The sequence below is a fragment of the Pinus tabuliformis genome, chromosome 1_2 (assembly GCF_031772625.1).
Source record: "Pinus tabuliformis cultivar Carrire ecotype Pingquan chromosome 1_2, CPIR1, whole genome shotgun sequence".
NCBI classification, from domain to species: domain Eukaryota; kingdom Viridiplantae; phylum Streptophyta; class Pinopsida; order Pinales; family Pinaceae; genus Pinus; species Pinus tabuliformis.
In genome coordinates this window covers 941,393,860-941,465,948 of record NC_142298.1, presented here as the reverse complement: position 1 = coordinate 941,465,948, position 72,089 = coordinate 941,393,860, and positions in this window count along the sequence as shown.

Here is a 72,089-nt window from a genome sequence, read left to right as displayed (position 1 = left end):
AACGGAAGAGCAAGTTATCGCTCGTGCGCAATATCTAGACTTGGTCTATACTCAGTCTGGCATGCTCTACGACAAAATACCTGACGCCCCTAGACCAGAATTCTCAATTCCTCCTCCTAAATCAAACAATGACTCTCACGCCGGCGATGGCGTGATTGGCACGACAAACGCGAAATCGACAAAGGCTATGTCCAAGAAAGCCCGTAAGATTTCAGATCAAAATGCAAAAGACGAAATTCTTGCTTCGGAAGTAAATGCCGTATCAGCAGATAAGGGCAAAGAAACCAAACAATTAGGAAGCAAGAAGAAACAAAGCAAAGGGAAGAAGAAGAAATAGGGTGAGTCATCTCCTGAAAAAAATTCTTCAGACCCTCCTGGAAATAGGAAACCCCCCTTTGGGTGTCAGATATGTGATGAGAATCACTGGACGAGAGAATGTCCATACAAAGCTGAGCTTAAAAGATTCTTTAAGAGTTCGCAAACCTCAGCTGTGTTAACTGACCCGTTTTCAAGTCCAGGAACAAATCTGGTTGAAAGTGGAAATGCTTCCCCGTCGCAAGTGCTAATGTTGTCGATTTCGAAGCAGCAAAACGATGCTTTGATTTAGACAAGGAACAAAGATTACAAGAATCCGCAGCTGTCGAACGACAAGGATAAAGATCAACCAAGTAGTTCGAAAACAACTTCGACAGAAGTTGTACCGCCCACCATTCCTGAATTAACAATAAAACCGCCAAAGGGAGTAGTACACAAGTCGACGTTTAATCCTCGCGCTAGAGCGGCGCAGCATTATAACATAGTGGAAGATTTGGCCCAATCGCCATCCGCTATGTCGACTCTTGAAGTACTACAAAATTTCCCATCCCAAAGGCAGGCTTTGTTATCAGCCATTGGTGGGGTTGATCCTAAGGATTCCAATCTTGTATCCTTTGACCACAAAGGGTACGATCCTCAGTTGCCAGCGCCACTAGCTTTCCTTATTCAAGTGAAAGCCCTCAACAAAACTGTTCACCGAACAATTATTGATGAGGGGGCATCTACATGTATTATGTCGATGAGTTGCTGGAAAACTTTAGGATCTCCAACCTTGTCGCGATCTTCGACGACATTAAAAGCATTCGACGGAAGGACATATACCCCATATGGTATCCTAAATAACTTGAAAGTTGAACTAGGAGGAAAAACAGTAGAAATAGATGTTGAAGTCATCGATGGAAATCTTGATTACAACATCCTACTAGGAAGACCGTGGATATATGCCATGGCAGCTGTTGTGTCGACCTATTTTAGAAAGATTTCATTTCCCTTTCAGGAGGGGATTACAACCGTCGACCAACAAAACTTCCTCCCCAATGGCTCACAAGTTACAGGAAGCATTCCCATGATCCATGGAAGAAATCATTCACTCCAAAATATCGGAGTAGGTCTCCTAAAAGACCCTGCCTTAATGGGTACTTTTGCCCTACCGCCTCCGAGTAATCTGGCGGAAGTGGCCACAGTGGAATATGAAACCTTCTATATCTAATGGATTTAGATTCCGAGTATGGTTCTTATCTCGTGTCAACCTCGTTAAAAAATGAAACAAGGAGTCATGAGGATAGTTCTTTCACTGTGTCAACCTAATTAAAAAATGAAACAAATCCCCTTTTCAAGTCTCAAAGGTAAACCTTCATTCCAACCACCGAGTTGAATGCAATGAAGCTTGGGGGGCATGCACCTCGATTTGTGTTATTATGCCGGGGGCATGCAAACTTATCCTCGAGTAGTTTTAGCACATAGTTCATGCTCGTTAAAAAATAAACATAAGATTGAGCAGTTTTAGCACATAGTTTATGCTCGTTAAAAAATAAACATAAGATCGAGCAAGTGTTTCAATCCACGTTTAAGCTCGTTAAAAAATGAACTATCCTCCGGTAAATAGCCACCGTGAATGTAACGTTATCAGCCATTAAAGCCTTGGTCGTGTTTGCACCGTCACCTCCACTTTTCCATTGGCCGATCATTCACCTCCATTTGATTGTTTACCCATTTTGAGGAACAGCTACGAAGAGTGATTCCACTAGCCATCCTTGTGACACTGCCGTGATTGGAAAATTCCAACCCTTACCTAGAATCAGCTGCTACCCATTTTATCACTCGTTCCTCAAAAGACGAGTCTTCTTTAAGCTCTTTTCATCTGACTCGTAAAATATGAAAAGATTGCCGAGTTTTGGCCTTCCAGCTCGTTAAAGCGACCGGAAGTGCTATCCCTCCTCTAGATTTTAATCTTTTTGGACCCGAGGGATTATTGCACAAAAAGATCGAGTGCTTGTATTGTTCGGTTCGTTAAAACTATCGAAAATTCATCCCTTCTGTATTGTTTTATACTTTTTCGGACTTAAGGGATTAGATGACGAAAAAGGACTTCCGAAGTTATCTTTACGTACCTTTTCAGACTCTCTAAAAATGAAAAGGACCGAGTTATCTTTGTCGTTAGACTCGTTAAAAAGATTAATAGCGACAAACTTGTCTTTAGACAAGAACGAGTTTCACTATCGCTAGGCTCGTTAAAACATAGCGATGGGTTTGCCCGAAGGGCAAATTATAGAACAAGCATATGTTATCCTCCTCAAGCTTGACAAAAATAAAGAGGTACTGGTCAGCAATGACTGGGGAAAAATTGGGAAGAAACTCAAAGAACTTTTATTGGTAGCAAGTCGCTCTTGAACATGAAACTTCCACTCCGTGCCTGAGTCGGGTTGGGTTGTTTCATTCACTGGTCACATCACCATGGTCTCGCCATACCATCCACCTTGGGGGTAAATGCTACCAATCCATCATATAGGTGTCGCCGATATGTTCAAGAGAAGTCATCCAGAGAAGTCAACCGTGTCCCATCCACTACCATACATTGTACTTCATTCTTTCATGACCGCCACCCTGAACCATATATCATCAAATCGTTTTCACCTCCATCAAAATCATTTGCTCCGTTCCGTGTCACTGATGTGGGATACATTAAGGCTCTCCTTTAACGGATCGCTTCTTGTTGACATCAGCTCATTATCCAAGAAGTTGATATAGGAACACTCCCTTCAGTACTTTGAAGCTTGCATGCCTCAATGGCAAGTTTCTCACTTCCGGCGACAGGTATACATCAATGACCTTCGACAGAAAGATTTTGCGTGGTGTTCGACGCCAAGTCCTTTATTCACACCACGTGAATTGTACTGCGGTACCTTGAGGTTCACTATCATTATCGGTGATTCCTCTCGCGCTTGTTAACAATTTACATCATTGACTGGTAATCAAGCGATGTCTTTCCATGTTCGACTTCAAAACATTTCTCACATGGATCGACTTGTACTTAGAGTGAAGATCGGACGAGATTGAAGACCCCAGATCTAGTTTCATCCATCCGGGCTGCAATATATATTCAGGAAAAATAAAGACATTGACATGTACGGCATTGCAGCACAGATAATCATCCTACCAAAAGGATGATGATTTCATCAGAATCATCAGTCTATCATCAGACGATTGTCTGTCCTATGTACATAAAAATGAATTTATAAAGCTGAGCATGGGAATGCCCGCCTTAGCTAGATCATGAAGACAGTATGAAAAATAATGTATTGTATTGTATCTTATTACAGGTCTCCTCCTAGCATTGAAAGAACTTCGGATCCTCCTAATAAAGTATTTCACCCGATAAACGGCCTCATACTTTAGGGGGCAACTGTTATAGAAATTTTTGTGCCTTACAGCATTGAGCATGAAATGTCCATAATCCAAGGGATCCAAAGTCCCTAAAAGAGTTGTTCCTGCCCCTAAAGGGACAAGGTCAACCAATGACAGCTTCTCCTAGAAGTTCTCCACCAAAAACCACTCAGAACTAGTCAAATCAGGATCAATTCAGATGCTCTACTAGCTGCCTGCATTGCAATGCACCCCAGTACACTAGCTAGGTGCATTGCAACGCACCTAAATGCACTACCAGGGTACGCTGAGCGAGAAATGCCAAATGGCAGTGTCATTCCGCGAGGTGTACAGACAATGGAAGCTTCCAAAATCTTCCTCAATGACACTTGCCTCAATGAATTCGACCAGTGATGAGTAAGAGGCTCTCAGCCTCTAAGTGGAAGCAAGAACTGACAAAGAGAAGCCACAAGTCAAAACATAAGCTGACTCATCCTCTCTGCTTACATCTATATATGGATCCCTTCCTAGAGATCCAGAGGCTGGAATTTTGTACTTTGCAGAGAATTGCTGTTGGTTTGAGATTGAGATTAGTGCATTGGGTGATTTATGCTTTGTTGGAGGAGAGGAAGGGATTCCTTTGCTGGGAGGTAGATGCTGGATCGGGACTCACTTGGTTGTATATCCTCTTGGACTTTCTTATCATATCAATAAAACTATTTGAGTTTCTCCTATATGCTTGTATATCAATGATGCTTTGTTATATTTGCATGTTTAGTTTAATATGATCCTAAACTAGTTATGAATGTAAATCTATGTCTTTTGTGTAGTTTCTCTCTTCTGTGATCTTGTAGGAACTTGGTGAAGCTGGACCAGTGAGGGAGCAGGCAGCGGGAAGCGAACAAAGAGGAGAACGAGTGGATCAACAAACTAACGAAAGACACAGGTTAGTTACATCCTTCTTCTCCATTTACATTTCATAAAGAAGAATACGAAGATAGTTTTCCTTGTTTGTTGCTAAGGCACTATCACACCTTAGAGTGGGATAGGGGCGTTCTGAATGGATACTTTTCCCAACAACATAGAGGAGGAAAAGGGTGCTGAAAAGGCGTGTAGTAGGACTTGGATACCACAAAAGAGATCTCCAAATTCAAGGCTTCGGTTGTATTTGTCTTTGAAGTTTATTTTAATAAAACTAATGGTTTATGTCCTATATCAGGTGTAATATTACATTTGATATCTTAAAACTCCTTTCCCTTTTAAGTAGGTTGGATTCATTTTTATGCTATCATGTTTTCCATTGTTTCTTGCATGTTTGTTTCAGGTACTTGAGTGAAAGGAACAAAAGGACGTTGGAGCAAGGAAGCAAGATCACCATCAAGTGGATTAGCGTTATAAGAGGTAGGCCCTCTTATTCGATTCTAATATAAGGAAATTTACATTATATTGTCTTGTTTGTGGCTAGACCCTCTCCCCTGGGCTAGAGGGATTGTCTCTGTCCACAGAGAGAATCATCCTACTCCACAGGGTATGAAAAACACTAGTAAACTTTGGCACATATTGGTCCCTCCCCTGCTACAACGTTGTCCACTTTATGTATTTATTCTCACAGCTCCCGACAAGGTAGTACTGCTCCTTGATGGCATACCAAAATGAGTTCCAAGTGGTTGTGGCTGAAAACAACGAGGTTGTACTTTCATCCTTCTACTCACAGTAGATTTCCCACCAATCCTTAACATGGAGGGCGACTTTGAGAAGAGTAAAAGTAGTATTTTCTCGGCTGGAAAAATCATGAACATAAAAATATCCTTTTAGCAGAGTTAACCATTTATCTACAACATCTACATCTATTTGGCTCTCAAATATGGGAATGTTAAAGTTTACTTGTACCTTAAAAGGAGTAGAGCCACCAGAGTGGCTGTTGGATGTGGATGCACCATCAGTGGGCAACCGTTGAAGGATCTGGGAAAAGTTATCCATCTCCGTGTTCATTTGTTTCTCAAGGGCCTCCTTGAGCAATATTTTGATAGGATCTCCTGCTCCCTTGTATTTCTTTTCTTCCTCCATGGGTCGCCATCGGGGTTTGCAAGGCTAATCTTGCAAAGGTTCAACCAGATCGAGCCCTAACTCCTTATATCCCGACCTTGTTGGGGACATGCAAAGAAAAACATAGAAAGAGCATACTGCTCTGATACCATCGATCTGGATTTAAACAGGAACGCAACAAATTACAGATATAACCATAAATACAAAGATGTAGTAGAAATAACACTTCATCTCATTAATATCAAATACTGAAATATGCTTACAAACAAAATGGAAATAAGACTAGCTCGGGAAATGGTAGCTTATCTCTGAGAAGAGATGTGGCAAATACAAGCCTCTGAACTATGTTACAATGAGGCTCAAAGGCATATTTATTATTGAGAAATAATGGAAAACCCTAAACATCCAAAAACCTAACCCTAGGAGATGAAGTGCCAAACTATGGGCCCCATTTGGGTAAATTGGTACATCAACTTCTCGGGGTCGTAACTTTGGTATACAATCTCTGTTTGACATGCACAATACCTCGTTAGAAACATCTATCCGAGGACTAAAACTTTTGAATGACCAACATTAGACAATGACCCATGTTGGTCCTAGTTTTCCCAAAAAACGTCATTTAGGGCCTCAAAACAACTCTAGAAGTTCAGGACCCGAAAAAGTGCCAAAAATAGTAAATTGTGCTAAAAAAAAGGAAAATGAAAAACTAAAAGAAACAATGGTGGGTGTCCAACTGGAATAGGTAGTTGTCCACAAATATACACCTAGATCAGGTATCCTATATAAATTATTGTCCAAAGTTATAATAACAGTGCAAGGCCTAGACTCATCCATAAAATGATGCTTCCATGAGTATGGTCGGCCTAATAATACATCAAAAACTTCAAGAGGAGCAACATCACATATCACCTCATCCATGAAGGGTTGGATGTTGTAGGGAAGGTTACATTGTTGACTGACACAAATATCTCGTCCTTGGTGAAGCCACCGGATGGTGTACAATTGTTGGTGTGGTGTCGTCAGTAGGCCCAACCACTTCATGACCTCTGCTGAAATGAGGTTCTTTTGGCTCCCGCTATCAACAAAGAACTCTAGCAACAAACCCTTCACCCACATCTGTGACTGGAAGAGACGCTCCCCGTCCTTGAGATCCTTAGGCTCAATCTTCTGGACCTTGGTGGTGCTAATGGTGGCACTAGATTCATCGTTAATAAATTTCTTCCCCTTGTCATTCCCCTTGTCATGTTCTAGCTTAGAATATGAATATGCATTGGACTCTGAAGCTTTTAGCTCGGTCACCTGTGACTTCTTGGTGAGACACTCATTTGTGTTGTGAGTGGAGCTCTTGTGGAACTCACACCACTTTCCTAAGTCCTTCGTCTTTGTGGTGCCACTATTTGCTTGCAGATTCAATGGGTTGTCCTGGGTCACTCCACCTTGGCTCTGTCCTTTGTTCTTCAATTTAGGGGTGTTCTTTCACTTCCTTTTGATTCACAAATCCAAAGTCGTGCTTCTTTTGTTTAATTTTTTGTTCAGTCTTAGCAACATGTCAGTACGATGCGCCAAGCGATGGGATTTGTAGGAACTCCATTTCTTCTTGAATGTATTTGTGCATACAATCATGGTACTTGATCACCAGAAGTCACTCAAAGTCTTTGATACCCAATTTTGTGCGTAGAGTATGAAAAACATTTGTTATCTCATGAATGTCTTAGTCCCTTTGTTGTCGTAGTGTGGTCCACTATATGTACTTGTCCTCATATCTCCCCATAGGGTAATATTGTTCCTTCACAACATCTCAGAAAGAGTTCAAAGAGGGGGCTGATGTAAACAGAAGATTTCCTCGGCCATTTTTTCACAATAAGTTTCCCACCAATCCTTGACACGGGGGGCACCATTAAGCAGTGCAAAAGTAATCTTCTCCCTATCAGAGAAACTATGGACCAAAAAATAACCTTATAGTAGACTCAACCATTTATCTACAACATTTGCATCTATTTGACCTTTGAATATAGGGATATCGAAGTTCACGTGTACCTTGAAGGGGGGCGACGCCTCTAAAGTGACTTCTGGATGAAGATGCGTCGCTAGTGGGCATTCGCTAAAGGATCTAGGCAAAGTTGTCCATCATTGCGTTCCTTTTTCACTTGAGGGATTCTTCGAGAAATATTTTGAAAGGATCTCCTACTCTCTCATATTTTTTTTCTTTCGCCATGGGAGGTCTTTGGGGTCAATGAGGTCATTCTTGCAAAGGTTCAACCAATTCGAGCCCTAACTCCTTATAGCCCGACCTCGTTGGGGACATGCACAGAAAAATAGAGAAACAATAGACCACTCTGATACCAGTGATCCAAATTTTTGAAGGAATGAAATGAAATATGGATATCAACAAAAGAATATAGATACAATAAAAAAAACTTCAATTCATTAATGACAAAGTACTGAAAATTGTTTACATGCAAAATGGTAATAAACTAGCTCATGACATGGTATCTTATCTCTGAGAAGAGATTTGGTGGCCACATACCTTCTGAAATATGTCACAATGAGGCTCGAAGGCCTATTTATTATTAAGAAACAATGGAAAAACTTAAACATCCAAAAAACTAACCCTATGAGATGAAGCGCCAAAAGTTTGTGGGCCCTATTGGGGTAAATTGGTACATCAACTTCCTGGGGTCATAACTTTGGCATATGATCTTTGTTTGTGGAAAAATTTATCAAAGATTATGAATTTTGACTGCAAACCCTTGCCATAGGTAATGGGTTTTCCCATTTTCCAAAAAAAATGTTGTTTAGGGCCTCAAACGGCTCTAGAATTCTAGGACCAGATAAGGTGCAAAAAATAGTAAATTGTGCTACAATTAAGGAAATAGAAAGAAATAATGGAGGGGGTCCAAGTGGCATAGGCGGGTGGCCACCAATATCCACCTAGATTAGGTTCACATTTTCCAACTAAGAAGGTGACATTTTTGTCTATCCTACACACAATAAGAGAACTACCCTAGGATGATTTCTGGATTACAGGTGGATATTTTAACCTTATTAAGTCTCTGGAGGAGAAGAAGGGAGGAATAAAGAGGTTTGACCTAGAGGTGAATCTCTTCGGAGATATTCTTCATGACCCAAGGGTGACTGGAATTGATACAATCAATGATGTATTCCGATGGAATAGTAACAGGGGTGGAAAAAATCAAGTGTCCAATCGTTCATATCAATTCCTAATATCATAATCTTTGATGGGTCAATATATTATTGGAGAAGCAACTATACTTCGTTTTTTAGGGTTGAATCGTTGGATAATCCATATGGAATTAGTATTGAAAGAAATTTCATGGAACCATCCATTCAAGTTTGAAAGCTTTTGGCTGCAAGACCTAATTTTTTTGTCTAAAGCTAAAACCTATTCGTACAAAATCAATTTCTCGGGAAGAAATTGTATGCATACGTTCCATATAAAACTAAAGGAACTTGAAACAATGATAAAATACTAGAACAAAAAGGAGTTTGGCCATATTTCCATGGGTAGGCAAGTTCTGGAGGATGATATTTCTCCTCTTAGTGGATCTCACTGGTTAGGTCCCTCATCTCAAGCCCCTTCTTCGTTCTCCTAAATGGCTCCCCTACCATGAGATATAAACTTATTGAGGCTTAATATAGGGTGACCCCTTTTCTCCCTTTCTATTCATCCTAGTTGTAGAAGGACTGGGTCATTATCTAAAAGTTGCTAGTGGTTAGGGAATCATAAAGGGTATCCACCTATTTGCGAATGACATGTATATTACTCATCAACGATTAGTGTATGATTTCATGTTCTTCTGTTGACATTCAATTTGTGAAACAAGAGCTTTAAAACCTATCCTCTCAAGCTTTATGGTAGCTTTTGGAACTATGATAAATGGTGAGAAATCTAACATTTACTTCTCCACATAATTTGCCATGTACAACACCATTTGGCCCATTTTCTAGAATTCCAAATTAGTATCTCCTTTCTAAATCTATAGGAATCCCTTAGCGTCTAACTCTTTGACAACATCATGTTAGCAATAAATTATTTATAGGATTTCTAACAAGTTAACAATTGGACATTCTGATCCTTGGACCTAGCAAGATTGTTATTACTCAAATTGGTTCTCCAAGGCTTACCAATATACCAAATTTGAGTACTTGTGTTCCCAAAAATATTCTTCAGAGAAATAATATCTAAATTTGAGGAATTATTGTGGCGTGGCACAAATCAAGCCAAGAAATGGGTGCTAGTGGCATGGGAGAAACTATGTATCCAAAAATTGGTTCTAGGGTTAGGCTTAAGAGACTTGAAGATCCTGAATAGAGTGTTGGGGGCTCAATCAAGGTCACATTGGATTCAAAGAGGGAAGGAGCTCTAGAAGTAAATATGGGACAAGAATTATAGTAACTCCTCTTCCCAATATGATAAATTGTGGACCACAATTTTCCCTACGGGGTGTTTTATCTAGAACTTGGCTCAAACAAATAAGAGTCTAGTGCAAGACCATGCCTTTTGGGAAATAAGGAAGGTGCGTAAAACCTTATTTTGGCAAGATGCGTGGAAAAAAATCCCTCTTATGGGAGATAGGGAAGACCTTCAAGATCTGAGAACATTTACCATGAATCATCAAGGCATGAAGGTAGCATGTTTCTAGAAAACAAACCAAAACTCCTCACTTTGGAGGGAGTGGAAAACTAAGGAAGATTGGACAGAACACCAAGACATGCTTCCATCGCTTTCTTTGGCCCAAGAGATACAAGAGCGCAAAATTCATGTCACACATGATCAGGATAAACTCCATTGGGGATATCCAATCAAAGGAATGTTTACACTCAAAGAAGCTTATTCTCTATTGGATGGTCATCAAAACATGCCAAGAGAGGATTTATGGAGGAGAATATAGACTAGTGAATTTTGGAATAAGGTGGATCATTTTCTATGCATAATATGGAGGAGTAAATTACTTACATGGGATCATATCCAGAAGAAAGGGACCTTCCTTGTGCCACCTATGTGGAAACTAGGAAGAAAAAATGGAACATCTCCTAAATTCATTTTCATACACTGACTCTATTTGGTCTCAAATGCATTCTCTCTTTGGCCACCTTGACTGCAATCCTGAAAATCTAGTGGAATCTTTGGAATAATGGGGCTAAAATATTTTAAACAATTCGATGGTCAACCAAGCATGGATCTTGGTGGGGGGATTTTCACTATGGGAATTATGGTAGGAACGGAATAGGAGGATATTTAAGAACCAAAAGGAAAATATTGATATTGTATGGTATATTATCAAATAGAATATCAAAGAAATAATCCTTTTGGAACGTTGGTCCCTAAAATATTGGAAGGAAAATAATTAAGAGGCTGAGATATTGATCAAATTAGATATCTCCCAAGCAATGATAGCCCAGTTGGTGCCGAAGTTGTCTTCTCCTCAAATATCCTCACACACATGCTTCTCTCCCCACTAGTGGGATTCTTAATGCCTAATTTTGATGGAGCTTCCAAAGGGAGCCTTGGGCCAATAGGTTATGGGGGGATTTTTAGGTATTGTAACAAGAATTTTTTGATTCTATATACATATACTTGCGGAACAACAAGCAATAACGTGGAATTTTTTTGGCTCTAGAAAGGGGTCTACATTTGGCTATTGAAGCAAGCTAATCCAAGCTACAAATTGAATGAGATTCCCAACTAGTGATCTCGTCAATCTATAAAATAATTAATGACACTCATATATTCAAATTAGCTAAGAGTTAGAGAGTCGAGTTTCTTATCTTTGATATTGAGGGGATGGTCCTTTCCATCAACTATGTAATAAATTCATACACGAGGAGAACAAGAAACAAGGAAGTTGATTTTCTTGCTAATCTGGGGTGCGAGGATAAATACCTATGCCTGAAATCAATCTGGTCAATGGAAGAACGCACAAGTTGGATTGAGTCTCTGTAATCCATTTTGGATGATGACAAAAAATCCTTGATTGGGGTGATTACTGATGAAATTGGAGGGGTTTGGGGACAATTTTACCACCTAGTAGATGAGCGTATAATAAATGTAGGGAGTGATGACTTCTATTGAACATGTCGGCGACACTTATGTGATGGATTGGTAGCATTTACCCCAAATGTGGATGGTATGGCGCGACCATGGTGATGTGACCGGTGAATGAAACAACCCAACCCGACTCAGGCACGGAGTGGAAGTGTCATGTTCAAGAGCGACTTGCTACCAATAAAGTTTCTTTGAGTTTTCTTCCCAATTTTTCCCCAGTCATTTCTGACCAGTACCTCTTTATTTTTGTCAAGCTTGAGGAGGAGAACATATGCTTGTTCTATAGTTTTCCCTTCGGGCAAACCCATCGCTATCTTTTAACGAGCCTAGCGATAGTGAAACTCGTTCTTGTCTAAAGACAAGTTTTTCGCTATTTAATCTTTTTAACGAGTATAACGACAAAGACAAATCGGTCCTTTTCATTTTTAGAGATTCTGAAAAGGTACATAAAGGTAACTCCGAAATTTCTTTTTCATCATCTAATCCCTTAGGTCTGAAAAAGTATAAAACAATACAGAAGGGATGAATTTTCGATAGTTTTAATGAGCCGAACAAAACAAGCGCTTGATCTTTTTGTGCAATAATCCCTCAGGCCCAAAAAGATTAAAATCTAGAGGAGGGATAGCACTTCCTGTCGCTTTAACGTGCTGGAAGGCCAAAACTCGGCAATCTTTTCATATTTTACGAGTCAGATGAAAAGAGCTTAAAGAAGACACGTCTTTTGAGGAACGAGTGATAAAATGGGTAGCAGCTGATTCCAGGTAAGGTTTGGAATTTTCCAATCACGACAGTGTCACAAGGATGGCTAATGAAATCACTCTTCACAGCTGTTCCTCAAAATGGGTAAACAATCAAATGGAGGTGAATGATCGGCCAATGGAAAAGTGGAGGTGATGGTGCAAACACGACCAAGGCTTTAATGGCTGAAAATGCTTCATTGACAGTGGTTATTTACCGGGGAATAGTTCATTTTTTAACGAGCTTAAATGCGGGTGGAAACATTTGCTTAGATCTTATGTTTATTTTTTAACGAGCTTGAACTATGTGCTAAAACTGCTCGATTAATCCAGTCATATGATAAGAATGTCTCATATAAAAACGACAACTTTTAGATTTTTGCCCCACATCCTTTCTTTATGCAAGTTTGGTGACGACTAATCCTACGAGTTTAAAGGGTTAGCCTACGGGTTTAAAGGGAGGACCTAAAAATTTAAAAAATCAATAGTCGCCCTTCGCTTGCACTCCAAAAGGTTTGCATGCCCCCAGGTATAAAATATGATTTCAAGGTTACCCCTCAATTTGTAGACAAAACATTTGTTCTATCGGGAGAGGCCTACCTCTTACAGGTCACCCAAAGATTGTTCTATTCACACAACAAATAAAACACTTCTTCAGCGATGTCTATCGAGATAAACAAAGGCGAGCGACGACCGACTGCCAACTCACATAACTTTGAAAAGAGAATCTTATTCTAGACTAACCCCTCTTCCACCGGCGACCGGGGTACATACTAGTCATATTCTCCCGCAGAAACATACCCTATACCCAAAGTTTTCCTGCCGAAGCAAACCAGGACGCATGCCCCCTAGGTTTCAGTCATATCCCTCCGAATTACTCGCGCTTATCGGGAGGACGGACTGGGGATTGAGACATTTCTTGCGTGAAGAGACCATTTAGGGATGGTATATGACTATTTGTTATGCGTGATCCGGGAAATGAAAGTTGGTCCACGAGCTTGACCACTCTTCCTTCGTGCGGAAAACACATTACTCTAAAGAGTGAGGAGACGATGGCTCCCATGCAATAAATATAGTCTCGTCCAAGGAGTAGGTTATAATCCAAGGGTCCTTAAACGACCATGAAGTTTATGCGAACTGTCTTCCCTCTCAATGTTATGGGCACATGGGGAAGGATCCCTAAAGGTCGACTGGTTCCTTTATCAAAGCCTGTCAGATTTCTCATCTCAGGCAACAGCGATGGCGAACCAAGCGCTTTCCAAGCAATAGAGGAAAGGATACTCACAGAAGCCCCCTCATCTATGATGGTACCAGCCATGACCATTCTATATATTTGAACGATAATTCGGAATGGTACACTTGCTGGTAGGCAGGGTCTGCCTAGTTGATTCCAGTCGAAGGAGACAACTAGGTTGCTTGGAGATGGGACCGAGTAGACGGCCGGGTATGGCTCTGATGAACTTCCTTCCTGTAGTAAAAGAACGGGAGGATTGCCCCCATGTTCGTCGGAGTCAGTGTTGATGAAGAGAATTTGGATGGTGTCATCCTTGTTCTCTTCAGTGACTGTATCATCCGAAGATAAAACCTCTGAAGGCAAGACTGGGTCAACTGTCGCCTCGACCTTTTGACTTTCGTTTGGTATGGATTCAGTTGGTTTATCCTCAATGATAGACACTTTAGCCGACCACTTGAGCGGTCCAGCTGGATTCTCAACTAGTGACGGACTTGGCAAGAGTTTTTTTATATCCAGGAGGAAGTCGTAACGGCAAAACCAGACGATCATCCAAAACTCTTTTAGCCTCATCTAAGAAGGGACAACGGTGGAGGGCATGGTCGCCTTCGCACAGTTTACAAGGAAATCTAGCTTTCCCTTTTTGTCCTGGGGCTTCACTTTCACTAGTTGACGGTGTGCTTTCAACATGATCTCCAGAGGTTGATGACACCGGGTTGTGCAAACAAGGAGACCAGTCCCTTAGTATCCGGGGGATGCAAGGACAATCTCTGTGAAAGTGGTCTCCTTTGCAAATGACACATGGCGATTTAGGCCTGGTCGGTGTTGTGTGTGGATTTTCGTTAGATGACACTCGTTTTCCCCCATTTGCCTTTGGCTCCTTCTTATTTTTCTCTTTCTTGTTCTTTCCCTTCTTCTCCTTAGGAATTTGGCTGTTAGCTTTACCAGTCCCGTCAAGCGAAGAGGAAGGAGGAGAGGAAGAATTATAGGAAGTAGAAGGCTGGTGGGTAACTCTGGACTTGTCTAATTACTAATTCGATTGTTCAGGAATAGTGGTGTTCTGAACGACATTGGTTGAGAAGAGCCATACTGGCAAGCCAATTGTTAGTCCTGGAAGCGACAATGTGGCCATATGGGACGCGTCAACATCTCCCCAAGAGGAGAAGGGACTAGGATTTCCACCAAGGGGATTTCCTTGGTTGGTAGGGTCCATTTTCTCAACCTAAAGGTCAACGTAGGAAAAGGGGATGAATATTCCGTTTAAAATAAATTTTAACACGCTTTGACACAACTTGTTTTTTCAGTTTTAAAGAGTCGAGAAAAAACAAAAGATGACTCTAGTCTCCTTCGATTTTTAATGAGCCTGAAGTGACAAGTGCTCAGATGGACCTTTTCTATTAAGGAGTCTGAAAAGGAACGAAAGGGACTTATCTGGAGTTCTAGGTAGAGGGAGTACCAAACCAATCGCAAAACTGCAGAATACTTTTTACGGTACGGCAGTCAATCTTCCCGAATGCTGTGTTCGGTGCATTGCGATCAGTAGGGTGGCCGACACGGCTTCCTATGGATAAAGGTTTTATGCCTATAGGGGTCTCCCAATATATACTCGACGGTACGTGGGAGCACAAGTCCGTACTGGCACTTATCGTCTCAAAGTGGAGGAATCACCCAACCATCAGTGAGAACAACAGTTACCAGGCTTTACGACGTCGAAATACGTCTCTAGCCTAGACCTCTAAATGTTGTGCATTAAGTTACAAAGCGTTGTTAAGTTCATTGAATTTATTTTAAGTTGATATTTCTTATGAAGTTTGCCTTTTAGGATCACCACGAGATGTATATGTAATTCCTAAAATGCCATCTAAAGATGATAAACAAGCTTTTATCTCTTTTCAGCAACGAAAATCCTAGCTACAAGGGAAAAGAAAGACACAATCTTTTCGCAAAGAGCAAAGAGCACACTGTAAATGCACTTTTCCTAAATCAAGCCAAACAGACTGTCAATATGCAAATGCACATGCATGTGTTTTTTTTTTCACTTTCTTAATATTGATTCCTAAAAAGAAAGTTGTTGTACAAATCTGAATTCGCTTTCAAGTAAAAAACACAAACAAGCTTCTTTTCGAAATCAAAAAGTAGAGACGATTATGACACTTTATGATTTTGAAATAAACACTTGTTTTGACACTAGAAAGCCACAAATTCAAACCAAAGGCAAAAGTAAAAGCATAATCGACTGTCAACAACAAATAAACTTTCTCCTATGATCAAAATTGACACTTGCGACAGATCTAAATCAAAGGACGGCAGTATGACTATTCTACTTTTGCAATGGAAAACTGTAAATGACGTAACAAACACACAAAAAAAATCTACATCTTCTTTTATACAACTGAGGCGGAATATCGGCAAAGAAAAGGGGTTTTTAAACAGACACACACACTGATCACAGGCTGCAAAAATCAGAGACAAAACTGAAAAAATTGAGCAAAGAACCTCAGCTGCACAAGGCTAGGCTGATCAACGCACCTGCTACACAGAGAAACTGGATTGCAACGCAGGTTGCCCTCTCGGGAACTGCACTGAAATGCAGGAACTCTACACAGTACCTGCGCTGGGGCAGAAATGAGAATTCTATCCGGGTTCTGGGTCACGGTTTGCAGATTAATATATGGTTTTTGGCCGAGTAAAAGCAATCAGTAATGCACAATTAGAGGTTAGATTTAATGAAGGTTTAAGAGCTATCACAGAGGGCAATCAGATCATTTGTGAATCAGCTATTCAAATCATAAACAGATCCAACGAATGGATTGAAGCAGCAGATGTCTGCTTTGCATTTGTTAATGGCAAATGCAGTTCGGTTCGCTACTTCTAAGTTTATGAAACAAACAACAAAAGAAACACAAACAAACCAACTAGACGATCGTCCCCAGCGGTGTCGCCATTTTGTTAACGGGAAAAGTGTCTATTCAAAACGACCCTAACCCACTAAGGTGTGACAGTGACCTTAGAAACAAACAGAGAAAACTACTTTTGTATTCTCCTTTATGAACTATAAACAAAGAGAAATAGAATGAACCAACTTGTGTCTTGCGCTAGTCCTTTGATCCAATCTCTCTCCTCTTTGACAGCTTCTAGCTACCTGCTCCTTTACTTGCCCAGCTTCACCAAATACCTGCAAGATCACAGAAGAAGAAAACTATACAAAGACATGGGTTCATACTCATAAAAAGCTTAGGATCAGATTTAAGCTAAATATACAAATGTAGCAAACATCAATGATACACAAGCATGTAGGAGAAACTCAAATAGTTTTATTGATATAACAAGAAGATCCAGGAGGAGTTACAACCGATGATTCCTGATCCAGCATCAACCTCCCAGCAAAGAAGCCCCTCTTCACCTCCAACAAAGCATAAATCACCCAATACTTTGATATCTATCTCAAGACCAACAACAATTCTCTGCAATGTACAATATTCCAGCCTCTGGATCTCTTTGGTGAGGGATCCATATATAGATGTATGCAAAGAGGATGAGTCAGCTCATGAATTGATTAGTGGCTTCTCTCTGTCAGTTCTTGCTTCCACTTGGAGACTGAGAGCCTCTTACTCATCACTGGTCGAATTCAGTGAGGCAAGTGTCATTGGAGAAGATTCTGGAAGCTTCCATTGTCTCTCCACCTCATGGAATGACTCTGCCACTTGTCATTTCCCGCTCAACACACTCTGGTAATGCATTTAGGTGCGTTGCAATGCACCTAGCTAGTGTATTTGGGTGCTTTGCAAAGCAGCTAGCTAGTGGAGCAGCTGAAATGATCCTGATTTGACTAGTTCTGAGCAGTTTCTGGTGGAGAACTTCTGGGAGAAGCTGTAATTTGTTGACCTTGTTCCTTTAGGAGTTATAACAACACTTTTAAGGACTTAGGAGCCCTTGGTTTATGGACTTTTCATGCTTGGAGCTGCAAGGCACAAAAATGTCTATAACAAGAAGGGGCAGATATTTTCTTATTCTTCTTTTTCTTACCACTGGTTTATTACGTAGATTGTACAAAAATTAATTGCAGTGGTTAGAGGGGTAGTAGGGTGGGCCATTGTAGTTGAAGTGGGAGATGCATTAATAGATAATTGAGGAGATTTCCCTCTAAACTAGTTTACAATAGTTTTGGTCAAAGAAACAAAGAGACTATCGACATGCGAACCAAGATATTGGGTGGTAGGAGCATTTTAAGTTTGGGAATAATTAGGGATCAAGCCATCAAGGGTGATCAATTTCAAATAGATAAGTTCAAGATGTTGGGTAGATCTAATGAATGGGTCTTCAGTGACTGCTCTAGGCATGGAAACATCCTTTGTGATGGCAGGTAAAAGCAATTTGCGGAACTAATCGACAAGTAGATAGCCCAGAATGGGTGCCTTTACTAACCTCTATCATCTTCTCCATTAATGGATATGATTGGAGATATGGATGGAATTATTATGGCGCAAATTAGTTAGTAATTCTGTTCTTGTTTCATAACGGATTGTTATCTAAAAATGTTTAAGAAATTCCATGCTGAGGGTGTTAAAACTATCGATCAATGTGCGTGGTAAATCGATGTACCATTTAGCAACCTTCCCAAACATGGTACAAGGGAAAATTCTAAGTCAAAAATTGTCGTCAATCATAGAATTGGAAAAACACAATACATGGTATATAATGACGTGTTGTTTGGTCGTCTCCCTATTTTCCTTCAAACTTTAGAATGTCAGAAGGAATTTTGTGTGGGGTCAGAGTGATGGGCCTCTAAATTAGACATAAATTAAGGCCCGTGCCTCTAATTTAAAACATAAATTAAGGCCTATGACTATCCTTCAACAAGGGGACTCTGGTACCCCTAGTCAACCAGAACTGGGGGACTCTGGTCCCACCATTGTGATCCCTCCCCCTGATGTCAAGATGATAGACACCACTGTTGGAAATAATAGGGGGGGGGGGGTGAATCAGTAATAGAAAATCAATAATCTTTTCATTTCCACTATCAGATTCATATACGCTACTTCAATTAAGGATACCTTCATGTATACGCAACTGTGTTTAATGCAACTAGCATATATCCAATAACCTTATGATTTAGTTAATCCATTAAATTTTGATCTTTAATCAGTGCATCAAAACTTCATTAACCATATGAACAGTAAATAGGGTAGTAAAACAGAACAGATCATCACACATAAGAAGCACACATGAACACCATCATGTAAGGTGGAAACACAATGTGGGTGAAAACCACCTGTTGCAATTCGTATCTATCTTCTTTTAATAAGAAACTTATTTTTACAATATTTATGTATCGGTGCAGTCTTATACTAGTACGCAGGCTTCTACCTACAAAAGGCTACAACCTTCTCTCATTCTCCAGTTTCACCTAGAAGGGAGCTACAACCCCTTAGCTCTTGTACTAGCTGATCCATTTACTAGTACGTAGGTGTCGGCCTACTGAAGGCTCCCACCTTCACTTATTTTCCAGCTGATACTGGAAGGGAGCTCCAACCCCCTGGCTCTTGTACTAGCCGATATGTTTACCAGTACATAGGCGCCGGCCTATAGAAGGTTACGATCTTCTCTCTTCCTCCGGGGACCACGTTTCATAAATTTTCATACTGGATACTCCTGAAGCACAACACCATAATCTGAAGACCACGTTTCATTCAATTTTCATACTGGACGCATCAACAACAATGAAGCACAAAATCGATCACCATTGCAATACAACCATCAACTACACTTGCATCATTCATTTATGAATCACCCAACACTGAATCACTGAAACCCTGTCAACAAAACATAGTCACCAGAACACAGAGCAGAACACAGAACTCTGCAACAATAACCAGATACAACTGCAACTTTAAATATCATATCTCATAATGTATACGCGACTATGATGAACAAAACTAGCGTACATGCGCGCTTTTACCAAAGCCAACCCGCGTACAAATCTGCAAATATTTACTCATAACTTTGTAGCTATTCCAGACATCAGTTATACCCAAATCATAACATTCATACAACAAAACATGCGTCAATAATTCAGATCTATTCTATCCATGATCAAACAACATAATGATAATACATTCCAAGCCTTATGATCTCGATCCATCATCCATCATCAACCGCATAGGTGCTTCCTTTGTTCAGATCAAGCAAAGCATCACAAACCCATAACCAGCATACTAGATCTCATACTTCATCAGATATTCATCACTTGCATGCTTGCCATCTTGGCCTAATTATCTTCTCCTTATATAGGTTTAGACCTCTCTCAATACCATGGTAAAAAACCACGTAGAACCAATACCTTAGACCCAATTCCTGGGGTCAATACCTCGGACCGAATACCATGGACCAAAACTTAGCTCTCTAACATGTACGCGCCTTTCCTTCTGTGAACCTGCATGTGTACGTATACATGCCTTTTGTTCTGCTAACCCGTGTGTATATGAAATTTCATCAAGGTTAACCTACGTATACCTCTCTCTAATCATTAATTCTTTGCTCTTGACTTGTTGCACTATGATCTTTCATCTGAGTGAGTTGCCATCAAGGACAACACCTGTATCATACCTCTGAGTGAGTTGTCATCAAGGACAACACCTGTATCATAATGCCAACAATCTCACCCTTTGGACTTGATGGCAACAACCACACCAAGTCCCTCTCCCCCTTTGACATTAAGGGCAAAGGGTGGACCAAGATATTCTCTTCCTTGATATGCATTCTGCTGTCCATACTCCCCCTGAGTACCTGTTGAAATCTCTGATTGAGCTCCCCCTTTGTACATGCCAAGTTGTACCAATCCATCCATGCTCCCCCTGAGCACATGCAAGGTCCGTAAAAGCATAACATGACTCTATACATACATCGCCAATGACCTTCCTAAAGACTCATACATACATCAATCTCTCAACCAAATGGAGATACACCATTTTTTACTCATTCACCCAACCAAGTGGGGATATACCAAAAGTTTATACATGACTCAAAAATAAGAAACATTACATCATCCATCCCATGCATAGTGGGGTTACAAATCAAAGACCATCGATCTAAACAAGACCATGATAGTCATCAACAACTATCATATATGATTTGCACCATAAGCATCAACATCCAGCCTTGTAAACTCCAATACCATTCTTTTTATCAACCAGCAAGATGTATCATTTAGCCACATAAGCATCATCACCAAAGACTTCTAACCATAATGCCAACAATGCATTATTTGAAATATATGCTCTTCCTAAACCTGTGTCATGCCATCATCAACCAGTTACTTAACCATATCAGACTTCTGTACTGCTGATTTTCTTCAGAACATCATATACACGACTGTGCAGTGTCTAACTCGCATATATACTCGACTTTTCTTCATGAAACCTGTGTATGATATTTAGAACACTGATGTTCCACACTTTCAGCTTCCTCTGAGTCTGTGATGTCTGTATATTCTGTTATGCCACATCTTTCTGGATGTACTTACTTTTTCTTCCATATCTTCAACTGTGATGATGTTTTCTCCTTCTGGTACGGTGCCCAAAATCTTCCCCTACATTCCTTTGCTATGTGTCCAAGCTTATTACATGCACAACATCTTACATGTTTCATATTCCTCCTAAAACAGTCAATGGCTTTGTGACCAAACATATTGCAAGCAAAACAATATCCCTTAAAGTACCTGGAACGTGATGATCTTTCTGTGTGACGGTCTTGAACCATTCTACTTTTGCATCTCGCTGCAACATGTCCAAGATTATGACATACATAACATTCAACATTATTCATCGGAGGAAATAATTGTCTATCACTTCCACAGTTAGGAGCAAAAGATTTTCTTTGAGGAATTTCTTTCCTTGGTTGTTGATGGGGTTGTCCTCTCATCTCCTTGTTGAGCATTTTGTTGAAATTTGGTACTGGAGGACAGGTGGTTCAATAAGGCTTTGATCTTTGGCCTAGGGAAAAGTGTCCAAAAGAATTTAATTTTTCTCCTAAAGTGACTTTATAATTTTTATAAAGTTAAATCTAATTTAAAAGTGACTTTAAGTGATAAAGTTACTAAAGTCTAATTTTAAAGTGACTTTTATAAAGTCAATGAAAAATTAGAAAGGAAAAGTGACTTTGGAAATAAATGACTAAGTGGGTCTTTATTAAAGTGGGGTGAATTAAAAAATAGAAAGTGAGATTTAAATGAGCATTTAATCTCAGCCATAGATCTAAATCTATTTCAGCCATTGGATTTAGGGATCACCCAAAAGTCACTTAGGGTTGGATTAAGGGAGGAAAATGAGGAAAAGATCATTCATTCTTTCATGAGCAGATTGAGAGAGAGAGAGCAAGAGAGCAAGAGAGATTTCTGAGCAGGGAGGAGAAGGAGACAGCAGCTTGGCACATATTCCAAGGCAGCAGCTGAGCAGATTTGTACAGTTGATTCAGCACACAGTGAAAGGCAGATTTTGGCACGATTTTCTAGAAATCCGTACAGCTGGTTTGCATAGAAATCGAGGAGTGGTTTGCACAGAAATCGAGGAGCAGTTTGCTGTTTTTTTCTGCATGCAAATTGAGGTACGTACAACGCATTTATTGCAGTTTGTACAGTGCATTTAATGCAGGTCGTACAACAACTTTTAATGCTGAAAGTGGGCACGAAAATCAAGGAGGCTGTACAACATTTATTGTTGTCCTGTTTGTTGTAATTTCCAGTTTGCTGTGAGGCACGGGAAAAGAGATAAGTTGTAAATTTTCTTGCTGATTTTTTGCTGAATATTTCTCACTGTAAAAAAAGGCATTTTCAGAAATAAAGAAGAGCTCTCAAACCGGTTTTCCCCAAGAGTTGTAGGGGGTTTTTCCAGGGTCACCTTGACCAAAAATCTCTGTGTTTAAATGTGTTTTAATAGCTGTTTGTAACTGCTGAATTTTATTTTTGCATTTTCCAGCATTCTGTAAAATTTCCAGAATTTGTGTTTTCAGCAAAAATTTATTCTTTCAGTGTTAAATGTATGGATATGGGAATGGGAATTTAACTATATGGGAGAAATAAAGTGAAACTGGAAACCGGGGTGGGAAAACAAAAATTTCTACATGGTATCAGAGCTTGAGTGCTAAAGTGCAATTTGGGACAGCAAGGAGAAAAAATTACAGCTGCTGATTTTTCACTCAGAAAATTCCAGCAAGCTGATTTTTCACAAACAACAGTTTTATCTTTACAGCAGTGTTATTTTTCAGTTTTAGGACAGCAGGATGTCATTGGGATTGAGGGTGGAGGATAGGTTGGATGGGCATACAAATTACAACGTTTGGAAGGAGAGAATGCACAGTATCTTTGAGGAGGAAGAAGTATGGGATATCATGGTGCATACCACACAGAACCCTGTTGTTGTGCCTACTGATGCTACTTAGTTGGCTGAGTATAATAAAAATAACAACAAGGGTAAGAGGTTGATTCTAGATGGAGTCAAAGACCATTGCATTCCTCATGTGAGAGAAAAGAGAAATGCCCATTAGATGTGGACATCATTGTCCAATCTCTACCAAAGTACCAATGAGAATCGGAAAATGGTCCTGAAGGAGAAGCTAAAGAACATTAAGATGGGTAATGATAGTGCAGCTGGATATCTCACAGAGATTACTAATGTGAGAGATGAGTTGGCAGCAATTGGAGAGGCCATTCAACCCACTGAGTTGGTGCGGATTGCAGTGAATGGCCTCCCTCGTTCATGGATGAACTTTGCTGATGGGGTTTGTGCACGTGAGACCCTTCCCACATGGGAGAGGTTTTGGGATGATTGCATTTAGACAGAGATCAGGAAAGGTCAGCTTGGGGCAACCAAGCCAGTTGAGCAGGATGAGGATGTAGCACTGTCGGCAGGAGGCAAGAAAGGCAAAGGAAAGAAGTAGGCTTCCACAAGCAATGGTGGCGGCAAAAGGACTATTCCAAGGTGAAGTGTTGGAATTGTCAAAAGATGGGACATTATGCAGTTGTGTGTCTGGAGAAGAAGAAGGAGGAGGAGGGGAAGAACCAGAACGTGGCAGCTTTAGCAGAGGTTGAGGACTTTGCAGTTCGTTTTGACCGAGAGTTTGGGTTCACTGCGTATGATTCCCCTAGTGCAGAATCACCTGCCACACAAGTTTCGAGGGGACATGCTTTTCCCTCGATTAGCAGAGCATCTTCAGGTATCTGGTATGTGGACAGTGGGGCTTCACATCACATGACAGGAGTCCGGGAGTACTTATCAAAGCTAGCAGAGAGTGGCACTAATATTGAGGTAGTACTCGGTGATGACAGAGTTGTTAGAGCAGTCGGTGTGGGGATACTAACATTTCAGAGGGAGTCCAAACCTCCCTTGAAGGTGTCAGATGTTCTTTATGTGCCAAGGATGAGGAAGAACCTCATATCTATCTTAGCTCTCGAGGATAGAGGATATGAGGTACTGTTCAGAGGAGGACAGGTGTTGATGTATCCCAGGGGAACTCTAGCTGATTTAGATAGAGTGATAGGTGTACGCCATGCAAAGGTGTACAAGTTTGCATTCCAGTCCCCTATGGCATTGAGCAGTAGTACCAATAGCAGAGCTAGCAATTCTGAGCTATGTGAGATTTGGCACCGCAGGATGGGACATATGTATCATGGAGCCTTGAGGACCTTGCGGGAGATCACTACAGGTGTGCAAAATTTCAGTACTGATCACTTTCATACTTGCAGAGGATGTGCGATGGGCAAGTTTTCCAAATCCCCTTTTCCCAGCAGTGATAGCAGAGCGATTGGGATACTTGATTTGATTCATTCTGATGTGAGCGGTCGGATGTCTCATGTTTCCTTGAGTGGATATGAGTACTATGTTTTATTCATTGATGATCACTCGAGGAGGATCTGGATTTATTTCTTGAAGACCAAGAGTGAGGTCTTCAAGCGGTTTCAGGAGTTCAGAGCTCTTGTGGAGACACAGACAGGTCGGAAGATCAAGTCCCTGAGGTCGGACAATGGAGGAGAGTACACCCTTGGAGAGTTTGTTGACTATTGTGCGGAGGCAGGCATTAGGAGGGAGTTCACTGTCCCTTACAACCCCCAGCAGAACGGAGTTGCAGAGAGGAAGAACAGATCCATCGTAGGGGATGCCAAAGCCATGTTACATGATTAGGGGTTGCCATTGTTCTTGTGGGCAGAGGCCTGCAACACAGCTGTTTACTTGCAAACAGGAGTCTGCATCGTGCCTTGGGGCACATGACTCCAGAGGAGGCTTTCTCTGGGAAGAACCCTGATATAAGTCATCTTCGTATCTTTGGATGCATTACATACTCCTACATACCCATGGAGAAGAGGACCAAACTAGAGCCCACCGCAGAGAAGGGTATCTTTGTGGGCTACAGTGAGACCTCAAAGGCCTTTCGGATTTACATTCCTGCACAGAGGAGAGTTGTTGTTAGGCGGGGTGTGAAGTTCGAGGAGGACAGGGCCTTTAGGAGATCATGAGAGTTAGAGTATCTGGATCAGCCAGACCCTCAGCAGCAGTTGAGTCAGTCGCAAGGATCCAGTGGGCGGGGATCAGGAGGATCTGGAGGTACATCTATGAGGATGTCAGGTCCGTTAGTGATCAGTGGCTCGCTGAGCCAGAGGGGTGGTGCTCTGGGCAGCATACAGAGCAGCTCACTAGGGGGTCCACTGATGGACAGTTCACACGGTACCTCAGCTTCTACAGGTTCAGGTGCAGGCAAGAGGAAGAAGACAGACAGTGAGGAGTTCAGGCTCCTGATGATGATGGGGAGGAGGAGTTTCATTCTCCTGTGGGTGAAATGCACTCAGGGAAGAGGAAGCCCAAGTGGCTTTAGGACACCTTGAGAGATGCCACATCTGTTGCCGAGCCGAAGAGGCCGATCAAAGAGAGTAGACCACCTAAGAGGTTTTGTACCTATATGGCAATGGTTACCAGCATCCTTGACTCTGAGCCTTCTAGCTATGAGGAGGCAGCTAGCCAGCAGGTCTAGAGAGAGGCCATGCAGGAGGAGTATTCTTATATCATGAAGAATGATGTTTGGGAGGTGGTGCTGAGGCCTGAGGGCAAATCCGTGGTTACTTTTAGATGGCTTTACAAGGTAAAGCATGCTGCAGATGGCAGCATTGAGAAATTCAAAGTGAGGTTTGTGGCTAGAGGGTTATCCCAGGTAGAGGAAGTTGATTATGAGGAGACTTTCACTCCCATGGCTCGATATACTTCGATCCGCTCCATTATATCGATAGCAGCAGAGATGGGTTGGAAGATCCACCAGATGGATGTGAAGACTGCATTTCTCAATGGCTTCATACAAGAGGAGGTGTACATTGAGCAGCCACAGGGCTTTGAGGTGCATGGGAAGGAGTCCCATGTGTGCAAACTGAAGAAGGCCCTCTATGGCCTGAAGCAAGCTCCCAGAGCTTGGTACTCTAGGATAGATACATACTTGCAGGGGTTGGGTTTCACAAAGAGTTAGGCAGATCCGAACCTTTACTTTATTGTGATATGTGAGGAGCCTCTCATTCTGGTGTTGTATGTGGATGACTTGGCCATTACAGGTGCAGAGAGACTCATAGAGCACTGCAAGAGAGATCTTGCCGCGGAATTTGAGATGAAGGACATCGGCTTGATGCATTACTTTTTGGGTTTGGAGGTGTGGCAGGAGGAGGGACATTTCTTCCTGGGGCAGAGGAAGTATATTGTGGACATCCTTGGCAGATTCCACATGGAGGATTGTAGACCCATGTCAACACCGATGATCACCAACTGGAAGAAGCTTCATGCTTCGGATTCTGAGTTGGTGGATCCCACATTGTATAGGCAACTGATTGGTTCCTTGATGTATTTGGTCAACACTAGACCATATATTTGTTTTGCAGTCAACACGATGAGTCATTTTATGTGTGAGCCTAGGAAGGTTCACTGGGTGGCTGCAAAACACATTTTGCGGTACTTGCAGGGGACAGTGGATTATGGTCTGAACTACAAGCAGGGAGATGGAGTGAGATTAGCAGGTTACACTGATTCTGATTGTGCAGGTTGTGCTTCTGATAGGAAGAGCACTTCAGGGTTCTGTTTTGGGTTGGGTTTGGTAGTAGTGACATGGTTAAGCCAGAAGCAACAGTCAGTAGCATTGAGTTCAACGGAAGCAGAGTATATGGCAGCCAGTCTAGCTAGTTGTGAGGCCATCTGGCTTCGCAAGATGTTGTTTGGCTTATTTGGTCAGCCGTTGAGACCTTCAGAGATTTACTATGATAATCAGAGTTGCATTAAACTCACGGAGAATCCAATATTTCATGACAGGTCAAAGCATATTGGGATCAAATATCATTTCATCAGAGACTGTGTTCAGAAGGGCACTGTGAAGCTTGAGTATATTCCCATTGATGAGCAAGTTGCAGATATTCTTACCAAAGCCTTACCACGGGGCAAGCATGACTACTTCAAGAACAAGATGGGTGTGGTGAGGAACACCTTCCTCGGTAAGAGGGAGTGTTGAAATTCGGTATCGGAGGACAGGTGGTTCCCTAAGGCTTTGATCTTTGGCCTAGGGAAAAGTGTCCAAAAGAATTTAATTTTTCTCCTAAAGTGACTTTATAATCTTTATAAAGTTAAATCTAATTTAAAAGTGACTTTAAGTGATAAAGTTACTAAAGTCTAATTTGAAAGTGACTTTTATAAAGTCAATGAAAAATTAGAAAGGAAAAGTGACTTTGGAAATAAATGACTAAATCTCAGCCATAGATCTAAATCTATTTCAGCCATTGGATTTAGGGATCACCCAAAAGTCACCTAGGGTTGGATTAAGGGAGGAAAATGAGGAAAAGATCATTCATTCTTTCATGAGCAGATTGAGAGAGAGAGAGAGTAAGAGAGCAAGAGAGATTTCTGAGTAGGGAGGAGAAGGAGACAGCAGCTTGGCACATATTCCAAGGCAGCAGCTGAGCAAATTCGTACAACTAATTTAGCACACAGTGATAGGCAGATTTTTGCACGATTTTCTAGAAATCTGTACAGCTGGTTTGCACAGAAATCGAGGAGTGGTTTGCATAGAAATCGAGGAGCAGTTTGTTGTTTTTTTCTGCATGCAAATCGAGGTCTGTACAACACATTTATTGCAGTCCGTATAGCGCATTTAATGTAGGTCGTACAACAACATTTAATGCTGAAAGTGCGCACAAAAATCGAGGAGGATGTACAACATTTATTGATGTCCAGTTTGCTGTAATTTCCAGTTTGCTGTGAGGCGCGAGAAAAGAGATAAGTTGTAAATTTGCTTGCTGATTTTTTGTTGAATATTTCTCACTGTAAAAAAGGCATTTTTTCAGAAATAAAGAAGAGCTCTCCAACTGGTTTTCCCCAAGAGTTGTAGGGGGTTTTTCCAGGGTCACCTTGACCAAAAATCTCTGTGTTTAAATGTGTTTTAATGGCTATTTGTAACTGCTGAATTTTATTTCTGCATTTTCCAGCATTCTGTAAAATTTCCAGAATTTGTGTTTTCAGCAAAAAAAAAAAATTTCAGTGTTAAATGTATGGATATGGGAATGGGCATTTAACTATATGGGAGAAATAAGGTGAAACTGAAAACCGGGGTGGGAAAATAGAAATTTCTACACATTTCAGATTTCTCATTAGAGTTCCTTGCCTCACCTTCTAAGCTAGATTCTCCTTCAACAAATTCATGAAAACCAAGACCAGTTTTGATAGCAGGAGACCTTTGACTACTAAGAATATCATCCAAAGTCTTAGTACTGTCTTGAAATCGTAATAGTTTATCCTTTTCTTCTAATTTTCCTTTCAAGGTATTTACCTCATCCTGATGTTGTTCTTCCTTTTCTAGACATTGCTTCTTCAAAATTTCTTCAGACTTTCTTCCTTCTTCCACTTGTTGCCTTAGTTTGAGAATCTCCTTTTCTTGTTCTTCATTCAGCTCCTGCAGCATTTGACGAACTCTGAAGGCACATTCCAACTAAGCTTTTAAGCTGATAATTTCTTCTTTGAGGGCACTCTCTCTTTTGCTAAATAGATCTTGTTGATCTATGATTTTATCTGATGCTTCATTTGCTTGTTCATCTTCAATCTGAGGTGATTCAGAATCTGAATACTTGCTTCCACCTAATGGCAAGTTGTCCCTGTTCCTTTGAGCTGTCTTCTTCTTCTTACGTGCTTTCTTTCCCATTGTTCTACGAATCACCTTCAAGCGATCAAGCTTCTACCAAAGGACCTGCTCTGATTCCAATTGTTGGAAATAATACTGAGAGGGTGGGGGGAAGAGGGGGTGGGGGTGAATCAGTATTAGCAAATCAATAATCTTTGCATTTCCATTACCAGATTCATATACACTACTTCAATTAAGGATACCCGTGTGTATACGCAACTGTGTTTAATGCAACTAGCGTATATCCAGTAATTGTATGATTCAATTAATCCATTAAATGTTGATCTTTAATTAGTGCATCAGAACTTCATTAACCATATGAACACTAAACAGGGCAGTAAAATAGAACAGATCATCACACATAAGAAGCACACATGAACACCATGATGTAAGGTGGAAACCCAATGTGGGTGAAAACCACCTACTGCAATTCGTCTCTATCTTCTTTTAATAAGAAACTTCTTTTTACAATATTTATGTGCTGGTGCAGTATTATACTAGTACGCGGGCTTCTACCTGCAGAAGGCTACAACCTTCTCTCGTTCTCCAATTTCTCCTGGAAGGGAGCTACAACCCCCTTAGCTCTTGTACTAGCTGATCCATTTACTAGTACGTAGGTGTCGGCCTACTTAAGGCTCCCACCTTCACTCGTTTTCCAGCTACTACTGGAAGGGAGCTCCAACCCCCTGGATCTTGTACTAGCCGATATGTTTACCAGTACGTAGGCGCCGGCCTACAGAAGGCTACGATCTTCTCTCTTCCTCCAGGGACCACATTTCATAAATTTTCATATTGGATACTCCTGAAGCACAACACCCTAATCTAAAGGCCATGTTTCGTCCAATTTTCATATTGGACCCATCAACAACAATGAAGCACAAAATCGATCACCACTGCAACACAACCATCAACTACACTTGCATCATTCATTTCTGAATCACCCAACATTGAATCACTAAAACCCTATTAACAAAACATAGTCACCAGAACACAGAGCAGAACACATAACTTTGCAACAATAACCAGATCCAGCTGCAACTTTAAATATCATATCTCATAATATATATGCTGCTATGATGAAAAAAATCGGCATACATACGCGCTTTTACCAAATCCAACCCGGATAGAGATCTGCAAATATTTACTCATAACTTTGCAACTGTTCCAAACATCATTTATACCTAGATCATAACATTCATACAAAAAAACATGCATCAATATTTCAAATCTAGTCTATCCATGATCAAACCACATAATGATAATACATTCCAAGCCTTATGATCTCGATCCATCATCCATCATCAACCGCATAGGTGCTTCTTTGGTTCAATTCAAGCAAAGCATCACAAACCCATAACCAGCATACTAGATCTCATACTTCATCAGATATTCATCGCTTGCACACTTGCCATATTGGCCTAATGATCTTCTCCTTATATAGGTTTAGGCCTCTCTCAATACCATGGTCCAAAACCACATAGAAACAATAGCTTGGACCCAATACCTGGGGTCAATACTTCGAACCGAATACCATGGACCAAATACCGAAATACCATGGACCAAATACCACGGACCAAAACTTAGTTCTCCAACATGTACCTACCTTTCCTTATGTGAACCTACATGTGTACATATACGCGCCTTTTGTTATGCTAACCCACGTGTATATGCACTTTCATCAAGGTTAACTTGTGTATACCTCTCTTTGATCATTAATTCTTTGCTCTTGACCTGCTGCACTATGATCTATCATCTGAGTGAGTTTCCATCAAGGACAACACCTGTATCATACCTCTAAGTGAGTTGTCATCAAGGACAACACCTGTATCATACCTCTGAGTGAGTTGCCATCAAGGAAAAAACATGTATCATAATGCCAACAACCACATATTATATCATTTACCTGTCGTCATCCTTGAGTTCCTCGCAGGAAAACCTTTCTGAGGTTTCTGTGTGCGCTTCTATCAAAACTCTTTTGACAAAATCCTAGGTCTCAACATCCATAGATCCTCCATCTACCAACTTGTCATCTCCCATTCAAGGCTATGCATATGTGAACCTTCTTTCTCAGGTCTATGCACCATGTAATGTTGTCGCATCATGTAGTCAATCTTCCTCTCATCCGCCCATCTTCCATTCTAATGAGGACATCATGGAAGTTATGTCTACCCCTAATTACCCTTGCACTTAGGCAAGGGGGCATATTTTTTGGAGGATTTTGAAGGCCATTCCCTTCCTAATTCTCCCAATGCGCTCTACCTGAAGAAATTTTGTTCATAGCACATCCCTTTGATTTGCGTGTCTTTATTTCTACCACGAAGTTAGGTAGATTTCATCATCTCATCTGTTGTCATTTGCACCTCTCATATGGATCCATCATCCACACCATATATCGGTCATGCCAACGGTGCAAGTCACTTCTCCAAGAATCTAACCACAACAATCTGGGCCATTTTTACCCCTTTGCATACGTTAGTCCTTTCGAACAGTGTGTCCATTGGATATGCCACCAATAATCAGGCCGAATATGATGCAATGATAGGTTTGTTAGTCGATTCCCTTGCTCATCGTATCCTTCGTCTTCATGTTTGTTTAGATTCCTTTCTACTTGTCATGCAAGTGAATGGTGTGTATCATGTGCATAACCAAGTCCTATTTAGAAATATCTATGAGTTAAGCTGTTGGTAAATGAATTTGAAACCATTACTTTCAATCATGTTCCTAGAGCCCAAAATAGCTATGTAGATACCATTGCAAATGACATTCTAGATTTGCCCTTATCACATGTATACCACATAACACAACCATAAAACATAACACATGGTGAACCATCATCATCATATAAAAATGCATAATCATATTATGTATCATATAAGTGTTTGGAGCCCCATAACTCTAAATACATCCAGTATGACCATGGCATGCTAGGGGGCACATAGGCCCCTACATCTCTTTTGGAGGATCCTGTGCCAAGTGGGGCTGAGATGTTTGAATCCCTTTTTTGAGCACTTGGAACACAATGGCGCTCCACAAACTCCTTCTGCTAGGGGGCATCATTCCCACCTTTGCATACCATATCAGTCCCCTCCATCACATATGTTTGCGGGTAGTATCCCATGCTTAGGGGCATGATGGTTTTCCCCTAGCCATATTCTCAATTAAGTCTCATCCTAGATCCCACTGAATCTAGGTATGGTCGATTATCCTCCCATTCCTCGAATAGTTTGTCCTACCAACCCCTCCGGTGAGACATATGCACATCACATATTGTAAACATTTGATACCATATCTTCAAATATTCTAATCTATGTCCACATAGTCCCCATGTTCGACTTAGTGGGTGAGAATGATTCTAGACCTCCTCTAGTAGTTCATTATCGTTTTTCCCTTAATTCTTCACCAAGAACCATCGTTCAAAGAAGTATTAAGGCCATATTTAGACAAGTAAGGCCACTTGCCTGAAAGTCATAGATCCTGATTCTGATGGTTGTTTTGTTCGCTACAATCTCCACAACATTTTGGGCCTTCTCCTCCTCTCAAATTGGAGGGAAAACACCCTTTTTATAGGAAAACCCACAGTTTTTTTGTCGCACATTGCAACCAAAACATAGCTTAGTTTGATGAACCGTCAACACCATTGGAAAGCTCTCATTGAGCTCTACAATGGGTCTTCATCCGTTTTTGATGATTTGACACTTCACCAGGAAGCCATTTTTCCAAGAAGGGTCACTTTGTCACCCATAAAAATCTAATTTCATCATAAAGAGACATGTGTACTTTGAGGGCCTCCTCCTCTTAATTCTTGTCATACCATGTGTCAATTTTCGTCATGAGTAACCATCATTTACTCATGTTTTCATGGTCCCCACCAGGCCTATTCTGTGTGGCAGCGTCATCGAGTCACCCTTGTTCAGAGCATCCACAATGAGTCACCCTTGCATCCATGGAGTCTATTTCACATCCCATTCTATCATGTCACAATATTCCATCCATATTTTCATACCATTCATCCTATGTTGCCCATTTTGGCCTCTAGTCATACTGTCCCCATCCCCTCCGGAGTTGAGTCAGTCGCTGCCAGGTCAACCATGCACTTTATGCTCTAACAAGGGAAGTCATTTGTTTGTCCCTCAATACCACTTTACCCATTATCCTTGGTGTCAGTCCATCAGTCACATTACTATTTTCCCTCGTGCATTAGTTGAGGATCCTCATTTCCTCATCTATCGTGGGCCCTATTATGTCGACATCAGCTCATTTATTCCATATGAACGACCTAGAGGACAATGTATCTTGGTTGCAGCTTCCATTCTTGTTTGGTGCCTTAGATCAAGCAAAGGGACTCATCATTTCCATTTGACTTGGTTGTTTCATGTTCGTGATTCATACGCTTGATGTTCCAGTGATGTAACAGATTGTACTAGTGATTCCTGGGTGTGTGTGAGATGTTTTAGACCTCATGAGGGGGTGGCCCTTCAGGTATCCCCCCACATGCTCGGATGCATTCCTATTATGCTACAACCTTAGATGCAATTCGTAGAGTTGATGGGTTTGGTTCCTACTGATTGCAGTTTTCATAGCATGCACATCTCCTTCAGATGATCCATTCAGGTTGCATAGCCCTCCCCTATTCAGCAGGGTTTCTTCAATTGTTTTACCCTCCCTCCCACCCATTTTTTGAGGGAAGGTCCTTTGTTCCTCATGTAATCATATATTATTATATTCACTCCTGGTTCATGTTTTTCCAAGTGCATTATGTATATGGGACACATTGTATTATTTTCTGGCTCTGTTATGCAAGCATGTCATGTACCATTCAACATGTACTTCATTGCTCAGTTTTATGTTTCTGGGCGAACCATTATTTTTGTACTAAGTTATCTCGGCGGGTATGGGTATGTCTCCCCCGCCTCATTGAGGTATGGTACCATAAAATAAAAGGAGACTAGCATTAGTCTCGCCCCCTCTGTCCCTATCCTCTTTCACTTCAGCTTTATTGGTCTCTCCCTCTCTCTCTGACTCCCCTATGTTGTCTAGTGATTGTGTCTTTACAACATACTTCGGTCATACATTTTGCTCCTCACACTCATACATTTGGGGGAAATATGTTATCACCAAAAAATTGATAACAGTATCAGAAAGTGTCTTATTGTGATAGGTCACCAGATTCCCTTGCTAGATGAGAACTGCACTAATAAAATAGTCATATGCATCTGTGTCAATTTCAAATGGTTGTTGTAAGTTTGGTAATGTGAGTATAGGTGCAGAGTGGAGGCGGTGCTTCAGCTCAATGAACGTCTTTTGTTGACACTTGGACCGTGAAATTTTTTCTTTTTCTTCACCCTTGGTAACTTGACTCAAAGGCTAAGTGACATGGGAGAACCCCAACACAAACCTCTGATAAAAATTGGAAAGGCCCACAAAGTTGCGAAGCTCTATGAGAGTGGTCGGGGCTGACCAATCTCGAATGAATTGGATCTTAACCAAATCCACATGCATGCCTTTCTCATCTATGGTGTGACCTAGATATTGGACCTGACCCATTCAAAAGGTGCATTTTTCTAGGTTGGAAAATAGTTTTTGCTGCCACAGGGTTTGAAGGATCTATCAAATGTGTTGCAAGTGCTCTTCCTAACTTTTGTTGAAGATAAGAATTTCATCTAGATATACAACCACAAACGAGTTAGTGAAGGGCCGCAAGATGTCATCCATCAACGTCATAAAAGTAGCAGGGGAATTTTTCAACTTGAAAGGCATGACCAACCATTCAAAAAAGCCCTCCTTGGATTTGAAGGTGGTCCTCCATACATATGTGGGATCTATTAGAACCCAGTAATAGCCAAAGTTCAGATCGGTCTTGCTAGAATAATTAGCCCCCTTGAGTTGGTCAAGAAGGTCATTGATTTGTGGGATTGGATACTTGTTCCTAATAGTGATTTTGTTTAGTGCTCGATAATCAATGCAGAGCCTCTAGGTCACATCCTTCTTTTGTATAAGTACAATCGGGACCCCACAATGTGAGAGCCCTAATTTTTACAATTTTACCAAAATAATTGACCTTAACAATTCAAAAATAGCCCTACTTCTGGTATTTAAACAAAGAATTCAAATTTAACAATCTAAAACAAGCCCTAATTTGCATTTTAACCAAAAATGAAGTTTTCTACCCTAAATTTATGAATTAACCAAACAATCTTAAATTTTATCAAATCATTTGCAAGTACTTACCTGAAAACTTTGTTTGGGAGTGTTTCTGGTCTATTTTTTCTCCCACACCTGCTACCAAACTGACCCTTTTCCTCCCAACTTATCTGGGATCAACCTATTCGGTTCCCAGATCCATAAGATTTCAAAATGAAGGTCTTTGGCCCTTGCGCCCAAAACCCCAAGAAAAATTGCTCAAATTTCCCAAATTTGCAGGCTCACTCCATAATTGTGTAACCTTCCTCTCTTCCTTTGTTCCCACTTTGCCTCCTTTGTCTCCTTATATTTCCCATGAAGCTCTTCTCCACCAACCACCTCTCCATCGAATCCTCTCCCCTCTCAGTCGATTTCCCATCGATTAATCTCTTGCTATCCTTGTCAGGGGGCTCCAATATTTATGATTAGAGGTGGTGGTCCATCATAAGATAACAAGTTTACTACCTCATTTTTGAAACATGAGCATACAATATCAGTCGCCCTCCTTAAATACTAATGGTGCAGGCCAGATAGATAGGCAGGAAGGATAAATAGATGATCGGCAAAGGGACAACCACTACCAACACTAGGAGGCTCTGTTGTCATTATTTGGTTTAAGTTAGATAAGATACAACACAATACATTTTTTTTTCTTACCTAATATACTTTTATTTAATTTTTTATAACATACTTACTTTCATTGTATACCATACATAATATCTTTTTTTTATAAATGGTAATTTCTTTTATATATAATTGTCTTTTAATTTTAAGTTTTATAAATTATATTTCCATTTTAATTTGTATAGTATATAACATTAATATTTTATTTTGAATAATATCCTATGGTTACCTATTATGACGACGACACACAAATAAATACCTACTTTAATGTATTCAATATATTCTTGCAATTTAGGTATTTATTTAATATTTTCAATAATTGCGTCTTTTTCCTATGATTGTAAATTCTTCATAATTTAATATGGATACTAGTGTAGTGCATGTGATGCATGCATATGTAGCTATCATATGCATGCCTCATATGTATGCTAATAATCACATTATGTGTGTAATTGTAGATGGGTCATTACACACAGGGTGAGGAACTTGGTCAGATATGCCCTTTTTGCAGCAACTCCTAGATTTGTTGCTTGATCTCTTCATTTTCTAGAATGGTGTAGCGACATATCGGCCTATTGGGTAGAGGTTCTCTGGGGATCAAATTGATCGAATGCTTGACCTGACAGTATAAGGGCACCTCTGTGGGTGAGGAGAAGATGCCCATGTATTCTTCCACGACCTTATCCACCTGCTTCTGCTACGTGGAGGAACCTTTCCTAGGGGCCATGTATGTGGCCATGATATTCCCCTTACTTTGAGAGAAAATAAGAAAATAAAAAAATTTCCAAATTTGGGAGATGATATTATTACATTGTTTAGTAGAGATCAAAGATATGGCGGTAGGCGAGGCTACCTTTGGTATTGATCTAAATTTAAACATGAACGCAACAAATTACATATATAACCACAAATACAAAGATGCAGTAGAAATAACACTTCATTTCATTAATATCAAATACTGAAATATGCTTACAACTAGAACGGAAATAAGCCTAGCTCGGGTGATGGTAGCTTATCTTTGAGAAGAGATGTGGTGGCTATATGCCTCTGAACTGTATTACAATGAGGCTCAAAGGCCTATCTATTATTGAGAAACAATGGAAAACCCTAAACATCCAAAAACCTAACCCTATGAGATGAAGCACCAAACTATGGGCCCCGTTTGGCTAAATTGGTACATCAACTTCCCGGGGTCGTAACTTTGGCATACGATCTCCATTTGACACGCACAATACCTTGTTAGAAATATCTATCTGAGGAATACAACTTTTGAATGAACATCATTAGTATGTAATCCATGTTGGTCCTAGTTTTCCCAAAAAACGTTGTTTAGGGCCTCAAAACAGCTCCGGAAGTTCAAGACTTGAAAAACTGCCAAAAACAGTAAATTGTGCTAAAAATAAAGAAATTGAAAAATTGAAAGAAACAATGGTGGGGGTCCAAGTGGAATAGGTGGGTGGCCACCAATATCCACTTGGATAATTCCTCCCCCCTTATGTAGCAATGGTCCCCATTGCGTTGATTTCCTAAATGAGATGAGGAAACTTTTGTTGAACTTGGTCCTTGGTGAGCCACTTGCCCTGGTGAAGGAGTTAGCCTACTTTGACAACTCGCTATAGTTGGATCCTTTGCTTGTTGGGTGTTCTTGATCCTCGTGTCCATGATCTGATAAGTTGTGGCTTGTTCCATGAAATCTGGATTTAACTATGTAGCTGTGAATTGTTCTACAATGTCTGATGTGTCTAGCAATGGTGGGAAGTATGGTCTAAGGCAGTCAACATTGAACACTGGGTGTAGGCCAAGGAATGGGGGAATGTTGAGCTCAAATGCATTGCCTCCCATAGCCTTGGTAATGGTTTAAGGACCATATCCAAGTGGTCTAAGTTTTCAATAGGCTATGGTAAGGCATTCCTTTTGCAAATTCAACCAGACTTTGTCGCCCATATGAAACTTGTGTGGCACCTGATGTTGCTCATGTCGTTGCTTATACTTGGAATTTGATTTCTCTAGAATATCGTGGACCTGCTGGAAGATATGTTGGATGTTCTCAATGAATTTTTTTGCCTTATCGTCTTTGGACTAGACATGAGCCGAATCTACTTGAGTGGCTGCAAATGGTATGGCCACATCAATGGGATATAGTGGCTGGAATCCCAAGCCCACCTGAAAAGGGTTGTGGCCAGTCAAGCTGCGGAGAGCTCGATTATAGTTGTGTTAGACATAAGGGAGGCTCTCATCCCATGTGCATGGATGCTTTGAGTTGTACATGCATAGAATGTGTACGATCATCCTGTTGATGACCTCTGTCTGGCCATCAGTTTGGGGATGGAAATTTGTGGACTTAGTGAGCTTGGTGTCCAGCATTAACCAGAGACTGGACCAAAATGTACTAAGGAACCTGTTGTCCCAATCTAAGATGATAGACTGTGGGATCCCAAAGTTTACCCACACTCGTTCAAAGAAGAGTTTAGCAGTGACTTCTACTGTGATATTATTCTTGCAGGTTGTCATAATGGCCATCTTCGAGAATCTGCCGACGACCACAAAAACACAGTCATTTCCATGCTTAGTAGAAGGAAGGCCCAATATGTAACCCATGGATATGGATTCCCAAGGTCGACTAGGGGTAGGCAACGGAGTATAGAGGCCTTGCTTATTGATGGTCGGTTTGGCAATGGCACAGGCAATGCAGGATTTGATGTACTTCCCAACATCCTATCAAAGATTCGGCCCATAGAAATACTTTTGTAGTACTTCCACCATTTTCTCGACCCTGAAATGCCCATCGGCCCGACTGTAGTGTGCTTCCCAAATCATCTTAGCGCGCTTGCTTCAAGGAACACAAAGGTGTCCCAGGTAGCATAACAGGGCATCCTGGAGGTCAAAATATGGAACTTGCTGACCCTCCAAGAGTGTCTAGAATGTGTGGTCGAATTCTGGGTCACTTTTGTAGAGAAGTGGCCAATCAGAAGTCTCGTTCCTAGAAGAGTTGAGCATGGTGGTTAACACCATGATCGATGGTTGGTTGAGGCAGTTTGCAACATTATTGGTGCTTTCCTTATTATACTTGATATTCAAATGGAATTGTTGTAGGTATGTAGATCACCTCTGATGGTGATCATTCAGCAACTTCCCTTGCATCTGTATGAACTGCAAGGGTTGGTGGTCTGTGTGGATGACCGTTTCCTTCCCCAAAATGTAATGCTTCCATTGTCGGTAAGTCTGCACAATGGAATACATCTCTTTGTCATAAGTGGGATACTTACGGACCATGTCTGAAAGTGTCTCACTACGATATTCCACTAGATGCCCCTTTTGAGTAAGGACTACCCCAATAGAATAGTCAGAGGCATCTATCTCGATCTCAAATGGTTGTTGAAATTCTGGTAATGTGAGCACTAGTGCAGAGCAGAGGCGATGTTTCAACTCTGTGAATGCCTTCAGTTGATATTCTGACCAAAAGAATTTTTCTGTCGCTCCTCCCTTGGTGACTTGACTCAAGGGCCAAGTGATATGAGAGAATCCTAACACGAACCTGCAGTAGAAATTGGCAAGACCCAAAAAGCTATGGAGCTCTGTCAGAGTGGTTGGTGCTAGCCAATCCCGAATGACTTGGATGTTGGATGGATCCACATGCACCCCCCATTCATCAATAATGTATCCCACATACTGAAACTGGGTCATGCCAAAAGTTCATTTCTCCAAATTGACACACAGCTTGTGTTGCCGCAGTGTTTGGAGAACCTCTCGGATGTGGTGGAGGTGCTCTTCCAAACTCTGGCTGAAGATCAAGATGTCATCCAAGAATACCACTACAAATGAGTTTGTTAATGGCCACAAGATGTCATCCATTAGCCTCATCAAGGTTGTAGGATCATTCATCAACCCAAAAAGCATAACCAACCATTCGAAAAGGCCATCCTTGGCTTTGAAGGCAGTCTTCCACACATCGGAGGGTTCGATTAGTACTTGGTGATATTCAGACTTCAAGTCGATCTTGCTGAAATATTTTCCCCCCTTGAGTTGGTCCAGAAGGTCATCAATCCGTGGGATCGGGTACCTATTTTGGACATTGACCTTGTTCAATGCCCGGTAGTTAATACAGAATCTCCAAGTCCCATCCTTATTACGTACCAACACAATCGAGCTCCCACAAAGCGATGAACTCGAATGGATGTGAAATTTCTACAACAACTCCTAAATCTGCCTCTTGATTTCATCATTCTCCATAACAGAGTGCCAATAGATTGGTCCATTGGACAATGACAAACCTGGGGTCAGATCGATGGAGTGCTTGATCTAACAGTGCAGAGGCACCCCTGCGAGGGAGGTGAAAATGTCCTTGTACTCCTCCACAACCTTGTCCATATATTGTTGTTGTGGGGAGGGGCCTTTTCTAGAAGTCGTGGCCATTGTCTTATTTTTTCCCTAAGGATATACAAATTTCCCGATTTTGGAAATGAGCTTACTATATTTTTTTACAGTAACCAAAGAGATGGTGGTAGGTGGTGCTACCTCCGATATCCTGTAATAATTATTTCCAAAAGTAACAATAACAACACGAGGCTTTGACTCATACACAACACGTCGCTTCCACAAGTATGGTTGGCCTGATAATACATCACAAACGTCAAGGGGAGCAATGTCACATAATACTTAATCTGTGAAGGGCTTGATGTTGTATGGAAGGCGACACTGTTGGCTCATGCGAAGATCCCATCCTTGGTGAAACCACCCAATGGTGTACGGTTGTGGGTGTGTCGTGGTTGGTAAGTCCAACCATTCCATGACCTCTGCCAAAATGAGGTTCTTTTGGCTCCCGCTGTCGAAAATGAACTATAGCGGGGAACCATTTACCCACATCTAGGAGTGAAGAGGCACTTCTCCTCCTCTGGATCTTCGGTTTCCTCCTTCTAGATCTTCATGGTGGCAATGGTGGCATTGGGCTCCACATCAATAATCTAATTCCCTTTGTCATTCCCCTCGTTGGGTTTAGACTCAAAGTTGGAAGATGCATTTGATTTCGAAGCCTTCAGCTCAGCCACTAGTGACTGCTTGGCCCGACACTCACTTGTGTTGTGAGTGGAGCTCTTGTCCACTTTCCCGTGTCCTTCTTCAGCTTCGCGGTGTTTTCCTTTTCTTGCATCTTTGGTGAGTTGTCCTGGGATGCGTCGCCTTGGCTTTGTCCTTTGTCCTGTGGCTCGAGGGTGCCTTTCCCTTGCTTCAGATTCACAGATCCAAAGTCTCGCTTCTCTGTTTAAATGTATGCTCGATCTTGACGCTGTATCGGTATGTTGTGCTGAGCGAGGAGATGTCCAAGAACTCCATCTCATCCTCGATGTACCTATGTAGGCAGTCGCAGTACTTGAGTACCAAATGTTTCTCAGAATCCTTGATACCCAGCTTCATGTGAAGGGTATGTTACACAATAAATTGTCACTCTCTTGTCACTCCCCATTCCTAATCCTAGAGAACCATAGTAGTGACTACTGTGTTATACTTTCACCATGAAACCTATGCTCTTGCATCCCTTGAAGTTTGAAGAAAGTAGTCCCCACTCCCTTCAGAACATTTCTAGAGAATCCTTCTTAAAACCCAGTTTTTAATATCATCACTCTTTCCCAGTATCTCGCTGACACCATGGCAGAGTTTTACACTGTGACCCATGCCAATCGATGCTACTGTTAGCTCAATACCAGTCCTGGTCAGATCTAGAAACTTCTAGTGGTGATGTGATGGATGTTCGTTTGGTTGGATAAGGGTTGAGAACTCCATATAAGGTTATTTCCCCCTAAAAAGTGGACCTTCCCAAGGAGATAAGACCTTCTTACCCCTTGAGTGGATCTCATTCTTATCCTCATCTCCCTATATAAACCACTTCCTCTTACCCTTTTTAGTTACACTCAAACAATACAACACATAGTGAAAGTGGTGGAGAGATAGAACCAGCTACAAAATTCTGAAATCTTCAACTTTTGATAGAAGAAGATTAGTCTTAGATGACAAAAGACTAGCCTTTGGTAGCTAAAGCATGAGGAGAGAGAGTTAGATCTTGGAAGCCATTTCATGTCAAGCTAGAGGAGGAAAAAATTGTTGAAAAGGCATGTAGCAGGATTTGGATACCATAAAGGAGATCTTCAACATCAAGGCTTCGGCTATATTTCTCTTTGAAGTTTATTTTAATACAACTAATGGCTTATTTCCTATATTGGGTGTAATATTACATTTGATAGCTTAGAACTCCTTGACCTTTTAAGTAGATTGGATTCGTTTTTATGCTATCACGTTTGTAGTTGTTTCTTTCATGTTTGTTTTTGGTACTTGAACAAAAGGAACAAAAGGAACATGGAGCAAGGAAGCAAGATCACCATCAAGTGGATTAGCGTTATAAGAGGTAGGCCCTCTTATTTTATTCTAATCTAAGGAAATTTACATTATATTATCTTGTTTGTGGCTAGACCCTCTCCCCTGGGCTAGAGGGATTGTCTTTGTCTACAGAGAGAATCGTCCTACTCCACAAATTGGTGACCATACTAGGGAAATACATCTCCTTTTCATCAGTCTGTTCTTTCTATTAGTGTGCCTGGTTTGTTTATTTATGGTCTTTTGGATCTGTATTGACTTGTTTGAAGGCATACAAACATTAGCCCACTTGTATGAAGGTTTCTTTTTTCTTTTTTCTTTAAATCCCTCGATCAACCCTATTTTTTCCCAAATAGTCACGCCAATCAAGACTATCCGCGCTAGTTTTAGCCTGATAGTCGTGTCGGTCGTTCCGATTATTGCTAGTTTCAGCCCAAAAGTTGTGTCAGTCTCTGAGTTAAGAAAAAATTAGAGTTTCTCCCATTCCATGCCAGTGTATCTCGACCCTCAGAATCTCTTCTTCCACCCAGAAGTGACTAGAATGCTTTGTTTGTTGGTTTTCATTGATTGATTGGCTTGAAGTTTCATTGCTTGATTTTTTGAGTTTTTTGGATGGGTTCTATGATCCTAGGGAATCTAGGTCAATTACCGTTCATTTATTTATTTACTCATTGTGTCAAGTTTATGATTTGTTGCTTCATTTAATCCATCTTTCAGTCACAACATCTTCATTGCTTCATTTTCAATTGAATGAGTGAAAGAGTCTCGTTTGTTCTCTTATTTCGAGTGTCTCTTTTCTCTTTCTAAGCATAGATTACATTGCTTGGTTTGTCGATTGAAGCATTTATGTGTTTGGTTTGTTTGATTCAGGGAAGAAGTTTCTTTTAGTTTCATTTATCATGCTTTGGATTTGATTGATGCTTGTTTGTTCGGAATTGTGAAATTTTCATTAAAAGTGCTCTATGTGAAAGATTCATTTTGCATTTTATGAAAAGAAGAACATCATTCTAGTTTACTTAAGCGAAAATATTGCATTAGTAGCATCATTGAGAAGCTAGAATTGCATCATCAGAAGCATTGGAAATGAACTGAAACTTATTTTGTTGTTAGGGGAATATTAAGTGAATTTAGGACATGTATTAGTGAAAGATTTCATTCTTTGATTTTTTCATTGATTGTGCTCTCTATCCCTCAATTAGCGTTAACTTTCATTGAAGACAAAGATTTATTTTCTCATATACTGCATATAGGAGTTTTCATATGACAGTGGTAGGGCCTTGGAATTGAAACCTAAATCAAGATCAATCGTTAAAATTTATTGAATTAACCTAGGGAAGCATTGAAACTTAACACTCACATTTAGTGGTCTAGGCTAGAGATGTGTTCCAGTGTCTTTAAACCTAGCAACTGTCGTTTGCTTCGGCATTAGACAACCCTAGTACGGACTTGTGCTCCCCGTACCATCACGTATATAAAGGGAGACCCCACTAGGTTTGTAATCATTTATCCACATGAAGCTGAGTCTGCCACCTTGTAAACGTGATACACCGAACACAACATTCAGGGAGATTGCCTGCTCATACTTTTCGGTTCGCCAGGAGGTATTTTGTAATTCATGGTTACCTGGTAATCCTTTTGCCTAGATTATCCTGAGCAGTCATTTTGATCTTTTTTTACTCTTTAAATTTGAAAATATCATCGAGCACTTGTCCTTTTGAGCTCGTTAACTTCGAAAACGACTAGAGTCGCCTTTTTCCATTTTCTCGACTCTTAAAATATGAAAAGGCAAAGTTTTGTTTCAATGTCTTAAAATTAACAACCCACAAAATATTCCTGGTTAAAGCTATCTTCCTTAGTGATTATTTAGGGTCAATTCCAATGGCAACATTTCTAGAGTCTACTTGTCAAGGATTCCCCTCAAATGGGAATCCTGGTCCTTTTCCTTCTTTTGGAAACGTCGGTGCTCCTTATATGGTGACGTTGTCCTTCCCAGGGTTAACCATTGGTTTACCTATTTGATTATTTTCGACCTCGGTGGTCCCAAGTGTCCCAACTCCTACCTAGCCATATCCTTCATTTGAATCACATCATGTTGATTCTAAGGTTGACCTCTCACCTTCTTCCCCTATTTCTTCACCTTCCTCTTCTACTTCGCTCGGTGAAAGTTTGAAATATAGTAACCAGGAGGCTAAGAAGAAGAAGAAGAAGAAGTTAGATAAGCAAGAGGCCAACCGCACAGTTGTTACTCCAGATGCACCTCCTGTAGACAAACCTTCCGATCCTCCATGGAAGGTCAAATTCCATTGCAGACTATGTAAGGGTGACCATATCCTTCGAGACTGTCCTAGCATTCTCAGAGTCTTAGAGGTATGGTCTCAACGCCTGAATAAACCATCCTCGTCGACCTCTGGAGATCATGTCGATGCTACACCTTCAACTAATGACGGTAAGAAGAAGGGAAAGATCAGATTCCCCTATAGGTTATGTGAAGGAGAACATCTTATTCAACTTTTTCCTCTTATGGATAAAGCTTCCAAAATTTTGGAAAAACTTACAGCTCCTAAACCCCAACTCCCTATTGGTTATCAAAGACTTTCTTCTAACCCTCTCCTAGTTGGTAAAGAGATTGACTTGGATTCATCTCTTGCCCATCCTACTCTTCCTAATCATGACTCTCTTATGTCCATTCCTGACCAAACATTGGTTGAAAAGAGTGTCGACTTGGCTCCACCTTTAGTTGTTCACTCTATTCCCGAAGAGAGCAGCGATCATACTTCTCATGTTCTTCTAGTCTCCTCAGATTCTCATGAATCAAAGAGTGACCCTCCTGTTCTGGTTGTTCAGGAGATTCCTTCTCATATTCTTGCAGAGCATGGGGGGAATCATATGATACCCCAACCAAGTAGTTTTGTTGTTGCTTTTGATTGGAGTCAATTGACTGTATTCCACCTTCCATCTTATGTGCCTTTCTAGATCACAGTACAAGCCTATAATATGGTAGTACACGGAAGTATACTAGATTAAGTCATGTCTGTTAGCATCATGTCTTATACTACTTGGAAAGCTTTGGGTTCCCCACAGCTTGTGCCTATCAACCCAAATCTGTTGGCTTTCAACGGAGGAACCAGTCAACACTTAGGGATCATTCTGAAGTTACCTATTAATTTTGGAGGAAAGACTATCTATATAGATGTGATGGTAGTCCAAGGTCCCTTAGATTTCAGTCTTCCCCTTGGACACGACTATGTTTATGTCACGGGAGCTCTTGTTTCTTCGCTTTTCCATGTGATTTTTTTTTCCACATGAAGGGAGAATAGTGACCATTGACCAATTATCGTTTTTCGGTCACCAGATGGCTCCAACTCTACCATCATCCCCTATTGGTTCTCGTTTGCAAGTAGTACCCTTTATATCACTCTTTCCTCCAGGACAATTCACCTTTAAGTTCTTTTTTGACTCATAAAAAATGAAAATATTTCCTAGTATTTTTGCCTTTTAGACTCGTTAAAACAAATAAAATCAAGGATTATCCTTTGAGCTCTTTTCTGACTCTCAAAATATGAAAACATTGTCGATCTCTTGTTGTTTTGAACTTGTTAAAGGTTGTGAAACGTTGTTTACCCAGTATACATTTACCCCTTTTCGGGTTGGGATAAAACCATTTACATAGAAGGTATACCTTAGTCAAACATGACTAGGAGGTTCTCTTGAATATTATTTTCTACTCTTTCAGGTTCGAGAGACAACTTTACGAAAAGGGACCCTTTGAGTTTTCTTTTCCATGTCTTTTTGAAACTCTCTAAACATGGAAAAGATTCTGAGTTTCACCTTTGTCGGACTCGTTAAAAGATTAAAAAACATAGGACTTGTCATTATGATGAGACTGAGCTACTCCTTCCTATGGCTCATAATACTTACTAGGATGCATCCATCCAAAGGATGGACTTATATTAAAAGCATTTTCTATCATCTTCAAGCTTTTGTAAAAATAACTAGGGTACTCGCCAGAAATGGTGGGGGAAAATTGGAAGTATTTCATGAGTTGTATTCTTCACTTGAAGCAACATGTCACTCTTTAACATTGACACTCATCTGCCATTCGTGTCAGGTTTTGGGACATCCTCACTTTGTCACTTGCCTCCCTAGATTTTGGGTTATCCATTTTAAACCCTCATATTATCTTTGCCATGTCACCATGACCTCTAATCCTATGATGTCAAATGCTGCCAAAATCCAGAGTCATGTCATCCACATGTTCAAGAGAATTCTTCCTACTTGTACATTGTTTGATCATATGCCACTGTTGTAGGGAAAAGTATCCGACTCGGATGACCCTAACCCACTCTAAGGGTGACAGTTCCTTAGCAACAACTGTGAAACAAACTACTTAAGGTTTACTTCTTTATGAAAGCAAAAGAGAATGGAGAAAGCACTAACCGTTGCCTTGCGCTTAATGTCGAATCCAAACTCTTCTCTTTGGCCGCTTGCTCCTAGCTCTTTGTTGTTCCGCTCGCCCAGCTACAATGAGATCCTGCACAATAACAAAGAAGGAAACTACAAGAGGCATGCAATCATAACTGGTTCATGGATTAGTGTAAACCAAACATGCAATCATCACAATATATAATTGAAACAAGAGCACATAGAAGAACCTCAATAGCTTTTATTAATGAAGAAATAAAGGTTCTGAGAGTATTACAACCATTGCAGGCTCCAACCCAGCAACACCTCCCAGCAGAAAGAATTGCTCTTCTTCACCTCTCTCAAACAATCACCCAATAACTCGAGAATGAAACCAACAGCATATCATTACTTTGCACAAAATTCCAGCCTCCTGAGCTCATAGGAGAGAGCTCAATATATAGATGAATTGAGAAAGGATGAGTCAGCTTGCAACTGATGTGTAGCTGCCTTGTGTCCTCTCTCTCTTCAGTTAATCTTCAGTTGATCTTCAGTTCTTGAATCCACTTGGTGAACCTTGCTTCCACTTGGAGAAACAAAGCCTCTGACTCATCACAAGGCGAAATACCTGATCCAAGTGTCATTTTTGGAAGATTCCAAAGCAATGACTCACTGTGCCACATGTCCAAACTCGCCCAACGCAGGTGGGCTTTGTTCTACCTGCTTTGCAACGCAGGTACACCATGGAGCAGTTGTGTTTCAGCGCAGAAGCCTAGTGGAGCACCTGCTTTGATTTCAGGATTGCTTGTTTTTGAGTGTTTTCAGGTGGAGAACTGATCTAAGAGCTGTTGGTTTGCTGACCTTGTTCCTCTAGGGGTAGGAACATCATGTTTAGGGAACTTTGGATCCCTTGGATTATTGACAATTCGTGCTTGTTGCTGTAAGGCACAAAATTGTCTATAACAGATGCCCCCTAAAGTATGAGGTCGTTTATCGGGTGAAATGCTTTATTGAGAGGATCCGAAGTTCATTCGATCTGCTGAGAAGTGTCCTGTAATAAGATACAATACAATACATTATTTTTCATACATTTTTTCATGATCTAGCTGAGGCGGGCATTCCCATGCTCAGCTTTATAAATACATTTTGGTACATAGAACAGACGATCGTCTGATGCTAGACTGATAATTCTCTGCCGAATTTATCATCCTTTGAAAAGGATGATCATCTGCTGCCATGATGTACATATCAAATGTCTTTATGTCCTGAATATATATCGCAGCCCGGATGGATGAAACTAGATCCGGGGTCTTCAATCTCTTCCGATCTTCACTCGATGTACAAGTCGATCCATGTGAGAATTTCTTGAAGTCGAACATGGAAAGACATCGCTTGATTACCGGTCAATGATGTAAACCGTTAACAAGCGCGAGAGGAATCACCGATAAGGATGATGACCCTCAAGGTACGGCAGTACAATCTACATGGTGGGAATAAAGGACTTGGCGTCGACCACCATGCAAAATCTTCTGGTCGAAGGTCATTGATGTATACCTGTCGCCGGAAGTGAGAAACTTGCCATTGAGGCATGCAAGCTTCAAAGTACTGAGGGGGGTGTTCCTAGATCAACTCCTTGGATAATGAGTTGATGTCGACAAGGAGCGATCCGTCAAAGGAGGGCCTTAATGAATCCCACATCAGTGACACGGAATGGAGCTAGTGATTATGATGAGGTGAAAACAAATTGTGATGTATGATTCAGGGTGGCGGTCATGAAGTGGATGAAGGATAATGTATGGCAGTGGGTGGAACATGGTTGACTCTTTACAGAACCACATCTCTTGAACATATAACGACACTGATGTGATGGATTGGTAGCATTACCCCAATTGTGGACGGTGTGGCGAGGACCATGGTTCTGCGACCGGTGAATGAAACAACCCAACCCGATGCGGTACGGAGGACAAAGTGTCATGTTCAAGAGCGACTTGCTACCATTAATGCTGTGAGGTTCTCCCAATTTTTCCCCAGTCATTGCTGACCAGTACCTCTTTATTTTTGCCAAGCTTGAGGAGGATAACATATGCTTGTTCTATAACCTGCCCTTCGGGCAAGCCCATCGCTATGTTTTAACGAGCCTAGCGATAGGGAAACTCGTTCTCGTCTAAAGACAAGTTTGTCGCTATTTAATCATTTTAACGAGTCTAACGACAAGGAAAACTCGGTCCTTTTCATTTTTAGAGAGTCTGAAAAGGTACGAAAAGTTAACTCCAAAATTCCTTTTTCGTCATCTAATCCCTTAAGTCCGAAAAAGTTTAAAACAATATAGAAGGGATGAATTCTCGGTTGCTTTAACGAGCCGAACAAAACAAGCGCTCGATCTTTTTGTGCAATAATCCCTCAGGTCCAAAAAGATTAAAATCTAGAGGAGGGATAGCTTTCCGGTCGCTTTAACGAGCTGGAAGGCCAAAACTCGGCAAACTTTTCATATTTTACGAGTCAGTGAAAAGAGCTCAAAGAAGACTCGTCTTTTGAGGAACGAGTGATGAACAGGGATAGCAGCAGATTCCAGGTACATGTTGGAATTCTCCAATCACGGCAGTGTCACAAGGATGGCTAAGTGAAATCACTCTTCGCAGCTGTTCCTCAAAATGGATAAACAAACATATGGAGGTGAACGATTGGCCAAATGAACAGATGGAGGTGATGGCATATAAACACGACCAAGGGCTTTTAGTATGGCTTTCAAAGGTTACATTTCTCGAGGTTGTTTACCGGTTCATTTTTTCTGGATGAGCTTGAACTGCTAGGGAAAGATTGCTCATAATTTACGTTTATTTTTTAACGAGCATGAACTTCTGCACAAAAACTGCTCGATGATTGCGTTTATTTTTTAACGAGCATGAACATTGCTAAAACTGCTCGATGATGCCCCCAGCATAATAATAATGCAGATGAGGCGCATGCCTCCTAAATCATAAGGGGACATTTCATTTTTTAACGAGGTTGACATCGTAAAGAACTATCCTCTTTTACTCCTTGTTTCATTTTTTAAACGAGGTTGACTTGAGAAAGGAACTATCCTCGAAACTTTTAGATCCATTAGAAACAGAAGGTCTCATATTCCATTGTGGTCATTTCCGCCAGATTACTTGAAGGCGGCAATGCGGAAGTACCCATTAAAGTAGGGTCTTTTAGGAAAATGACTCCGATATTTTGGAGAGAGTGATTCCTTCCCTGGATCATAGGAATGCTTCCCGTAGTAAATGGTGGCACAACTTTTGTCGAAGTTGTCGTCGAACTGCTTGGTTGATCATTTCCTTTACCGTTCGACGACTGCGGATTCCCGCAGTTTTTGCATTTTGTCGAAATCAAAGCATCATTCTGTTGTTCAGAGGTCGACACCATTAGCACCTGGCACCGGGAAGTATCTCCACTATCAACCAGATTTTGACTTGGATCGGGAAACGGATCAGTCAATACAGCTGGGGTTTGTGAATTCTTTAAGAATATTTTAAACTCGGCTTTATATGGACAATCTCTTGTCCAATGATCCTCATCACATATCTGACACCCAGAAGGTGGTTTCCCTTTTCCAAAAGAAGTTTTTCGAGGAGACGAATCTCCTTGTTTTTTCTTCCCTTTGTTTTGATTCTTCTTGCTTCCTGGTTGATTGGTTTCTTTGCCCCTATCTGTCGATACGGCATTTACTTCCGAAGCAAGAACTTCTTCATGCGCATTTTGATTCGAATCCTTACGGGCCTTCTTTTGATTGGTCCTTTTCAGATTCGTGTTTGCCGTGCCAATCATGCCATCGCCGGCATGAGAGTCACTGTTTGATTTAGGAGGAGGAGGGATTGAAAACTCTGGTCTAGGGGCGTCTGGTATTTTGTCATAGAGCATACCGGACTGAGTATATACTAAATCCAAGTATTGTGCACGAGCGATAACTTGCTCTTCTGTTACGACTCCTCCCTTTGCTACATCTTCCGTTATAGCCGGAAGTAATGACTTTATAAACCACTCAGCTAAAAGCTAATCAGGAACGTATGCTTTAACCATTCTTCGTCGACGTCGCCACTCATGTATATGATCTGATATATGAGTTGCGGTTGTCTGTTTGAAGTTAGTCAATATCTCTGTTCCCGTTTCGTACCTTATTGGTAATTGAAAGTGGGTCAAGAATGTTGTGGCAAGGGAGCCAAAATTGTCGAACGAAGCTCTAGGCAATTCTATATACCATTTTGCCGCCGGACCTGTCAATGTCCTCTGAAAGAGGCGAAGCCTTATCGAATCGTCATTCAAAGTGTTCGACGAACACCATAGATGAAATGTCATCACATGATTCGACGGGTCTTCACCTGGATTTCCATTGAATTTAGGAATGTCGGATGGAAGTTTGTGCGGAATCACTGGCCACCAAGGGGCGTAAGCAATTGGATCGTTTGTTAACCGATGTAAATCAGGCAACTCTAAAGTCGCCACGAATGGTAACTGCTGGTTCAAGTTAGGTGAAGCGTAACCAGGATACGATGGAATCGCCTGAACAGTCGGTCTTTGCATACCAGCATAATGGAGTTGATATTGGTATGATGAATACGGTTGATGGACTTGACCACTATAAAGTGGTTGATTTTGACCATTTTGAATATATGGTTGTCCAGTATTCGCAAATATTTTCTGTTCAGAACCTTGGTACGCTTGTTGGAATTGCGGCTGTTGGTATTGCATTATCCACGGTTGCGACACCATGGGTTGTTGCGCTACACTAACCATTGGACCAAGATGTGGGGTAGTTGTACCCAACTGTACTTGTGTTGTCCCACCAGTAGGTGATTGTGGTTGGGTCGCAGGGTCAAGGGGCTGTTGCATGAGAACCTGAGCAATCTGAGGTTGACATACAACAGGCATTGTTTGAACTTGCGACACGGTCACAATAGCCGGTTCAGTTGGGATGTTTGTCACAGGTACACACTGTTGCATAGAATATACAACTCTCGATGGTTGGGATAGCACAGGTACCCAACTACTCATTGCAATTCCGCCATAACTTGAATAAGGTTGAGAACTCTCGTATGGGTGCTGCCCCCCATACGGTAGCAACCCAGAACTCAAGGCAACTGCCTGCCTTGGAGGACTGGATGGCCTAATTAGATTCCCAAAAGGGTCAATTTGATGAGCCTCACCATGAGAGTTACCAGACATTACTCCGGAACAAACAGGAACAGACCATACTGTCGAGATAGTCTCTTGATGGACTCCTTCTAGCGACTGCGAGCTAGTTGGGACAGATGGTATGCCGGCGAACATTGTTGGATTTGCAGCAGGTAATTCTGCCGTCGCCGTGTCATTCGACACAGTCCTAGATGTCGACGGTTGTTCAGTCATTTTTAGTCTATCCAATTGATCACCTAGTGATTCTACAGGAACTTCCACTGGTGATGGACAAACTTCTGTTGTAGCAGGAAATAGAGTGACCCCTACTCCAAATTGAATTGGAGTGGATACTTGCGGTTCCTCTATAATTTCCTCTATCGCAATCAGACCAGGTGGAAGAGGAAGACCGTCAGGTCCGTAGAAGATTTCCGGTGCCGAAGAAGGGGTTGTATCGACCGCGACGGATGTTTGAGGAACAAAACTCTCTGGACCGGTTACAGATGGAACTGGTTCAGTCATACGAGTATTTGCCCCCAGACTAGGATCAGTATTACTGTCCCTCTGTGGCGATTGAACTTCTTCTATTGAGGCAGGGTTTCCAGAAATGTTTGGAGTGACCAGAATCTCAGATGTTGTTGGAACGCTTGTTCTAACTTTTAAAGGAGATTTTGAACTGGTTCGACGAGCTCGCTTTGTCCGGATTGTTTTCGATTCTGGAGACAGAGATGGTTGACTCGCAAGCCTCCGAGAACGACGGATATTCAATTGACTTTCTTCCATGATTGCGGATTACTCGATCAACTAAAATATAAAGGGGAAAATTTGTGTTTCCGATTTGAATGAATTTTATTAGACGCTTTTAAACATAACTTTGCTTTTTCATGTTTTAAGAGTCGAGAAAAAGCTAAAGATGACTCTAGTCGCCTTCGATGTATTAACGAGCCCGAAGTGACAAATGCTCGGTTGGACCTTTTCAGTTATAGAGTTTGAAAAAGGCCAAAAGAAACTGCTCTGGAGATCTAGGCAGAGGGCGTGCCAAACCTTTCGCGAAACCACAGAATACGTTTTACGGTACGGGTGGTCGATCTTCGTGAATGCTGTGTTCACTGCATCGCGATCAGTAGGGCGGCCGACACGGCTTCCTATGGATAAAGGATAATTGCCTATAGGGGTCTCCCAATATATACTCGACGGTACGTGGGAGCACAAGTCCGTATTAGTGCCACCGACTCTCAGGAGGAATCACCCACCTTCGTAGAGATCGACAATCACTATGTTTAACGACGCCGGAACACGTCTCTACCTAGACCTCTAGATATTTGCGTTATGTTTCAAATGCGTTGTTAGGTTCATTCAATATATTTTAAGTTGATCTTTTTAAAGTTTGCCTTTCAAGGTTCACCACGAGATGTATATGACAAATTCCTAAATGCAGCCTAAGATGAGAAGCAAGCTTTTTCAAATCTTTTTGACTGATGAAAATCTTAACTACTGAGAGAGAAAGAAGGCAAATTCTTTTCACACAGTTCATACAGCACAAACTAATGCACTTTCTCCTAAATCATCGTGCAAACTTTTTCAAATGCAAAATGCACAATGCATGTATTTTCTTTTCCCTTTCTTAATGTGGATGGATTACAAAAAGAAAGTGGTTATATAACTTTGATTTCGATTTAAAGCGAAAGTAAACAAGTTTGTCCAAAATCAAAAGACGCCTTAAGATTCACTTGCTTAATCACTGGAAATACATGAAATCAAACCATACTAACGAAAGTAAAATGACTAATCAGCTATGGACAGCAAACAAGCTAACTCTTTAGACCGGCAAAACGCCTAACACAGGTTCAGATCTAAGAGGCCAAAAGCATGACTAGTTTACTTTTCGTTATGGGAAATTGTAAATGAGCAAGAAATACAAAGAACAAGTACAATTTTGTTATATAACAGATGCAGAATGATGGCAAGTAATATTGGTTTCAAAACAGGCACAAGACTGACACCTAGCAGCAAAACTAAGTGAAAACAGGCAAGAGAAAGGAGGAAACCCCAAATGCACTAAGCAAATTTGGGTCAACGCAGGCTCTGCACAGTCAAACTGGCTCTCAACGCAGGTAGCTAGTTCGGGACCTGCGTTGCAAAGCAGGTAGCCTGTGTACTACCTGCTTTGGAAAACGAGAATTGCGTTTTCACAGTTTCCGGGTCATAATTTTCTCAAAAATGCACGGTTTTTGCTCAAATCAGAAGCATTCAGTCAAGCACTCTCAAAGGGATGATTTAGAAGGTGCAAAGCTATCACTAAGAGCTTACAAGGATCTTTGTAGATCAGCTCTTCAAATCATGAATCTGCTCAGAAAATGAGCAAGAGTAGCAGCCCCTCTACTTCGCTTTTGATATAGTCAAAAGCTTTTCGATTCGGTACTCTTTTGTTCAGGAAATGAATAGCAAAATACTACAAACACAATCAAACGGATACGATCCCCAGCGGAGTCGCCAGTTTGTTGTAGGGAAAAGTATCCGACTCGGATGACCCTAACCCACTCTAAGGGTGACAGTTCCTTAGCAACAACTGTGAAACAAACTACTTAAGGTTTACTTCTTTATGAAAGCAAAAGAGAATGGAGAAAGCACTAACCGTTGCCTTGCGCTTAATGTCGAATCCAAACTCTTCTCTTTGGCCGCTTGCTCCTAGCTCTTTGTTGTTCTGCTCGCCCAGCTACAATGAGATCCTGCACAATAACAAAGAAGGAAACTACAAGAGGCATGCAATCATAACTGGTTCATGGATTAGTGTAAACCAAACATGCAATCATCACAATATATAATTGAAACAAGAGCACATAGAAGAACCTCAATAGCTTTTATTAATGAAGAAATAAAGGTTCTGAGAGTATTACAACCATTGCAGGCTCCAACCCAGCAACACCTCCCAGCAGAAAGAATTGCTCTTCTTCACCTCTCTCAAACAATCACCCAATAACTCGAGAATGAAACCAACAGCATATCATTACTTTGCACAAAATTCCAGCCTCCTGAGCTCATAGGAGAGAGCTCAATATATAGATGAATTGAGAAAGGATGAGTCAGCTTGCAACTGATGTGTAGCTGCCTTGTGTCCTCTCTCTCTTCAGTTAATCTTCAGTTGATCTTCAGTTCTTGAATCCACTTGGTGAACCTTGCTTCCACTTGGAGAAACAAAGCCTCTGACTCATCACAAGGCGAAATACCTGATCCAAGTGTCATTTTTGGAAGATTCCAAAGCAATGACTCACTGTGCCACATGTCCAAACTCGCCCAACGCAGGTGGGCTTTGTTCTACCTGCTTTGCAACGCAGGTACACCATGGAGCAGTTGTGTTTCAGCGCAGAAGCCTAGTGGAGCACCTGCTTTGATTTCAGGATTGCTTGTTTTTGAGTGTTTTCAGGTGGAGAACTGATCTGAGAGCTGTTGGTTTGCTGACCTTGTTCCTCTAGGGGTAGGAACATCATGTTTAGGGAACTTTGGATCCCTTGGATTATTGACAATTCGTGCTTGTTGCTGTAAGGCACAAAATTGTCTATAACAGCCACCATCTTGGATTACTCTCATTCATTGTGTTTCCCATATCATGTTGATGATGAAGCATTCATTATGACCTTCCTTCTACAGATCACACCCTGTCGACTTCAGCTCGTTATCCAAGAAGTTGATCTAGAAAATCCTTTCTAGTACCTTAGAGCTTGCATGCCTTAATGGCAAGTTCTTCACACTTGATGACAGGTTCTCATCATTGGCACTCAATTGAGCGATTTCACAGGTGTTCGACTTCAGTTCCTTATTCACACTTCGTGAATTGTACTTATAGTACCTTGAGAGCCATTGACATTATGGGTGGTTTCCCTCGCACTTGTTAACGGTTCACATCATTGGCCTCTAATCAAGTTATTTTCTTGCATGTTCAACTTTAGCACGTCTATTCACATGTTAGAATTTGTACTTTGATCGCGCCATGTTGGAGCACAAGACCATGGGCTTAGATCACAAAAGTCCAAGTTGCGAGGAGTGATGAATTCATGATTATATACATGATTCTTTAGATGGATGGCTACGACCATGTTGCGGGTCTTATCATTTTGATCCTACTTAGTTGAATGGCTGCGACCATACCATGGGTCTTTTCATTTTGATACCCTCTATGCGGAATGTTGCGCCCACACCATGAATCTATTTCATATGATCCCTTCATTCGGATGACTACGTCCATGCCGAGGATCCATTCACATGATCCTTTTCTTGATGCATAGCTATGCCTCTACCATGGATTCATGTATTGTTATATGCCTCTCATGTTTATCAGGAATGACTATCAGATTTCATATATGTACATGTATTTTTGAGTTGCAAGTCTTCCAATGCTAGTATTCCAAGTCCTTGTTCTGTCTTAAATCATTCCCATCGCTCTCAGCGTTGACTTCATGCTTTAGGGGGCATATGTTACACAGTAATTTTTCACTCTCTTGTCACTCCCCATTCTTGATCCCAGAGAACCATAGTAGTGACTACTGTGTTATACTTTCACCATGAAACCTATGCTCTTGCATCCCTTGAAGTTTGAAGAAAGTAGTCCCCACTCCCTTCAAAACATTTCTAGAGAATCCTTCTTAAAACCCAGTTTTTAAGATCAAGTCTCTTTCCCAGTGTCTCACCCACGTCGATGGCAGAGTTTTACACTATGACCCGCACCAATCGGCGCTACTGTTAGCCCAATACTCACGCCAATCTACTTCTGGAAAGCTTTTATAAAAGGAAACATAGTTTCATGTACAGAAACTTCTAGTGGCGATGTGTTGGATGTTCGTTTGGTTGGATAAGGGTTGAGAACTCCATATAAGGTTCTTTCCCAATTAAAGTGGACCTTCCCAAGGAGATAAGATCTTCTTCCCCCTTGAGTGGATCTCATTCTTATCCTCCTCTCCCTATATAAACCACTTCCTCTTACCCTTTTTGGTTACACACACAATACAACACATAGTGAAAGTGGTGGAGAGATAGAACCAGCTTTTGATAGAAGAAGATTAGTCTTAGATGACAAAATACTAGTATTTGGTAGCTAGAGCATGAGGAGAGAGAGTTAGATCTTGGAAGCCATTTCATGTCAAGCTAGAGGAGGAAAAGGGTGCTGAAAAGGCGTGTAGCAGGACTTGGATACCACAAAGGAGATCTCCAAATTCAAGGCTTCGGTTGTATTTGTCTTTGAAGTTTATTTTAATAAAAATAATGGTTTATGTCCTTTATCAGGTGTAATATTACATTTGATATCTTAAAACTCCTTGACCTTTTAAGTAGATTGGATTCATTTTTATGCTATCATGTTTTCCATTGTTTCTTGCATGTTTGTTTCAGGTACTTGAGTGAAAGGAACGAAAGGACGCTGGAGCAAGGAAGCAAGATCACCATCAAGTGGATTAGCGTTATAAGAGGTAGGCCCTCTTATTCGATTCTAATATAAGGAAATTTACATTATATTGTCTTGTTTGTGGCTATACCCTCTCCCCTGGGCTAGAGGGATTGTCTTTGTCCACAGAGAGAATCATCCTACTTCACAGGGTATGAAAAACACTAGTAAACTTTGGCACATATTGGTCCCTTCCCTGCTACAACGTTGTTTCCACTTTATGTATTTATTCTCACAGCTCCCGACAAGGTAGTACTGCTCCTTGATGGCATACCAAAATGAGTTCCAAGTGGTTGTGGCTGAAAACAACGAGGTTGTACTTTCATCCTTCTGCTCACAGTAGATTTCCCACCAATCCTTGACATGGAGGGTGACTTTGAGAAGAGCAAAAGTAGTATTTTCTCGGCTGGAAAAATCATGAACATAAAAATATCCTTTTAGCAGATTTAACCATTTATCTACAACATCTACATCTATTTGGCCCTCAAATATGGTAATGTTAAAGTTTACTTGTACCTTAAAAGGAGTAGAGCCACCAGAGTGGCTGTTGGATGTGGATGCACCATCGGTGGGCAACCGTTGAAGGATTTGGGCAAAGTTATCCATCTCCGCGCTCATTTGTTTCTCAAGGGCCTCCTTGAGCAATATTTTGATAGGATCTCCTGCTCCCTTGTATTTCTTTTCTTCCCCCATGGGTCGTCGTCGGGGTTTGCGAGGCTAATCTTGCAAAGGTTCAACCAGATCGATCCCTAACTCCTTATATCCCGACCTTGTTGGGGACAAGCAAAGAAAAACATAGAAAGAGCATACTGCTCTGATACCATCGATCTAGATTTAAACAGGAACGCAAAAAATTACAGATATAACCATAAATACAAAGATGTAGTAGAAATAACACTTCATTTCATTAATATCAAATACTGAAATATGCTTACAAACAAAATGGAAATAAGACTAGCTCGGGCAATGGTAGCTTATCTCTGAGAAGAGATGTGGCAAATACATGCCTCTGAACTATGTTACAATGAGGCTCAAAGGCCTATTTATTATTGAGAAATAATGGAAAACCATAAACATCCAAAAACCTAACCCTAGGAGATGAAGTGCCAAACTATGGGCCCCATTTGGGTAAATTGGTACATCAACTTCTCGGGGTCGTAACTTTGGTATACAATCTCTGTTTGACATGCACAATACCTCGTTAGAAACATCTATCCGAGGACTAAAACTTTTGAATGACCAACATTAGACAATGACCCATGTTGGTCCTAGTTTTCCCAAAAAACGTCATTTAGGGCCTCAAAACAACTCTGGAAGTTCAAGACTCGAAAAAGTGCCAAAAATAGTAAATTGTGCTAAAATAAGGAAAATGAAAAACTAAAAGAAACAATGGTGGGTGTCCAAGTGGAATAGGCAGTTGTCCACAAATATACACCTGGATCAGGTATCCTATATAAATTATTGTCCAAAGTAATAATAACAGTGCAAGGCCTAGACTCATCCATAAAATGATGCTTCCATGAGTATGGTTGGCCTAATAATACATCAAAAACTTCAAGAGGAGCAACATCACATATCACCTCATCCATGAAGGGTTGGATGTTGTAGGGAAGGTTACTTTGTTGACTGACACAAATATCTCGTCCTTGGTGAAGCCACTGGATGGTGTACAATTGTTGGTGTGGTGTCGTCAGTAGGCCCAACCACTTCATGACCTCTGCTGAAATGAGGTTCTTTTGGCTCTCGCTATCAACAAAGAACTGTAGCAACAAACCCTTCACCCACATCTGTGACTGGAAGAGACGCTCCCCCTCCTTGAGATCTTTAGGGTCAATCTTCTGGACCTTGGTGGTGCCAATGGTGGCACTAGATTCATCGTCAATAAATTTCTTCCCCTTGTCATTCCCCTTGTCATGTTCTAGCTTAGAATATGAATATGCATTGGACTCTGAATATTTTAGCTCGGTCACCTGTGACTTCTTGGTGAGACACTCATTTTTGTTGTGAGTGGAGCTCTTGTGGAACTCACACCACTTTCCTAAATCCTTCGTCTTTGTGGTGCCACTATTTGCTTGCAGATTCAATGGGTTGTCCTGGGTCACTCCACCTTGGCTCTGTCCTTTGTTCTTCAATTTAGGGGTGTTCTTTCACTTCCTTTTGATTCACAAATCCACAGTCGTGCTTCTTTTGTTTAATTTTTTGTTCAGTCTTAGCAACATGTCAGTACGCTGCGCCAAGCGATGGGATTTATAGGAACTCCATTTATTCTTGAATGTATTTGTGCATACAATCATGGTACTTGATCACCAGAAGTCACTCAAAGTCTTTGATACCAAATTTTGTGCGTAGAGTATGAAAAACATTTGTTATCTCATGAATGTCTTAGTCCCTTTGTTGTCGTAGTGTGGTCCACTATATGTACTTGTCCTCATATCTCCCCATAGGGTAATATTGTTCCTTCACAACATCTCAGAAAGAGTTCCAAGAGGGGGCTGATGTAAACAGAAGAGTTCCTCGGCCATTTTTTCACAATAAGTTTCCCACCAGTCCTTGACATGGGGGGCACCATTGAGCAGTGCAAAAGTAATCTTCTCCCTATCAGAGAAACTATGGACCAAAAAATAACCGTATAGTAGATTCAACCATTTATCTATAACATTTGCATCTATTTGACCTTTCAATATAGGGATATCGAAGTTCACGTGTACCTTGAAGGGGGTGATGCCTCTAAAGTGACTTCTGGATGAAGATGCGTCGCTAGTGGGCATTCGCTGAAGGATCTAGGCAAAGTTGTCCATCATTGCGTTCCTTTTTCACTTGAGGGATTCTTCGAGAAATATTTTCAAAGGATCTCCTACTCTCTCATATTTTTTTTCTTTCACCATGGGAGGCCTTTGGGGTCAATGAGGTCGTTCTTGCAAAGGTTCAACCAGTTCGAGCCCTAACTCCTTATAGACCGACCTCGTTGGGGACATGCACAGAAAAATAGAGAAACAATAGACCACTCTGATACCAGTGATCTAAATTTTTGAAGGAATGAAATGAAATATGGATATCAACAAAAAATATAGATACAATAAAAAAAACTTCAATTCATTAATGACAAAGTACTGAAAATTGTTTACATGCAAAATGGAAATAAACTTGCTCATGACATGGTATCTTATCTCTGAGAAGAGATTTGGTGGCCACATACCTTCTGAAATATGTCACAATGAGGCTCGAAGGCCTATTTATTATTGAGAAACAATGGAAAAACTTAAACATCCAAAAAACTAACCCTATGAGATGAAGCGCCAAAAGTTTGTGGGCCCTATTGGGGTAAATTGGTACATCAACTTCCTGGGGTCATAACTTTGGCATGTGATCTTTGTTTGTGGAAAACTTTATCGAAGATTATAAATTTTGACTACAAACCCTTGCCATAGGCAATGGGTTTTCCCATTTTCCAAAAAAATGTTGTTTAGGGCCTCAAACGGCTCCAGAATTCTAGGACCAGATAAGGTGCAAAAAATAGTAAATTGTGCTACAATTAAGGAAATGGAAAGAAATAATGGAGGGGGTCCAAGTGGCATAGGCGGGTGGCCACCAATATCCACCTAGATTAGGTTCACATTTTCCAACTAAGAAGGTGACATTTTTGTCTATCCTACACACAATAAGAGAACTACCCCGGGATGATTTCTGGATTACAGGTAGATATTTTAACCTTATTAATTCTCTGGAGGAGAAGAAGGGAGGAATAAAGAGGCTTGACCTAGAGGTGAATCTCTTCGGAGATATTCTTCATGACCCAAGGGTGACTGGAATTGGTACAATCAATGATGTATTCCCATGGAATAGTAACAGGGGTGGAAAAAATCAAGTGGCCAATCGTTCAGATCAATTCCTAATATCATAATCTTTGATGGGTCAATATATTATTGGAGAAGCAACTATACTTCATTTTTTAGGGTTGAACCGTTGGATAATCCATATGGAATTAGTATTGAAAGAAATTTCATGGAACCATCCATTCAAGTTTGAAAGCTTTTGGCTGCAAGACCTAATTTTTTGTCTAAAGCTAAAACCTATTCGTACAAAATCAATGTCTTGGGAAGAAATTGTATGCATAAGTTCCATATAAAACTAAAGGAACTTGAAACAATGATAAAATACTAGAACAAAAAGGAGTTTGGCCATACTTCCATGGGTAGGCAAGTTCTGGACGATGATATTTCTCCTCTTAGTGGATCTCACGGGTTAGGTCCCTCATCTCAAGCCCCTTCTTCGTTCTCCTAAATGGCTCCCCTACCATGAGATATAAACTTATTGAGGCTTAATATAGGGTGAGCCCTTTTCTCCCTTTCTATTCATCCTAGTTGTAGAAGGACTGGGTCATTATCTAATTGTTGCTAGTGGTTAGGGAATCATAAAGGGTATCCACCTATTTGCGAATGGCATGCATATTACTCATCAACGATTAGTGGATGATTTCATGTTCTTCTGTTGACATTCAATTTGTGAAACAAGAGCTTTAAAACCTATCCTCTCAAGCTTTATAGTAGCTTTTGGAACTATGATAAATGGTGAGAAATCTAACATTTACTTCTCCACATAATTTGCCATGTACAACACCATTTTGCCCATTTTCTAGAATTCCAAATTAGTATCTCCTTTCTAAATCTATAGGAATCCCTTAGCGTCTAACTCTTTGACAACATCATGTTAGCAATAAATTATTTATAGGATTTCTAACAAGTTAACAATTGGACATTCTGATCCTTGGACCTAGCAAGATTGTTATTACTCAAATTGGTTCTCCAAGGCTTACCAATATACCAAATTTGAGTACTTGTGTTCCCAAAAATATTATTCAGAGAAATAATATCTACATTTGAGGAATTATTGTGGCGTGGCACAAATCAAGCCAAGAAATGGGTGCTAGTGGCATGGGATAAACTATGTATCCAAAAATTGGTTCTGGGGTTAGGCTTAAGAGACTTGAAGATCCTGAATAGAGTGTTGGGGGCTCAATCAAGGTCACATTGGATTCAAAGAGGGAAGGAGCTCTAGAAGTAAATATGGGACAAGAAGTATAGTAACTCCTCTTCCCAATATGATAAATTGTGGACCACAATTTTCCCTACGGGGTGTTTTATCTAGAACTTGGCTCAAACAAATAAGATTCTAGTGCAAGACCATTCCTTTTGGGAAATAAGGAAGGTGCGTAAAACCTTATTTTGGCAAGATGCGTGGAAAAAAATCCCTCTTATGGGAGATAGGGAAGACCTTCAAGATTTGAGAACATTTACCATGAATCATCAAGGCATGAAGGTAGCATGTTTCTAGAAAACAAACCAAAACTCCTCACTTTGGAGGGAGTGGAAAACTAAGGAAGATTGGACAGAACACCAAGACATGCTTCCATGGCTTTCTTTGGCCCAAGAGATACAAGAGCACAAAATTCATGTCACACATGATCAGGATAAACTCCATTGGGGATATCAAATCAAAGGAATGTTTACACTCAAAGAAGCTTATTCTCTATTGGATGGTCATCAAAACATGCCAAGAGAGGCTTTATGGAGGAGAATATAGACTAGTGAATTTTGGAATAAGGTGGATCATTTTCTATGCATAATATGGAGGAGTAAATTACTTACATGGGATCATATCCAGAAGAAAGGGACCTTCCTTGTGCCACCTATGTGGAAACTAGGAAGAAAACAAGGAACATCTCCTAAATTCATTTTCATACACTGACTCTATTTGGTCTCAAGTGCATTCTCTCTTTGGCCACCTTGACTGCAATCTTGACAATCTAGTGGAATCTTTGGAATAATGGGGCTAAAATATTTTAAACAATTCGATGGTCAACCAAGCATGGATCTTGGTGGGGGGATTTTCACTATGGGAATTATGGTAGGAACGGAATAGGAGGATATTTAAGAACCAAAAGGAAAATATTGATACTGTATGGTATATTATCAAATAGAATATCAAAGAAATAATCCTTTTGGAACCTTGGTCCGTAAAAGATTGGAAGGAAAATAATTAAGAGGCTAAGATATTGATCAAATTAGATATCTCCCAAGCAATGATAGCCCAGTTGGTGTCGAAGTTGTCTTCTCCTCAAATATCCTCACACACATGCTTCTCTCCCCACTAGTGGGATTCTTAATGCCTAATTTTGATGGAGCTTCCAAAGGGAGCCTTGGGCCAATAGGTTATGGGGGGATTTTTAGGTATTGTAACAAGAATTCTTTGATTCTATATACATATACTTGCGGAACAACAAGCAATAACGTGGAATTTTTTTGGCTCTAGAAAGGGATCTACATTTGGCTATTGAAGCAAGCTAATCCAAGCTACAAATTGAATGAGATTCCCAACTAGTGATCTCGTCAATCTATAAAATAATTAATGACACTCATATATTCAAACTAGCTAAGAGTTAGAGAGTCGAGTTTCTTATCTTTGATATTGAGGGGATGGTCCTTTCCATCAACTATGTAATAAATTCATACACGAGGAGAACAAGAAACAAGGAAGTTGATTTTCTTGCTAATCTGGGGTGCAAGGATAAATACCTATGCATGAAATCAATCTGGCAATGGAAGAAGGCACAAGTTGGATTGAGTCTCTGTAATCCATTTTGGATGATGACAAAAAATCCTTGATTGGGGTGATTAATGATGAAATTGGAGGGGTTTGGGGACAATCTTACCACCTAGTAGATGAGCGTATAATAAATGTAGGGAGTGACATGGCAAGTTCCCTGCATGCACAAGCATGCAAAATTCAAATATGAAGGTAGGCATGGAATATGGCCCTCAAAATTTCAGTTTGGGATTTGTTACCATGTCGCAACGTCAAGTTGAAGCGAGGGCGGGAAGGGGGGCGGAATCTTGGTTCCCCACCACAAGAGGGATGTCTCAAAAAATTGTGACATTTTTGGAGTCTAATCATCAATGCTAGTCGATAATTTAGGGGAATTCTAATTTTTCCATTCTTAGTGTGATTTTCGTGGAAACTTCTCTCAGTTAGCCTTTATTTCTTATTTTCTTGGGCATGAGCTCTGCATCGGAGCTAAGGAGAATTTGGTGCTTGGATTCAGTAGAGAGGGGTGGTCTTATTGCATTATGGTGTCTATCATATGAGTTCTCCTCTATTAATTGTGATGTGTGTGTTTACTTCAGCCATACAATGTTAGAGATCAGACTTTATAATGATCGTCCAATAATGTCTAGAGGCTCGACCAGGATGTGCTCAGGAACATGTTATTTTGATAATATAATGGTCTGCGGGATCCCAAAATATACCCACACTCATTCAAAGAAGAGTTTGGAAATTTCCTCTACTGTGATACTCTTCTTGCAAGCCGCCAATATAGCTATCTTAGAAAAATTAGCCACGACCACAAATACATAGTCATTTCCATGTTTGGTAGAAGGGAGGCTAGACAAATAATCCATGGAGATGGATTCCCAAGGATGGTTGGGAGTAGGATGAGGAGTGTGCAACACTTTATTTATTATTATTGGCTTGGTAATCACATAGGAAATGCATGATTTGATAAATTTTCCGACATCTTGTTGAAGTCTTGGCCAATAAAAATACTTTTTAGTACATCCACAATTTTCTCGACACCAAAGTGTCGTGCAACCCACATGTAGTGAAACTCCCAAATCAATTTGGCATGCTCGCTTGAAGGAATGAAAAGGTGGCCAGGTAGCATAATATTGCATCCCAGAGGTGGAAATATGGAACTTTATTGCCACCCACTAGCTTTTGTTATGTGGTGGCAAACTCTAGATCATTCTTGTACAATTATGGTGATCCACGGGTCTCATGGCCACAAGAGTTGAGAACAATAGTTAGTGCTACAACTGGGGGCTGATCGTCTCCTTCCCCATAACGTAATTTTTCCATTCTCCACAAGCATGCATGATAGAATACATCTCTTTGTCATAGGTGGGGTTCTTTTGAATTATTTCAGAAAGTGTCTCACTGTGATAGGCCACTAGATGCCCTTGCTGGGTGAGAAATGCACCAATAGCATATTCAAAGGCATCTGTCTTGATTTAAAATGGTTGTTGAAAGTTTGGCAATGTGAGAACATGTGCAGAGCAGAGGTGATGCTTCAGCTGAACGAATGCCTTCTGTTGGGACTCAGACCAGGAAAACTTTCCTTTTACTCTGCGCTTGGTAACTTGACTCAAAGACCAAGCGATATGGGAGAATCCCAACATGAACCTCTGATAAAAATTGGCACGAACCAAAAAGTTGTGAAACTCTATTAGAGTGGTCTGGGCTGGCCAATCCCAAATGAATTGGATCTTAGCTGGATCCACATGCATGCCTTTCTCATCTATGACATAAACCAAATATTGGAGCTAGGTCATGCCAAAGGTGCATTTCTCCAGGTTGGAACATAGCTTGTGTTTCCACAGGGTTTGAAGGACCTGTCGAATGTGTTGCAAGTGCTTTTCCCAACTCTTGCTGAAGATAAGAATACCATCTAGATATAAGAACACAAACAAGTTGGTGAAGGGCCACAAGATGTCATCCATCAACCTCATAAAATTAGCAGGGAAATTTTTCAACCCAAAAGGCATGAACAAGCATTCAAAAAGGTCCTCCTTGGATTTGAAGGTGGTCTTCCATAGATTAGTGGGCTCTTTTTGAACTTAGCAATAGCCAGAATTCAGGTCGATCTTGTTGAAATACTTGGCCCCCTTGAGCTAGTTAAGAAGGTCATCAATTCGTGTGATTAGATACCTTTTCTTGACAAAGATTTTGTTCAGTTCCCGATAATCAATGCAGAGCCTCTTGGTCCCATTCTTTTTCTATAAAAGTACAATCAAGCTCCCACAATGTGAGGAATTTGGTCAAATGTGCCCTTTTTGCAGCAGCTCCCAGTTCTACTGCTTGGTCTCTTCATTTTCCATAATGGAGCTACAATATATCGACCATTGGGTAGAGGTGCTTCGAGGGTCAGATCGATCGAGTGCTTGACATGGCAGTGAAAGGGAACCCCTATGGGTGAGGAAAAGATGTCCATATATTATTCCATGACCTTATGCACCCACTTCTGCTGCATAGAGGAACCCTTCTAGGGGCCCATGGATGTGGCCACGATCTTCCCCTTACTTTGAGAAAAAAAAAAAAAAATCTCATTCTAGGAGATGATCTTACTACATTTCTTAGTAGATATAAAATAGATGGAAGTAGGAAGGGCTACCTCTGGTATCCTATATAATTTATTTCCCAAAGTAATAATAATAGTGAGAGTCCTAGACTTATACATAGCATAACACTTCCACAAGTATGGTTGGCCTAATAATACATAGCAAACTTGAAGAGGACAAATTTTACACAATACCTCATTTGTGAAGGCTTTGATGTTGTAGGGAATATAACACTACTGGTTGATGCAAATATATCATCCTTGGAGGAGCCACTCTAAGGTTTATGGTTACAGGTGTGGCACAGTCATTAGGTACAACCATTTAATGACCTCTACTAATATGAGGTTATTTTAGCTCCTGTTGTCAACAATGAACTATAGTGGGGACCCCTTCACCCACATCTGTGAGTGGAAGAGATGCCCCACTTGCTCTGGATCTTCGTGCTTGACCTTTTGCACCTTGGTGGTGGAAATGGTGGTGTTGGTATTTGTATCAATACTCTGCTTCCCTTTGTCATTCCCCTTATCGAGGTTTGAATCAAACTAAGAGCAAGCATCTGATTCCAAAGCCTTCAGCTCAACCACCAGGGACTATTTCGTGTGACACTCACTTGTGTTGTGAGTTGGATTCTTGTGGAACTCACACCACTTCCCTATGTCCTTCTTCATCTTCGTGGTGTTAATCTTTGCTGGAAGCTTCGATGTGTTTTTCTGGGTCACCCTGCCTTTTATTTTTCCTTTCCTCTATTGTTTGGGGGTGCCTTTTCCTTCCTTTAGATTCACAAATCCAATGTATTGCTTCTTTTGTTTAAATTTGTACTCGATCTTGACAACGTATCAGTATGCGACGCCAAGTGAGGAGATTTCCACGAACTCCATCTCATCCTAGATGTATTTTTGTATATAGTCATGGTACTTGAGTACCATATGTCGCTCAGAATCCTTGATACCCAAATTTGTGTGAAGGGTATGAAAGATATTTGTGAACTTCGACATGTCTTGGTCCCTTCCCTACCACAGTGTGGTCCATTTTATGTACTTATCTTCATAGCTATCGATAGGGAAATATTTCTCCTTGATGTCATCACAGAAAGAATTCCAAGTGGGTTTGACTAAAAATAGTGGGGGTTCCCTCTCATCCCGCTGCTCATAGTGGGTTTCTCACCAGTCCTTAACGTGGAGGTGGCTTTGAGGAGTGCAAAAGTGATCTTTTCCCTATTGGAAAAGTCATGAACCAAAAAGTATCCTTCCAATAGATTTAGCCATTTATCTATGACATCTGAACCTATCTAGCCTTCAAATATGGGAATGTCAAAGTTGACTTGTATCTTAAAGGGAGTGGCACCTTCAAGGTGGATGTATGATGAAGATATGTCACCAGTGGGCATCCGCCGAAAGGTCTAGGCAAAGTTGTCCATCATCTTGTTCCTTTGTCACTAGGGGGCTTCTTCAAGCAAGATTTTGAAAATATTTCATGCTCCCCCATCTTTCTTTTCTTTCGCCATGGGAGGCCATTAAGGTTGGTGAGGTTGGACTTGTAAAGGTTCAACTAGCTCAAGCCCTAACTCCTTATACCCTAACCTTGTTGGAGAGATGCACAAAAAATAGGGAAAGAGCAGACCACTTTGATACCACTGATCTAGATTTATGAAGGAAAAAAATGAGATACAAATACAAACATAAACATTGAGCTACAATGAAAACAAAATTTCAATTCATTAATAACAAAGTACTAAAATGTGTTTACATGTAGAATGGAAATAGACTAGTTCAAGTGATGGCTTCTTATCTCCAAGAAGAGATGTGTGGCTACATGCCTTCTGAACTATTTTAAAATGAGACTCAAAGGCATATTTATTATTAAGAAATAATGGAAAACCCTAAACATCCAAAAACCTAACCCTAAGAGATGAAGCGCCAAAAGTCTATGGGCCCCATTGGGATAAATTGATACATAAACTTCCCGGGGTCGTAAATTTGGCATACGATATCTGTTTGACGCTTACAATAACTTGTTAGAAAGAACTATTCAAGGAATACAACTTTTTATTAAAAACTTGCGCCATGGGCAATGGGTTTTCTAGTTTTCCAAAAAAAATGTCATTTAGGACCTCAAAATGGCTCCAAAAGTTCAGGACCCAAAAAAATGCCAAAAATAGTAAATTGTGCTACAATTAAGGAAACTGAAAAAATAAATAAATAAATTAATTAAAATTAAAAATTAAATTAAAAATTAAAAATTAAAAAATAAAAAAAATAAATAAATAAATAAAATAAAAATAAAAATAAAAATAAAAATAAAAAATAAATAAATAAAGATAAAAAAAATAAAAAAAAATAAATATAAAATACAAATATAAATATAAATAAAATAAAATAAAAAATGTTGTGGGTCCAAGTGGAATAGGTGGGTGGCAACTAATATCCACCTCGATCAAGATCGCCCTATTGGTAAGAATGAGGATTAACATGTTTGTCGTACTGAGATTTGACTTTATGCTTGTGACATTTGAGAGCTAATGCAACATCATGATGAGTTTCATCTAAGTTATGGACTGACAACAAATGATCCTCTTCTGTAGAGGTATCATGTAGGAGTTCAACAATGAGTTTCAGTCATGGGATATGACCCTCGATAGGGATAATTGCTTCCAAGCCATAAACTAATGGAAACAATGTGAATCATGTAGCAGTCTTTACTAAGGTTTGATATGCCCATAGCACAAAATATAAAATTCTATCCCAACTGGTTTTGTGATTGCCTACTAACCAAAATATCATGGTATTGATGATACCATTTACAACTTCGACTTGGCCATTAACCTATGGGTAACAGGAAGATTGATATTGGTGAAAACCAAGCATAGAATTTAAGTTAGACATCATATGATTCTGAAAGTGAGATCCATAGTCTATAATGATGGTGTGAGGTACACCAAACTGGAAGATTACCTGGTTAAACAGGGATAATGTGGCAGTTTCACCACCATCCTTGAAAGTAGGGATGGATTTAGCCCTCTTGGTGAAGTAATCGACGATAAAAACAATGTAACTGTGACTATTTGCTGAAGTGGGATTGAAAGTGATTAAGTCAATTCCCCATTTTGAAAATGGACCAACAGTAACTATTAGGTGAAGAGGGGTAGGGGGTGCGTGCATTTTCTTGGTAAAAAATTGGCAAGGATGACACTACTTGACCAGAGTAATACAATATTTGAAAATAAATGACCAATAGTATCTAACACGTAGGATTATCTAGTTAGTAGCCATGCCCAAAAGATGATCGCCGCGTGCCCAAGCATGACAATCATTTGTAGCATGCTCTACTTCATTATGAGTAAGATATCACCAAAGAATAGAATCAACACCACACCGATAAAAATTATCATTAAGAACTAAGTAATGTTTCACGTGGTTGTGAATACGATGGCGATCATCATTCGATATATTTGGGTAGAAATATTGGGTTTGAAGATAAACTATAATACCTCCATACAATGGGTCAGAAGAGTCAACCAGATAGACAGATTCCTCTGGCATAGGATCATGGGATACTTCATCTAGATCGACTCAGAGAAGATCCAATAATAGTTCAACAAACACCAAATACTTTTTTGATTTTGTGGTGGTGAACACAAGATCGAATTCCTAGAGTATAACGATCCACTTCAAATAATTTCCTCCACTTATTTGATGATATAGAATGTATCTCATAGGGTTCTCTAGAGAAATTACAGTTGTCTAATGTAAGAGTATGTAGTGTCAGAATTGGCTGACAACAAAGAGTATTTCTAGATAAAGTTTCTCTAGATGTGAGTATTTAAGTTCAAGCCTAGTGAGGCCCTTGGAAAGATAAAAATCACATGCTTTCTATGAGTGTCATCTTCTTGAACAAGCAACATACTTATAGAGGATGGTAATGCTGCAATATATAATGAAAATTCGCACATGTAGTGAGGAGGGCTCAATAATGGTGTAGAAGCTAAAGCCTTTTTCAAGGCGTCAAATGATCTCAGAGCCCAATCATCCCACAAAAAGGGAACTCCTTTCTTTAATAAGTGCATGAATCCTTTCATAATTTATGCATAATTAATGACAAAATTTCGTAAAAAGTTTTCCTTCCCCTACAAACGTTGGAGTTGAAGAATGGATTATGGAGGGTGAAATTCAAGGATTGCCTCAACCTTAGTGGGATCAACTTGAATCTCTTGTTTTGAAAATATGAAACTAAGGAGGCAGTTGGACTTGACGAAGAAAACACACTTGTGCATATTTGCAAAAATGTGATAAAATCGACACCTTAGAAAAATAGCTCGAAGAAGAGCTAGGTGATCGGAACAGCGTTTTGAGTGAGCAGGAAGGTAATCCAAATAGGCCTACACAGTTTGTATACTATCATGGAAGGCATAGTCCATAGCCATTTGAAAAGTTTCCCACACATTCTTAAGACCAAAGGGAAGCTTGCAATAAGAAAATGTACCCCATCGATAGATAAAAGAAGTCTTGTGTTGATTGGTTGGCTTAATAGTGATTTGGTTGTAGCCAAAGAAACTTTCCATAAAGGAAAAATCATGGAAACCAGCATAATTGTTGATAATTTGGTTAATGAAAGGTGTTAGATAATTATATTTTGGACAAGTGATATTCAAATTTTGGTAATCGACACAGATACAGATGGTTCCATGCTGCTTATTGACAGGGACTACGTTAGACTCCCATTCCGTTAATACAACGAGGTAGAAGAAATCAACTTTGAGTAACTTCTTAGATTGTGACTTGATTGTAGCGGCTTTATGAGGGTGGAATCATCTTAGTCATTACTGAATAAGACTAGATCTAACATATGTCTTGATATCATGCTCGACAATAGAAGTGTATATGCCAGTAATTTCCTCATAAGACCAAGAAAAAAAGTTGTAGAACTCTTTCAAGAGATAGGTGAAGCTAGCAATCTCCTCTAGAGTGCAATTTTCTCCAATCTGTATGTTTTCCTTGACACATGTCTTGATTGAGATGTCAATAAGAATTGTTTTGGACAAGTCCCATAAGTTTCCTTCCACAGCTATCTCATGAATGGTTGTAAAATGGGAAGGTACAATCTTGGGGTAATCAACAAACATGATTTGTAAAGGATACATTCCCATTTCAGTTTGAAGAGAGATGAAGGCACGATGATGAAACTTATCCCAAGGTGGCTCGAATAAAGACATGACTTCCATAATAGCCTTGTCAGAAGGAAATAAATCATCAAGGAGGTCAATAGAGGGAGGTGAAATGAGAGAGTTGGTGGTACCATTAGTCTGAGGCCCGCCATCGACTCACTATTCATATGGTGAGGGCCGCCATCAGCGATTTTGGGCGATCGACCATAAAGGCAAGGCCGCCATCGACTCGCCAATTCATATGGGTGAGGGCCGCCATCAGCGATAAGCCGCTCACCCCCCCTACCATTTACCCACCCACCCCAATCCCCGGTGAGGAGCGAAAGCGCTCACCCGACCTAAGAAGGGCGAGGAGCGAAGCAGCGGGTAAGATTCTCACTAATCTGACCGGAAAGACCCGATCAACTTCTTGATCCGCAAGCAAGGAGCGGAGAGCAATTCTCTCGTGCTCATCAGTAGAGTGTGCATGCTCAAGCGTGCGTCTAAGGGTGGTCCGCTCACCTTCCCTCACCATATGAATAGTGAGTGACTCCGTCCCTTTTTGAGCGCCTGCCATTTGAAGGTAGGTGGAGAAAGCGGTTCGTCCCCTCATCCTTGCCCCCGCGAAGGGAGGTCAGGTTATCCTACCCAAGGTAAGGATATCCCTTGGGAAGGTCC